Below are 63,570 nucleotides of genomic sequence, written 5' to 3' on the forward strand. Positions count from 1 at the left end.
ATTGATTGTGGAGTTTAATGTGCCCTAGTGCAGGATTAATGTGGACCACCTGGAGATCTTTAACAGGCGCCACAATCTCGACACGCAGGCGTTTTGGCTTCTCGCCTCCATCTGAAAAGCCGCTATCGCCGTTGGGATCGAACCCCGTATCGTTGAGCTCAGCAGTACGATGCATTAGTCACTGTGCCAACGCAGCAGGGCACCCTGCCCTCTTCTGTCCTGTCTGTCGTGCTGTTTCCGTGCTTTCAGTCATGTACCAACCAGCCCAATTTTCAACACTTTTGAGGGGACTCTGCTCTCCCCTCGCTAAGCAGCAGGGAAAGCTTGCGCAGGATGTATTGCATCTCATTGTGAAGGTAAAGTTAAAAAAGGGCCACGATAGGCGTAGAATGCGGCGCAAGTCATCCACGTGCCAAGGGGCACTTCTCAAATTGTAACCTACACCAATAGTTCTTGCAAAGGGACAGTGTTGGTGGGAAGATTGTCAAATAAAGTGTACGACAGAGGCGCCTCTAATCTGTTTTCAGGTTTGTGCGTTCTCGCTTGAAAAGTACGGTGGAGGGTGTTCTTTAGATTTAGATGGTCGGGCTAGTTGCGACACCTGGTATGCTACTATCCTTGAAAGGGCAGACTTTGAAAGGCACGGTGGTCCTTGTGAGAAGCTCGGACTTAATTTATAACGAAGCGGTTTACTAGTAGACCCTGGCTGGAATCTTTCACATCACGAGTGTAGACAGAAGAAAACTCCCTCCACAACTTGCAGCGAAGAAAAGGAAGGAATACCTCCTATTTAACTCGTCAGCCCATGTGTGATTCGAGGGGCTGGTGATGAGGTTTCTTTTCCTAAGAGGAAAGGAGGAGTGGTGTCGGTGGGGAATGAAACGATCATTGTGGCAGCGACAGGATATGTGTGAGGGGTCGATTCAGATGGGCACTTAATGGCTTGGGATAAGCACCGTGACTTAAATTGTCCCGAAAAGTCTGTTTTCGACGCCAACTCATTCTTAAATATTGACATGCAGCTTTGCTCGAGTGCCACGGTAGGACTTGCAGTGCTTACACTGGTACAAACAGTCGCAGAGGAGTTGTAAACAGGCGCATTTCCGTGGATTTTGTTTGAGCTTGCGTTCACCCAGAACACTCCGCATGTTTGGTTGGCACGAAAGTTTTTTAAGTGCAGAGCCGTTTAGGGGCTTGCCTTGTCATCGTAGCTCGCTTGCTGGACCCAAGTAGAGCCGCACGGCGTTTCGTCGTGGCAGCTGTCGTCGCGGCGTCCCACAGAGGCTTCGAAAGCAAAGTGGTTCATATAGTCGTAAGCGTTGGAAACTTTTGAACCGCTGGCGTTTGTCACACATCTCCCCGTTGTTCGGCACAATGAAAACTGCTGGTACATTTGAGGCAAAATATGCGTTATTAACCGGCAGCACCCGCATTCATCTAGTTAGGAACGACCATTTGGTTGGTTTTTACAATAGTAAGCGAAAAAAAAAGTGGCAGTGCAACGCCGGCACATGCGGGAGGAAAAGCAAGCGCAAAAAGAACAGAACTCCCACTGGCGCTGTTTCAGGCAGAGGGTGCGTGAGCAGTGCGAAGGCGGGAAATTTGAATTGCAATGGGGTGGTTGCCGCGAGCGGATAACGGCTTTACAGCCCATTATGGCGAATCACTGCTCTGCACTTCCGACCGCTTTCATGTTGAGTGGAAGTGCTTTAATTTTTTTTATGCATCACTTGGAAACAATTTCACTTGAGCTCAGTGAATTTGGGTGTGCGAGATTTTGGCACTTGTTAAAGAATGAGTTCCTTAGCCCTCCAGTGCAGCATGCCTCATCCTGTTGCCAGGTGCTCCTTTGGTGCAGTCACATTAAAGGGTAATACTTTGCTCTGAATAAAAGAAATATTCATTACCCGAAATCTAGTATTACTAAATAAAAGTTTGCCTTACTTGACGTTACCAAAAAAAAAGATCTCCCTTTTTCTCTTTTCATATTTTCTTTGCAGCTCAGGAAATTTCTCTCAAACTACAGTGTGTGAGGCTTCAACACCTGCAACACCTAGGAAAAGCATTAGTGAGAAATATGTGTGTGTGCGCCATATACCGTACTTACCCGATTCTAACGTGCACCCGATTTTCCAGGCAAAAAAAAAACGAAAAAACTTGCACCTCTGATTGTAATGCGCACGGAGCTTTGTGACCAAGAAAAACGAATGCGAGAGAAATGGGCGATTTATTTCCCAAAATAACTTCACTCATCTCACTCCTTGTCTCCCTCCGAGAGCTCCTTGTCGCTTTTCGCTGACCGCAACATCTCGTCCTCAGTGTCGTCAACCGCGTTCGCGATGCCACACTTCTGAATGAACGTTCAACCTTGGTCGATGGAATCCCGCGAGCTTCACCAGAGGCGCACGCTTCAGCCGACTGCTCGTTGTGAATGATTTGACAGTTTTTTATATAGGCGCCTAGGCTTCCTATGTCCGAAAAATCGTTGCTAAATGCTTTGACGCCATCTTGAAATGGCGATGTGTGGGACAAAATATCCGCTGTTTCAGCAGTTTCAGTTTCGTATCCGATTCTAAAGCGCATGCGATTTTTCGGCCTATTTTTCCGGGGAAAAAAGTGCGCGTTAGAATCGGGTAAGTACGGTAAGTGGGACAAACTTCTGCTCAGCTGTTCTAGTGCCACCTGTGAGTTTTCCGGGCTGTAGATGCTCGATGGCTGCTTAACAAGCTGCGTGGTTGAGTCTGGGTGTTTGGCTGCAGCGCTTGCACAGGCCGCTTCATTTTCTTGCTTTTCTTGTTTGCGAAAATAGGCGTTGCAGGTTCGAAACGTGTCTCATAACTTAGTTATGTTTTCAGAATTTTGATCACCTGTGTGTTGAGCTTGTTGCATAGCGATGCATATCATTAAAGGGGCCCTGAAACAGGTTTCACTGGGACTTCAAGTGCCTCTGCTGCCAAGAAGCATTGTTTTGAACAAGGTGTTCGCTCTTGAGGCTAGTGTGGTATGTGTAAATAAATAAATAAATGTCCTCCTGCAAGAATATTTTTAAGGGTAATCAGAGGCACAGGAGTTAATTATTTAAAGATTGGAAAAACAAATTGCTGTTTTTTTGGTGCTGTACAAAGTCAGTGAGCCTGGCACCTTAGTTATGACGGTATTTATTTTAAGTAACTACAGTAGAACCCCGCTCTCACGTTCCTCAGGGCTGCGTTTTCTTGGCTGCTACGTTGTTTTTGTCTAGTCCCGGCGCAGCTCACGTAGAGCCCCATGCATCACACGCTGATCACTCTGAAGTCGCCTGGGCAACATGCGCGGACCGCCATTTTGACGTTTGACGAGCATTGGCCAGGCTTGGCTACGGAACTGACTGCATGAAGCCGCACGCGGGTGCGATTCATCACCACTAGATGGCCCTATGTTACTCTATGCTATCACCATCATCACTGCTCTAAGTTTCAGTTCGGAATGCCGGAAGTGTGTGTTTGCCATAAAGCACCACCACAAGAATAGCGCGCGCTCTCGCCGTCATCGTGCGCTTCAAGCTTTGCGAACACCGTTGAACTTGCAACCGCGAACTTTGTCGTGCCTTGATGGCATCGCAAAAAGGGGAGGTGCTTTCCCTTCAGGAAAAGCTTGACTTACTAAGCGCAGTAGACAAGCAGCCAGTGCAGAAGAGTCGACATCGCTAGGGACCTTGCATTGCCTCGCTTGGTGTTTTCCAGCGATCGCAAAAGGCAGCAATTCTACGGTCTTTTTTTTTTTAAGGATTCCAAAGCCAAAGTTGCAGAAATACACGGTTGCAAGTCAAAGCTATGCTGTTTTCATTCATTTTCGAAGGTTTCCTCACTGCTGCGTTTTCCTGGTTGTAACGTTCTGTTTTCCCGGTCCGGTGAAAAACGTATGAATGGGGTTCCACTGTATTGTACAAAGAGTGTTTCATTTCAGCAGTTGTGATGTCAGCATATGTGGGAGAAATGTGGCCTTGTTAAAGGGAGTGTGTGAAAAGGATTGGTCACTCAAATTTGCAGGTTCCCCCATTTGTAGACGAGCGATAGCTTTGAACACAAATTTGGTTCAGTTGCTCTTGACTGTGTAATCTAAAGATTTCACACATACATTTATGATATTCGAAGAGCGTTTCAGGGTCCCTTAATGTAATTACTGCCTTAGATGTTGCGCCTGCTTATCTGCATGCTAGCAATTCAATGAAATTTTGGTGTGCGTGTGTGGATGTGAATCGTGGCTACTGTGAGGTACACTTCAGGAGACCACTAAAAAAAGTGGCTGCAGAAACAAGACGTTTTAATACTAATTAAAGCACCGTGAAACTTTTGTAGAAGTTTTGGTTGCGGGTGGTGCCCGGTTTAGAAGGCAGAACTTCTAACTTGTACTTTTATATGTACTTTATACGTACTTTTATATTTTTTTTGCACTTAATAACAATTTTCGTTTAGCATTTTCATATAGCAACTGCATTCTGAACTAAAATGGAAGTTTTATGATTGAGTATTGCAAAAATCTAATGATTAAAAGACTGGCCGTTACAACTTTAGATGGTACTGCATAGCAAACAGTGGCGAAGCATTCGCAATGTGCATTTGAAAAGCTGGTCGATGCACTCCTAATCGGTCAACCTTCCAGAAAAACATTGCTGCTTGGGGCCATTTGGTACTCTTTGCTTCTGTGGTCTCCTGAAGAACATGTCAGTGGCAGGTGCATTCCCATTTGACAACACATGCAGCAGCAGACAGCAGACGGAAGGTTTTATGGAAGCCCCACTTTTACAAAACACCCTTAACCCGAAATGCACAATTTGTTGCAGCTTTGAAGTGTTAGCCGCTGATTACTGAAAGACCAACAAAGGTTAAACGAATTTAGCAGTGGCAGCCATGGCGGTTCTGCTTCTGTTGAGCACTGCCACAAGCAGTGGTAGTACGTACTCAGGTAACCCGTTTTGGTGCAGGCAATTGAACGCTCGCAGTAATCGTTCACTCTTGATCTGCTGCCTCTGCACATTTCTTAAAATTGGAGCGGTACTCAAAATGGCTGCTGCTGCTGCTGCGATGGTTGCCGTTTTTCTACCTTGTCGGCAAATTGGAATGCACCTAGTGCTCTGAGACCTGCCTCTTTCTTTTTTTTTTCCTTCCCATAGGCTTAGGTGCTTGCAGTTGCTGTTTGAGACCTTCTAGGAAGGCACTGTATGCGTGCTGGTGTATGTGCGTGCACGCTTTGCCTCTCCCTTTTTCCCCCTTTCCCCGTTTTTTTTTCCTTTGTTCCCCTCCCCCCTGCTTTGTTGCAAGGGCCTGAAGTGTGTGCGCTTTCCAGGATGGACACGGGAGGCATGCCGATTGCGGCTCTGGAGAGGTAGTGACACCCCCTCCTTGAATCCCCCCTCCCCTTTTTTGTTTTGTATTCTGCACCGAGCACATCGTATGTGTGTGTGTGTGTTGCTTGCACTCGTTTGTTTTGGTCTTGACTGCCCCATACTCTGTTTTTGGCTTGGTGGCAGCAGTCTGTCTGCATGCTGTGTGTCTGCTGTCTGTGTTTTAAGTGCAGAGCACTTTAGGGGCTCGCCTTGTCGTCGTAGCTCGCTCGCTGGACCCAAGTAGAGCCACACGGCGTTCCGTCGTCGCGGCGTAACCCAGAGGCTTCGAAAGCCAAGCGGTTTATACAGTCATAAGCATTCGAAACACGTGAACCACCGGCGCTTGTCATACATCTTCCCATTGTTTAGCGCAAAGAAAACTTCTGATACATTTGAGGCCAAATATACGTAATTAACCGGCAGCGCCTGAGTTCATTTAGTCAGGAACGCTCGTTGGGTTGGTTTTTACGATAGTAAGCAAAAAAAAGTGGCAGTGCAACGCCGGCACGTGTGGGAGCAAAAGCAAGCACAAAAAGAACAACTCCCGTGGGCACTGTTATTCAGGGGGCGCGCGAGCACTGCGAAGGCGGGAAATTCGAATTTCATTTGGTGATAGCAGTGAGTGGATAACGGCGCTACAGCCCATTATGGCGAATCACTGCTCTGCACTTCCGACAACTTTCACGCTGAGTGGAACGGCTTTAATTTTGTTGCTTGTTTGTTCGACCACTTTTCAAAATCCTGACAGGAGCTTTTGGATGAGGACTGTCTTTTGAAGCGTAAACGTAACGTGTAGAGAGTGGGCGCATAGCTTTTGTAGTCTTGATGACAGCCGCCGCCGCGGTGGCTCAGTTGCTATAGCGTGCTGCTGAGTCTTAATTTTAAGCCACGGCTGCCGCTGTTCAGATGGAGGAGAAAAACAAAAATCTGTACACATTAAAGATATACCCAGCCGGTCGAAATTAATCTGCAGCCCACCACTATGGTGCACCTCGTAGCCAGGTGCAAATTCGGGTGTTTAACCTTTTTACTGTCGTGTGTTTCTGGCCATTATGCACCCCCAGTGTCGGCTTGCTTTCCGAAATATGAGGGAAGGAACATCGTGATTTGACTATTATAGCGTCCGGAACGTAATGCGTCGGAAAAAAAAAAAAGATCGTGGGTGAGAAATCTCTTTTCTTCCAGATATTTTCAGTTTGCTGTGCACACTTCGAAGACAATGACCCCATCGTTTCAAGATCAGAATCTCTCACTGTGGAGCTCACACCCCTTCCTCGGATGAGAAACTCTCAGAATGCGAATCCGAGCTCGGCTTGTATTTGGATCGGAATCAAACAACCATTGCTCCTGTCTGCAGTTGAAGGCCCCGCATGGTCAGCCATCCGAAAGTAGCTGCGAACATGGAGGGAGCACTTACAGCAGCCCGCACAACGCACAGACATGAGCGAGTGAAAGCCGCGATTGAGTCATGTTTCGGTCTATTGGACAGGCAATGGCGCACTGGGCTAACCTGGCTCGCCGTAGAAGACTCAGGAACAGAATTTAACAAAAAAAACCTAGAAAACTGTTGCGGATGGCACAAGAACCCTAGCACCCATAATTGCATGTGTGCCGCATGGTCACTCATCCCAACAGAGTCCAGCGCGCGGAGCGACCAAGCCCCCCAGCAACGAAGGGTGGGTGCGGTCGCTCCGTACTCTTCCATATACCGTCAAAAATAGTTCGCAAGTGAAAATACGAACTGCTAGAAAGATTCAAGAGATGGCGCAAACAATTTAGGCACGCCTGCTTTGCGCTATGGCGCGAATATTTGAACGCACAATGGAGAACGTACCGGTACGTCAGTGACACTGCGGTGGGGAAATGCGGAAACGTACTGGTATGTCAGTGGCAGCGAAAGGGTTAATGCCCAAAATATGTCAAGGACCAAAATTTGTCGAGCAAATGCAGAAGAAAGATTGTCTAAATAATGAACACCTTTAGAGTTGGTGAAGCGGAATCCTTGCGGTAATGAAACAGGCTCGCAAATGAAAGCGGTGTTCAGAGAGGCCGTTCTAGTACCTTGCAGCAGGTGGAACGGACCAGGGATTTCGATGTGTCCATTCGACGAGGCACATTTGAAATGCCGATGTGGTCGCTAATGGGTTGAGTTGATGCTCCGGTGGGCAGGAGAGAAACAATTTCAGGCAGGCCACTCGTTAGTGCACGCCCTAGCAAATCCTGCATAGGAGCTGTGGGCAATGATTTGCCCTGTTTTCTACGTTGTCTAAATGTAATGTGGAGCCCTCTTGTTTACTAAATTTTCAATGTGCACTGCAAAACAGCCGGGGATCGGGGTAACATAATGCTATTGTTGTAGCTGCCAGTTTGCTGGGAGCTTTCTTTATCTTGTCATTTGTTTGATAACACTGCGTTCGTGTTGGGTTAACACTGTCAACTGTGTGCTGCACCATTTTCTTGTGGCTGGGTCTGCGTGTTTTTCTTTTTTTTTTGTTTACCTTGCAAGGAGGGACAGTTTAAGACTGCTGTGCATGCAGAGTAAAAATAAACATTGTTAAAATGTGCCGCCAACTGTGTTGTGAAAAAAAGTACATTTAGAGGCAAACATCTGCAGGGAATTACAGAAAAATCAGTTTTTTTAAGATTTATTTGAGCTTGAGCTTCTTTTTTTTCCCCCCTTCAAACTCTTGTGCCCTTTGCTTCTTAGCCGCATGCTATATAACTACAATACTGGGAGCATTTGTTCATAATTTCAAGGAGTAGCCTAGTAAATTCAGTAGTTTCTGTAATATTTACCTGCTCAGTTGGTAAAAGATTTGCCGAGCTACATGATTTTTTCGAGAAATGCACGCCCTGTGTAGGGTACGGTAAAAAAGATCCCGGGCCATCTCCACTGACGTGAAGCCTGGTGAGGTGCGAAGCATGCAGTGTATATGAGTATTGTTGGCGCCTTGGCGTTTTCGCCAACAGAGATGAAACCGTTTGGAGGTAGAGGTAGACAGCTTTGCTGTAACAGAGGTAACAAAGGTATACAGCTTTGCTGTCCCGGTGTTTTAGTACCATGACTACATGAGACGACGGTTACAATGACGCCATGAGACGCTGACAGCAAGAGCTAAACTTCCAATCACGCCTTTTAGATGTATTTGTACCTGGAGGTCACTAAAGTTGGCTGAGCAATTTGCCACAGCCCTGCGGTGGCTAAGGCATTGTGCTGCTGAGCTCGCAGACGCAGCTTAAATTGCGACTGCGTTACTGCTTTTCAGATGAGGGGTGAGAAGCGAAAACACCTGTGTGTTGATATTTCAGCACACATTAAAGGAGCCGTGAAGAGAAAACACAACTTCGGTTCATTCAAACGATTGCCTCGTTAGAACCATCCTCGTTAGAACCATACTGACACCACTTTTAACACAAACTTCGCTCAGATAAGCTGTATAATTAGGGAAAAAGGGAATGGCCATGCGACCCACTAGCTCATTTCTTGCAACAGAACCTTTGGTGTCATACCAGACAGCTCTGCGATTGGCGGAGGCCGACAAAAGCAAACGCAAATTAAGCAGGGCTTATAAGCTTGCCAAACGGCTATTCGCGCCTAAGTTTTGGGCGCATTTTTTTAATAGCAGTGAGAATGGTGGGATAAATAGTGAAAGTTACAAAAGTACAGGTAAACATAAAAGTACCGGCCTGTACTTCTGTTAGTACTGTGCCACTATGCTTGTGTTAGCTGCACGGCCCTGCGGCGCTTTGGGGTTGTCTCGGACGACACTGGCTGATTGATGTAAGCGTGATCATATTTGTCGAGAACGTCATGTTTCACGAAACGGTTATTTTTTACCTTAACAAAAACAATCCAGGTGTAAATACGGCCAAAGCAAAGCAAAGGCACAAAACGGCCCGGCACAGTATGGTAGCGCCATTTAGGAGGGCTGAAGGTAAGCAAGGCTCCGCAGTCGGCTGCCAAGCGTAATGGCGCGCTAGGTTTTGCTTGAAGACCTGTTCTTGGGACATCATTGCAGACGTCACAAACACATGATTTGGCAGGACAATCAAAATTTTAACTTACCCGCAATGGTGGCGAAGGCTTTGTGCTGCTGAGCATGAGGTCGCGGGTTCGATTCCCGGCAGCGGCAGCCGCTTTTCTGATGGAGGCGAAAAGCAAAAACGCCCATGTGCACGAGATTTCGGCGCACGTTAAAGAACCCCAGGTGGTCAAAATTAATCCACAGCCCTCCACTACGGCGTGCCTCATTGCCTGCATTGTGTCGGCACGTTAAACCCTACAATCAATCAATCAAAATTTTAACTTAAAATGAATAATTTCTCAGTGGATAAAGAATTGTTTGCTTCCTAACAAGCACTGGGAAAACACGAAATATTTGAAACAAAGCAAACTTGTATTTTGTGTGCATGGGTCCTTTTTAAAGATCCCAGGAGGTCAGAATTAATTCGAATCTCTCCAAAACAGCATGCTCGTAGCCCAGGTGTAGATTATTTGTATTAAGCCCCCAAAATTTTAAATCTGTCGTGACGTGCATCGTCTCCTGTCCCTTCACCATCTTCAGGATTACAAGGAGACCGAGGACCCGTCCACGTTCAAGTCCAAGAAGACCGGCCGGGGCCCCCTGAAGCCCGGCTGGCAGAAGACGGTCAAGCCGGTCATGTGCGCCTACAAGCTGGTCACGGTCGAGTTCAAGTGGTTCGGCCTCCAGAGCAAGGTGGAGACCTTCATCCAGAAGGTGAGCAAGGCAGGCTGGGGCAACGTAAACCGGCCAGCGGTTGAACTCGACAGCAGGAACCGATGGGGTGGGTCTACTAAAGCGCTAAGTTGGGCGAGTTGGTTACTGACTAAGGAATTCATCGTACTAGCGAACATTAAGACAGGGACAAGGCTAAAGAGAAGATGTTTCGTCATCTTTTTAGCTTTGTCCCTGTCTTAATGTTCGCTAGTACGATGAATTCCTTAGTCGATTGGGTGGATCTTCTGGGGAGTTAAGACCGCTGCCCATTCGTGCCAATAAATTCAATTTAGCAGCCTCTGTGATGTGCCAGACATTCTAAATTTGGAACTTCTATCCTTTCTTTTTTTTTTCTAATGTGCCCTCTAAAATTGCAATTGATCGGATATTGCATCTGAAATGGCAAAAATTTTACCGGCAGCTGTTTTTTGGATTCTTTTGGATTTGCAATTGACCGCGTGGCTGATATAGTATCCAGGTTAACATGCAGAATCAAAGCCTTTGCAAGTGGTAGTTCCTTGATTGAAACGTTTCATGAAGGCCAAACTACATGGGCGCACAAGCGCATAAAACGGGCGTTCTGTGACGCACAGTGAATGCATTGCTACGTGCCTATTGCACCAAAGTCTGTACGAACCAGATATTGGCGCACTGCATACAGAAAGCAGTTCCTCCCGGCTGTCCGAGCCGGCCCGCAGAGTAGACAAGGAGAATAGTTTCTTCCCACGTTGAGAGTAAGTTGCCATGCGAAGTAAGACGTCCTGGTTATATCGTTATTCGTTCGGATGCGTTGTAGTGGTCAGATATGATAAAGGCAAGCTTCGGTTGAAGCGGGATGAGTTGTGTCAGGCCTAGGCCATACAGCAGCCGACGCTGACAACCGCTCCTATGGAGGTGGTCCCCTTCACCAGCACTGTGACAGTGCACATTTTTACGTGTGTTTACGTTGATGCGCTAGTACGCCGTTATTACCCACCCCTGTGGTTGATCCTTTAGATAAGGTCTATTGTGCAGGAAATACGTGGGGGTATTTTTTTCTGTGTGTGTACAGTCTACTACACCCGTTACAACGAACCTTCTTAATCCAGAAAAAAAACGTCTGCTATAGCCGAAGTATTCAGTATCCGACCAATTGGGAAGGGTGGGGGGGGGGGTTATGAGTGCAAAAAAGTGAGTACTTTGACCGATATTGTATATACACAGTACAGACACTTTGTTCTTTCTGCGCGCCTGCAGCACCTCTGCACAGTGTTCGCGTGAGGGCAAAGAATCGCCTAACACTGTTTCTAAAGCTTACCACCAGCATTTGGAAAAGGTGTAGCGCATGTGGTCAAGTGTGTAAGGACGCATGATAAGCTGAAGAAAAGAAGCAAGAATATAACTAGGAGCAATTATTAACCAGCTATAAAAATCGGTCGTGGCCATCGAATTACCCAGGCTCTTTTAAATCCCTTCGTGACGAGGCAGGTTTACCCGAAACCGTTCGTCGAGGAAAAATCGGATCGCTGCTTGATGTTTATCCATGGCAGCTCCCACATTTTGTTATGCTTTTAGTCTGGTCTTTGAAACAGCTGATACGAAATAATCTGACAACGGACAGCTGTGAAATCGGAAGTTTGACCTGTTGGACTGTGCATGGCCACCGGTACCGCTTGAGGCATTTCTTACCTTTTTTTGCCGAACGGAACGGGAACGATGCATGCGTGGGAATAATGAAGACCGAACTTCACTGAATCTGAGTTCTTTATTACACGAAAAAACCAACAGGTGCAGACTCGACTCCGGGTGCACCACTTCGTGTATTCGATAGCGCTGTTGTTCAACCTCGCCGTAGTCGTGTTTATCGGCAGCGGCCTTGTTCTTGACGATCGGGCGGACCGTCTGCTTAGACAGGCCTGTACTTATGGTGATGTTGACCTGTTTTTTTCCCCATGTTCGACAGCTTTAATTATGCTTAATTTATCCGACAGTGAAAGCACCTTCCCTGCCGCTCATGCCGCTGGTCGCACAAAAAAAATGGGGTGGGGGGCACTGGCTTGGCTGGGCTACGCCGACGACCCGTCTGCCAGCAGTGTTGCCAGACATAACAGTTTTCTTGCCGAGGTAAACAAAGAAAAAGCTTTATGGGCGCCGGCCTGGTGGAAGTCCGCTGTAAACATTCTGTCAAAACAATTATCGCCTAAAGTGTAGTCTGTTGTAGCTGATAGTCTGCTCTATCCGGGTCCATTATGAGCGAAGTTGACTCCATTTAAAATGCATAGGGACCAGACAAACCAACAGAAATGGTCGGGTGTAACCGGAAGTCCGTTGTTGCCGGATCCACTGTAACGAGCGTAGACTACTGCGTAGGTGCCATTTCGGGGTGCAGGTTATGCACAGGAAAATATGGTATATATTTGTAGTGTAGTGGAGGTATTTCCGTTTTATTGTGCATAGTAAGGGCCTATTGCAAGCTGACCTCATCTCCAATTCTATTGCCAGCCGTTTGCTTCTCTACTTTACATAAGGAATATTGGGTGTAACGAATGAATTTTTTTTCCAATGTGATTTTGTTTGGATGAGATTTGGCTGTTGTTTAAAGGGGCACTGACACAAAAATTTTGCATCTTGTTTTTTTTGTTGCGATAAGTAGCTAGTGACCTACTTATAACCTGTAGAAACCTCATTTGCTTTAGCGTGCGACGGTTGTTTAATTAGAGGCATTTTCAATGCGGCCAGTCGCAGTTTCGGTTTCAGCGAGTGCCGCGAAACGATGGATTTTGCGGATTTTGTGCGAACAAAGCTGACCACGTGACTGTCGGAGGGATATCACAGAGCAGAGCCGCCGTAGCAGTGTCGAATCTGCATCGACGGCAGTTTCTGCGAATGCCCCCACGTACTGATCTCGTGAGGCGCTTAATTAAAAAGCGACCGTGGATGTGACGCAGGCGCTGCGAGTGCAGATGCTACCGCGGCTAAAGAACGACGCGCGACCAGCGCGACGCTCGAGGCGGTGGGTGGCAAGACGCGCGCTGGGAGCAGCCGGCCGGTCTGCCTACAGGTCCGCCTACAGATGTGTTCGGCTCAGCACTGCGGCGGATATTCGAGTGCCGCTCTCGTAAGCGGTGCAGATGACAATTTTTAATTCAACCCGCCATTGCATCATTAACTCCTTTCTCATGTAAGCCACCATGGTCGGGACTTGGGGACAATTTCGTGCAGCGCTAACAAGCTATCACTCGAGCTACTTGCGCCGGCCTGGGCCACTTCGCGGCCGTGGCCGCCGCCTGCACAGCGACCGTGCGGCTAGCTCAGTGAGCTGTTCGTGCCTTCAGCGCGTTTTCGCATCCAATGGTAATAAACAGTAATAGAAACAGAGTGCCTGGAATCGCTGTAGAACTTTGGTCGCGGCCAGCTGCCCGATTAGCTGACGAAATCACGGCGCCTCCGCTGCCTCCGCCGCCAACGATCGGGTCGTTCGTTCTCGAGAGCAGAAGCTCCGCCCCCCGGCCCTCCGATTGGAGCGGCGAGCCGGGCGAGCCAGCTAAAAACGCCGGTAGTGCGGAAGCGGCAAACGCAAACTCGTGACGTGTTTGGATGTTGTTTATTTACAATTGCGCGTGGTCCTCTGCTGGCTGCTCGGTTGTGTTTCGCACACTTCAAAATTGATTTTAAATATGTTCTAGGCTGTATTCGCCGCTGATATTTTGCAGATGATGTATATGTGTTCCCACCAATCTATCTCCGAAGTTATCTCGCCTTCAAAATTTTGTGTCAGTGCCCCTTTAAAATGTCCTTTGATGCCCCTGAAATTGAAAAATTTTTTCCAAAACAATCGGAAGCTGTCAAACAGGAAGTGACAGTTATTGCTGAGGGAAAATCGGGAAGTGGCGTGGAAAGAGTGGGGTTGTTATGAGGTACGTGGCACAGGTATTTTCTAAAGCCTCAAAGATGCCTCTGGTCAACAAGAATGATTTCATGCTCGCTGTGACTGGCAAGATTTCTAGCAGTGGCTTTTCCGTCTGGCAGCTGCCAGGTACGTTGAGGGATTTACGTCGAGGGTACGAAGCATCTCCACCTGTACCTCGGGAAGGTAAAGGTATAGCCGTGGCCATAGCCAGAAGCTGAGCCAGTGCTTGGCCACAGCCAGAATCTGAGTGGCTGTGTGTGGTTTCAGACGGAGCGGCGGATCTTCCTCAACTTCCACCGGGAGGTGTTCTGCTGGATCGACCGGTGGCACGGCATGACGATGGCTGACATCCGCAAACTCGAGGAGCAAACCAAAAAGGAGCTGGACGAGGTAGGTGGACGCGGCAGTCGCACTCGCTGGCTACCACATACGCCATTGCTACATTGAACGTAGCACCTCTGTCGCAAATGGCAGGGGTGGATGCTGTTTTGGCCTAATGATGGCTTCATATGTGTCCCTCTTCATTGCCATTTCTGCAATTCGGGAGTAGCTAGAGAAATTGTGCACAAGCAGAGTGTGGAACAAGTAGTGTGATGCAGTAGTTTGACATCTGCTCTCTGTCCTCAAGACATACTTTGGCATCAGTGCTGGTAAATATGGTTCAATAAGCACTGGTCACAAAAAAGTGTGCTTAATTAACTAAGTTCATCCCTCTGCAGCTTGTGCATGCTGTATTTATTACCTGCACAGTGAGTGGGAACATTGTGAGTACCGTATTTACTCGCGTAATCCTCGCACTCGCGTAATCCTCGCACCCCTAATGTGAGACACCAAAACTTGAATTTTTTGGTTCCTCGCATAATCCTCGCACCCCCAACTTTCAGAGGCGAAAGTTGCCTGCTCGCGAAAACCGCATGGTGCACGCGCTCTCCAACGCGCGCCCTCCCCCGCCGCCTCTCCGTTCGGCGGAGAGCGCTGTGTATACAAGGCCATCCAGGCGCCCTAACAACCTGCATGGCTACTCCCTAACAGGCGCCCTAACACGCTACTCGCGCATGTTTCGCGTGCGCGCAACTAGACGGTGTTCGCGCAGCCCGCTGTCGTGTCGCCGTGTCGCCGTCGTGGTCCCGCCGTTGAGCGGCAGCAGTCAGTGAGTCACTCGCGTCAGTGGTGGATAGCTCGCTGCCATTTTGAGAACTTTTTGATCTAATTGTTTTGTGCTTGGTGCCGCTTCGCCATGGGGAGGAATGCCAGCTACACTGCCGCTTTCAAATTAAAAGCGAAAGAGTACGCGATCGAACACGGCAACCGTGCCGCAGGCAGGCGCTTCGGTGTCACCGACTTCAACGTGCGTTACTGGAGTAGGGCGCGCACATACGACGACGAGATAAGGCGCGCGCCAGAAAGCAAAGGCGGCAATTTCATGATCGCTGATCGACGGGAGACTGTTTACGTTGTAAATAGCGAGTTTTAGTATAGCGGAAAGCACCACTTTAGCGCGCCCATAGCGTTAGCGGGCACGCTAACCGTAGCATAACGAGGCGCTATCCGTTCGCGATTGCGGCCCGCAAAACGTTAACGCTACAGCTAAAACGCTATACTAAAACTCCCTAATAATAAAATAAAAAGAAATAACTGCTGTTGGCAACACCTATACAAAAAACGACCGCTACATTTAGCGGGATTGGCATAAGGCAAATTGGCAACACTGCACCGGATTTTTTTTCCCCGCATAATTCTCGCACCCCTAACTTTGTATTGACTTTTCCGAAAAAAAAGTGCGAGGATTATGCGAGTAAATACGGTAAATATGACAGGGGTGGTGTACCTGGTGTAGGTCGCTGTGTTGCAAAGAACAGAGGAGACATTATTGCACTCCGTTTGAGGCTCTGTTTCCCATCTCCCTTGAGCTGCAAGGCCTTGCCGTTCTTTGAACTTCTGGCTACAGGCCACATCCTGTATTGATGTTGCTGTTGTTGTTGTTGTTGTTGTCCAGTGCCTGCTTTGTCCCCTCCCCTACCCCATGTTCACAGTGTAGTTCCTAGTTCCTTTTGAATGCTCAAAAAATGTAATCCTTCTTGAAAGATGTGCAAAAATTTTAAAACTACAAACGCTAGTCAGTGCTGCTTTTTTGGTGCACTTCAGTGGGCGCCTCAATGTTCAGAAACTTAATTTGCAATGGGCAGCCTTTGATAAAGACTGTAAAAGGACGAGCATAAGAATGAAAGGCCACCAGGTATTTTGAAGGTCCTCATCACAATTATTCAAGGTGGCCGTATCAGAGCCACCATTTTGAAAGAGGCGTCTGGAAGCACATTTTTAAAGAGGCGTTTGTAAATAATGCTAGTGCACAAAATGCCGGTGAGTGTGTGCCTATGGCACCAATTTTAAATTGTTCAGGCAGCCAAGTTTTCCCGGCTAGACCGTTCACAGACAGGGTTAGGCTTAGTGATACGGCAGCTCTTTGACGGCCACTTTCACCGGTTGCGCAGATAAAGGTTCCTGGAGCAGTTTTCCCCCATGTTATGATTTTCTTGGTTTTTGGCAACCTGGTTTTTGCCAAGAGTTCAGTTCTGGTGAGAGGCTGTAGCCACAGTTACCTACCTCTGGTCATGTTTGTCAGAAAGTATTTTACACTGATCAGCCTTCTCTTGCACACTTTGCACCAAACTTGCCAATTTCACTGAGTTACCGTCGTAGACCTTGGGTTTAATCGAGAAAAGGAACACTTACGCTAGGTCAGGGACTGCCTTCAGGGGAGCTTTCTTTTGGGCCGGTAAGATTGGAAAAGATGCAGTTTCAGCTAAAGCTTTGTTCGTGATACGCGCTACGGCTTCTGAATGGGACGGTTGACGTTATCGATTGGCACTTAGTGTAGTTTCCCTTCTGCTGCTTGACTGATGCTGCAAGATTTCACTTCACTTATTACTTTAAAGATCCCCACGTAGGGGGTTTTTAAAGGTGGGGTAACAGATAGGAGTTACAAGCGCAGGTCACCCGCTGCAGTGGCTCAGTTGCTAAGGCGTGCTGCTGAGCACGAGGTCGCGGGTTCGATTCCCAGCCGCCGCGGCCACTTTTCAGATGGAGGCGAACAGCAAGAACACCCGTGTGTTCGAGATTTCGGCGCACGTTAAAGATCCCCAGGTGGTCAAAATTAATCCGGAGCCCTCCACTATGGCGCGCCTCATCGCCTGCGTTGCGTCGGCGCGTTAAACCCTACAGTCAATCAATACAAGCGCAGGTCTTCAAATGGAGCAGTGTGGTGTGGTGCCCTCTGCAAAGATTGATGGACACGTGATGGCTGCAATGTCAGCAGGGAAGGCCATTTCAGACCGCTGCTTTACTAGGGAAAAAGGACGCTGGAAACGGGGTAGTGTGAGATTGTGGGCAGGCTATTTGATGCAAATAGGCAGTGAGGTGAGATATGCATGTCGGTAAGATGTAGGGTGCTTGGTCGAGGGAGCCGTGGAGGAACTCGTGTAGCAAACAAAGGCTGGCGATGCGTCGACACACGATTTGAAAGACCAGAGGTTCAAAGGGATCCTGAAGACTAAATACTTTGCTCCAGTTCAAAGATGGCCTTGTCAAGATGACACACGTGCCAATTTTAATGCTACGCTTGAGCATGTAAGCTTTATGGTGACAAGGAAAACAGCGGTTGGTACTCATTGTGTGGAAAATGCTGAATAGCTTTATTTTGCAGCGGGGAACTCGTTTGGTCCGCAAACATGCTGGAATTTTTAAGGTGATTCGCAAGGGATTCGTAATGATTCGTAAAGCCATCGCAATATACGCGTCCTTCCCTACTGGTGCAAGCGCCGAGCCCCACACCCAAGACGCTCATTACTCGTTCTCAGCTGCCTAACCTGCCTGAAAAGGGTGCCTTTGATAGGGGCTCTTTAGGGAAGGCCTTTTATTACGACTGTCCTGTGCTGACTGTTGCCAAAAGCTGCTGATGGCACAAGTTAGGTTGGCTTTCTGAATAGGCGGGCAAAAGCAATAGGACTGGTCCTGCATTTTTTGTTTGTTCTGTCCCTATTCGCATTACCGTGGACATGGCAGTCCACCAACTCACTAGTCTTGCTTTCTGTGTCAAGTGCATGTCTTTATTGTGTGCGTTTGCACAGGTGCAACTGTCGATCGCTTGGTGCTAACGATCCCGTCGTCCTCTCTCTCGTGTTTCAGCAACGCAAGAAGGGCTCTGTTCGAGGCACCAAGGGGGAAGAGTGAAGGGAGCCGCGACTGCCGGTTCATCGTCTTTTCAGAGTCACCGTTGTTGTTGTTGTTTGCGCGTTGAGGACCTCTAGTGACACAAGGAAACCGAAGAGAGGGAGCGATCAGGGGGGGGAGGGAGGGGTTGGGGGGGGGAGCCATGATAAATTAAGGGTGGTGGCGGCCCAGCCCGGAGGGCGGGGGGGCCCCTCCTCCTTGCCAGAGAAGAAGAAGAAGAAGACATTCCTCTGCTGCTGCCACCGTCGTGATAGGCGTGCCTCCCTGTGCTGCCTGCGCCAATAAAGGAGGGAGTGCACCGCTGTGCCGCTCCCGTCTAGTCCCTCTAGCCGAGAAGCTGCTGCTGCTGCTGCTGCTGGCCGCATCCTTCACCACCGCCTGCGTCCACCGACCACCCAGAGAAGACAGTGTGCTCGCTTAATAATTGGGGGTGGGTAGACAGAGGACGGCACCGATGTCTGGTGGGCGGTGGTTGGCTGCGCCTATCTGACTCCCGGGATTGAGGAGTGTCGTCATCCTTCGCTTGTTGGGTCTTGTTTAGCCCGTTGTTAAACTTGCCGTCTGGGTGTTCGTCGGGTTGTAGGGTCGAAGCTGAGGGGGCCCTGCATATCACCTGATCCAAAGGGTGCCCCTTGCTTCGATGCAGTGCCGTTGCAAGGTGTAGCCTAGGTAGCCTCAAAGGCTGTGCCTAAACAGAGGTGCGGAAATAGTCCTGCGGTTTTAGCCTGGCCGTTCCCGCAGAGGCTGTTGAATACTCTCTTGCCATTTGTGGCTTTTGCCAGTGTCTTGTCCTGGTGATGGCTTGCCGAGAATAAGCTGCGAAATATTTTGTGGGCACTGTAAGGAGCATGTGTCGTGTTGTGGCGTTGGCATTGGTTGGCGTTGGAAATATTGAAAGTGGCTCGCAGTAGGTGCAATAGATGAGGAGGAGAAAACCCCAGACCCTAGGTTTTCGGCCTTAGTGGCTACCAGTTTCAGTACTGTAATGGCTTGGCTATGGAATACAGGGCAGCATGCTGTGGCAAGAATGTCCTTGGAAAGTTTGGATGCTGAAATGCGCTGCCTTGTGTTCCCGCAGTGTTTAGCTATCGTTGTTTTAAATGCTACCTTGTTGATGGCCGTTCGTTCATGTGCAATCCGCCGTGCTGAGATAATGGTGCGACTCTCAAAATGCTCACTGTACTCGACCGAAGTGCACTCCACCTTCATCCAACGGCAGCTTTGTCTTTTGAAAAGAGCGTGCAAGGTCTGTTCGTGCACGCAGTTTTCAGCTTGGAAAGGAACACGCCCTCAGTGCACCCATCTTTTCAGAGATTGCAGCGGGAAGACACATTTACTTTTTTTTTTTTTTTTTTTTTTTTTTTCTGCTCGTTAATCAGCTTCAGCAGAGAGATCTTACACGTGATGCCCCACCCCTAAAGGCCTCCCCACAGGATGTAGAGCAAGATCACAGAGTACGACGAGAGTCATTAATATAATCAACCAACTGCCACTGCTGATCAAATGTACTGTTGCTTAGTCTTAACCGGGTGCAGAACTTTCCAGCCATCTCTGGCCGTAACGCCTCCTCGTGTCGTAGGGAAGATGCCGCGACGTCTCGACAAATCAGCTCTCAAGCACAAACCGTTCAGCTGCGTGCTAGCGTAGCGCCCGTTGGCGCTGTTGCCTACCACTGCCCACCAGACGGTCGGTTGTCAGGCTGTGTGCTGCCAGCTGGGAGGAGGGGGATTGTGTCCCGTGTGCGTGCCAGCAGCTGGAGAAGAAAAAAATGTGTGCGTGTCCTTGATGTCTCATTTCTAGTGACTAGTTGGGTCGAAGGGGAGGAAAGAAGTCTGTGTTCCTGCTTTCAGTTGGTGTGGGGGGGAGGCCTTTCCTCGACATGCAACGAAATATGACAGTAAAAGCCATTGCCTGGGATGCGGCCACACGGTACTGGGTGCTTCATTTCACCGGGCACTTGTGCACTCGTGCTGTGCGGTGCTGGAAATGGCACCGTCCTATTAGGCCTTTCAAAGGAGGTCTGCAGACCCGAAGGGGGGGACCAACAAGGACAGTGTACAGTCTTCGTCAGTGTTCAGTCTTCGTCGAAATTTTCTAGGCCGAGCCGAAAGTGCGCAGCCTGCAAAAAATTAAATATACAAGCTAACGTCTTCGGCAAGGCTGAAATATTTTTCAGCCTTTTGACACGTACCTTCCTTTCTGTCATAAAATAATTTCATTACATTTAGAGGTATAGCTTATTCTTTGAATTTTTTTTTTGTGGTCTACAAGGCTTAGGATTGGCCTAGAAAATTTTGATAAAAGGTGTACATCCTTGGTTTGTTGGAAAGAAAGTTATGGTGGCTGCTTTCCTGATTGAGGCGAAACGCGAAAGCGCCCGTGTGCTCAGGATTTCGGCGCGCATTAAAGACCCCAGTTGGTCAAAATTAATCCGGAGCCCTCCACTACGGCGCGCGTAATCGCCTGCGCTGCGTCGGCGCGCTAAACCCTACAACCAATCAATCTTTGGGAAGAAAGCTATTCCTTGATAACTTATCTAGCTCTATAATGGCTCTCGTAATGAACATGAAGAAAAATCACTAATATTGATGCACTTGTTGCTATATTACATTGCGAGTAATGTCGTTTAAAAGGTACCAAAATAATTTGCATGTGAACTGCATTCGAGTGATGCAATCAAATGGAACGAGGCACCCTGCTGTAATTGCACAATCTTGCTCTGGTGGTAGCGTTTGCTGCAGCTGCCAATTGCACTAATTCCAGTGATGGGTAGTGGAAGTAAAGCACTCTGTGAGCAGCCGCTGTTTTCCTGGTCGAGATTTGCTTGAAGTGTGCATCAAGATTGGCACGACTTGTTCTGATGTGGCAATACTATTTCGAACGAACCAAGCATGTACTTTTCCCTCGTGGTCCCATTATTAATGAAAGCAATTGCAGCAGCTCTGTGCGGGCTAGCTTACAAGATAAGTGCCAACCACTCATGGGCCCAATACCAGTAAAAAGTAAGTGTTACAGTTACGCTTAGTTACACAGTTTTTGAAAGTAACTTGTTTTAAAGTTGCAATTACTGTGAAAAAGTAACTTCACTTTTTTGTTTGTTTAAATCTAGTAGATAAAAAAAAATTATACTTTATTCAATAGAAATCTACAAATTCAGCAGGTAGCCAAATCGTGCGATAAAAACCATGGACGAAGGGAGCCTAAAACGGGGCATACTCAACCCAACATCAACAATCGTGTACACCTCATTTTGTTGCACCAAATTTTTTTTTGTTGGTGGTAAATGTAGCGCCATTATGGGAGCCCCATTCTCTATGGGCCTCTCTGCGGTCGTCTTTCTTTACAAGCGTAAGACATCTTCCTCCTCGGCTGAGGTTTAATTGCCACTTTCTACTTTTTTTCTTGTTTCTGCTCAAGTCGAGACGGAAGAAAACGTATTAAACAATCACTTTAAAGATCGACGTCGGTCTTCTGCAGAGACGATAACCCTCCTAGCGACTTCTAAACTGCGAGGGTGCCGCACGTGTTGTGAAAATGTGAAAGGTGGAGAGGATATGGGAAAGAAGGAAGTCCGCGCAAAAGAGGATAGCAAGAACGGTATGTCGGCCTTTAAAGGAGCCATGAAGACAAAATACAAGTTGGGTTTATTAGAAAGACTGCTTAGTCCCGATAACAATGACACCAGTATCATCGCAATCTTCGAACAAATAGCGGAGATAGGAAAGAAAACGTGTGAAGCAGCCACGACCCCCTAGCCGATTTCCTGCGACTTTTCTATGACGCCACGGAACCTTGTTCGTGCGATTGGCGGCCGCCTAACTGACCTGTCGCGACGACACATGACTGGACGTCTGTAATGGGGCCTCTAGTTCCATTTGACCGCATCACTTGAATGCTAACGGGCAGTTAACGCACTGAAAATTATGTTTTATTGTTGGCCCGCATGACGTCATTCTTGCTCATAACACGTCACTGTGGCGCAAAATTTGAATGCTTTTAAATACTTCTTGCTTTTTTTTTCATTAAAAAAACACCTTTTTGTGGCGCTAATGGAGCTGAGTGAGATACTGAATCCTAGTTCTTTCAAATTAAACGGAGTTGTATTTTCTCTTCATGGCTCCTTTAAGAAGTCTTGCTGGTGGATAAATTTTTATAACAATGAAAGTAACTAAAGCCATTTTCCATTACAGTTACTGTGTAAAAGGTAACAGTGTTACAGGTACAAGTTCCTCTAACTGGTTAGTTACAAGTTCCTCTAACTTTAAAGTAACTAGTTACTGGAAACAAGTTGCTAGTTACTGCCTAAGACTGGTGCCAATGGATGTTTCACAGCTGCATTTGGCCACTAACTTCGCACCTGATAGTGGGTGCTCAAGTGAGATGCACTGGTTGGCATCTGCCCCCAAAGCATTTGCGCATGCCTAGGTAAGTAGGGGAGCGCTATGTAAATGTGCATTTTGTTCCCTGTGGGCACTAGGAAAAGGTGCAGGGTACAACGAAACCGTTCAGTCGCGATTAATCCATCAAAAGCACCTTGGCAGTGTGGGCAAAAGAAAATTGCAAATTTAGAAATGTTTGCTGCAAGTAAAAAAAAGTTTGTTCGTGTTGCACGTGAAAGATGGTTTGCCTCTCAGACGTGGTCTGGTTGAACAAGCTGTAAGAATTTAGGTTTGCGGTCTGTTCAATGAGATGATTCTGTCCGAAGTTCGGACACATACTTGCACCTTGCTCGACAGGGATAATGATGACTGCGTTGAAGTGGTGGACAAAGGCGATTGTGCCTCTCTTCTGGCACTTCTTGATGCCTGCTCAAGAAAAGTTGGAAAGCTGCATCAAGTGTGTGTCCACCACACTTGCATAGTTAGCAGTTTAGTAAGAAACGTCAACAGTGGGAGTTCTTTTTTATCTTATCAGGCCACACACTACCAACTACCCAGTACTTCACTTGCTGACACGTCCATTTCTGCCTTGTTCACACCCATTCAGTCATTAGGCATCCCCATTGGCTGCAAAAATAGCACTGCAATCTGGTTAGGCCAACTGAGAAGTCACTGGAAAGCCATCCTGAAGACCACTTAGCCACCTACCTTGCAAATGTGGCGGCACCGGTCGAATGCAACCCAAACTTTGCCACGCATAGTTGCGATCAGGACAATATGGGGCCCAAGCCTATAAGCTGACATACAGTTCGTACCCTTCTGCAGGTCATCAACAGCTGCGCTAAACATCCGTGCTGCACTTTATTCCACACTATTGTACGACTTCCCCTCCTGGAGAAAATTTTTCAATAGGAAAGGGACAAATTACTCTTAAAGTGGCCCTTCAACCATCACGGAACTTGGATCGTAGTTAGGGATCTTTAAAAGTCTCGAGGTACCGGACGTTAAAGTTCCTATAATTCGTTGGCATCGTGTCTGGTATTGACCCATACCTTGTAGCTCCCGCGAAACGTGAGGATGCGGGTTCGGTTCCCGGCCGCAGCGGCTGCTTTTCTGATTGAGGTGAAAAGCGAAAGCGCTTGTGAGTACGAGATTTTGGCGCACGTTAAAGATCCCCAGGTGGTCAAAATTAATCCGGAGCCCTCCACTACGGCACGCCTCATCGCATGCGTTGCATTGGCACATTAAAACCCTACTGTCAATCAATCAATCCCACGAAACGTGTCAGTTGAATGGCTGCACTTGGACGACGCAACTGAACTTGATAGGTTGGCTGATATTTTTACTCGTGCCAGTGTCCATTCATTGTCTACCTATGCCGAAATGTGTGTCAACCAACCCAACGATTAATGGCTCCTATGTGGACGACTACATTCTGCAGCTCAATGTTACTGAAACACAACTTGTGCAATCTCCCATACTACGAATTTTCTCAATTACAATTGCCTGGGGCAACCACTGACCAAAATACAGCTAGCGCGCGCGCCTCCTGAAAAGATCCGTATATACGAAAATATGGGAATACGGAGTACTTTCCTAGGATGACACAAAGCCGCAACAAAACACGGAATATTTTTGAAAAACACAGGAATGAAATAGTGCATACTTATCCAAAACTTTGACACCGATTTTATGTCTAAGTTTACTAGAACCGCCAAATCATTGTCCGTATGAAGTCCGTATATACGGAGTATACGGAAAACATACGGAGCGTCATTTTGCTGATTATTGAAGATAAAAACACGAAACCTGTGCCAAACGTTTTTATTGCGCCCACTAATGTGATTCCCTGTTTGTTATACTAACATCTACTTTCGGTGTGCTTGGGGGAGGCATAATCCGTATGAACTCCGTAATCCCATAATTCCGTATACACGGAACGTTTCAGTAAGGGAGGCACTAACTCCTTCAACACAGTAGAAATCAAGGAACCCGCCGCGGTGGCTCAGTGGCTAAAGCGTTGCGCTGCTGAGCACGAGGTCGCGGGTTCGATTCCCGGCCGCGGCGGCCGCTTTTCTGATGGAGGCGAAAAGCAAAAACGCCCGTGTGTACGAGATTTCGGCGCACGTTAAAGATCCCCAGGTGGTCAAAATTAATCCGGAGCCCTCCACTACGGCGCGCCTCATCGCCTGCGTTGCGTCGGCGCGTTAAAACCCTACAATCAAAATCAGAAATCAAGGAGTACCACCACTGACCCACTCCCCCAGAAAGTTGTTCATCGGACAACTTCACCAGAATGCTTGAATGACAGGACACCAAATCATGAGGGCAGTGAAGTGTTTGTGTTTTGACACCTCTGCAGCTTTCTCCACACCAATGCCTGCCTTTGATGTTACACAATGTTGTGTGGGAGACAACTCCGTGTCAAAAACTGCATCCCACCTATGGTTTCAAAGTAGGTGCCAAGCACAAGCGGACTTCATATGCTGCACGCTCTCCTCCAAAAACAACACGGTAACCAGCACAGAATGATGTATTAAACGAGTATGCCTTTTTTTGTTACTCCTTATCACGAACTCAAACATGTGACATGCTGACGCACTTCACTAAAACAAGGCCCGAGCACATATTAGTTTACCCTTGAGCCCCACATTGCGTGAGAAGCTTAAAGAGTATAAATGAAAGAGCAATAAAAAAACGAAAACAGAAACACAGCCGTGCATTAATGTACACGCAGATAGCCACCGCAAATTGAGCCGCTCACTGGGACCACCTTTGAAAAGAAGCGCAGCCTGTGCAAAAGAAGCAACACCCTTTGACCTCACTGTTTACCAGCAGTGTATAAACTCGTGGGAGCAAACATACGTGCAGTTAAAACAGGCCAGGCAGCCAGTACCTCGGCAGCAGATGCAATGTCGCAGTGTGGCACCGCTTCATGTTTTGGTCGCCGCTCACGTGGAATCGAGACTTTTGCTCCCGACAATACCCTGCGTTTCGCTTTTTAGATGCGACTGCATCTCATTCACTCGCCTTGTCCCTGCATCCAGCGTCTTCGGCGTCCGCCCCCTCCCCCATTCTCCTCGCCGCGCGAGCTGCGCTCTCCGCCGCTCACCCCCTCTCCTCTCCGATGCCCCTCTCGCTATAAAACGCAATGCCTGCGCCGCTCCGCTCCATCGCTCCAGCGCCGTTCCTCCGCTGACCAACGCTGCCTTCAATGGAGACTAAAAAGCCTGCTATCGCAATGGTCCGCACAACCTCAACGAGACCCCTATGCGTCGCATCTACACAGGGGTTCCCGCGAGGGGAGGTGGGAGATTTGTTCTGCTTATTTTTGACATTGCAAACCAAATTTAGCTCACCCGACCTGCTGTTACCTATTTTGAATTTAGGACTTGTACTCCCCGGGCATTGCATGCATTCTACTTCACAGACAGCGTGATAGGCAGCTTAGAAAACGGATTCAGGTATAAATTGGCGCCGGAAGTTTTAAGAATCTCCGCAGGTGAGAACACCATGGCACACAATTCACTGTTTCGTTAAAAAAAAATGAAGAGAGAAAGAAAACAAATGCACTTGCATAACGAACAAACATCAATTACAAAGCGACTACTTACAATAGAAAAAGTAATGTCTTAAATGTTGCGGGCGCAAACAATATTCTCCACAACAAATGAAATACGTAATCGGACAACAAAGTGAACTGCTAAACTCCCACATATGCCTGCGTCAAGTCCTGTGACCAGCAAAATAATTTCGTGAATTCACCACCTTGACCGAAAACATTTCCCAATTGGTTATCATTGCCGTCACACACTTCTAATGCTTACCTCGCAACGCTTAGAAGCATAGAAAAAACCTGCGGCCTGGCTTTGTGAATTTTCCGGGAATTCACCAGCTCGAGCAGAAGCGTTTTGTGATAGGAGGCTCTCTGATATGTCGCGTGCTTCCGACTGAAAAAAAAAAAAAGGCTCCGTTTTCATTTGCAATTTCGACGTTTCATGACATGTAATGGCAGTGGCACAATGCCAAGTGAACCAAGGCTTGTGCGAGATGGATTGTGAGTGTTGTCCTCCAACAAACACATTTCAGTCGGCCAAAAAAATAAGTGCTCAAAGAAACCACGAGAAGCGACAAGTTGTGCCAATGACCTTTAATGACATCTCTGCCTAAACAGTGTCAACCACTGGCCACCCGAAATCCTACTGCGGTTAGCGCAGCAGCAGCAGAGAACAAGCGACAACAAAGCAAGAAGTATCGAAGGTCAAAAACGCGACACGAGACTGCAGTGACATGCCGTACTGACTAGAGCACGACTGCCAGTCTCGGCTGTTATCCAAAGGCTGCAAGAAAGAAAACAAGAAAAGGTTCTCTTCCCGTATTTAGTAGTACATCCCAGGAAATGCACCCCACAAACACGTGCTTCCCAGCCATAGACATTTCGGGACTATACGTGCACTAGTGACAAGTAGGGGAGAGGGGGCATGGAAGGGGGGTGTTTGGCGTCACCAAGCAATCTTGTCTAGAGTGTAAAAGTTTCTCGTAAATTGTTTTGATTCTACCTGTTGTGCGTGCGTGGCATTTCTGCGATGCTTCAGTGTTGTGTGGGAAAGCCAGCGTTACCTCTGCATGTCTTGCAAAGAAGTTTTTAAAAAAATCTGCTTTATGGCAAGGCCAAGTGAACGTGGGGAAGGGGAGGTGCTCACACTGTACAACAAGAAATCCGTGAACCCCCCTAAGATGCCTTCGTGGGCCTTCTATCCACAAACCACCGGAAGTCACGCGACTACGGTCTTCAAGTGCTTAGCTGCGTCCCATGACACTACACAGTTGAAAACAGCTGAAACAGAAATACACGATTGGAGTCAATGCACTCGCGTTGTTTGGTTTATAATATCAGTGCACTGTAATCGTCAGGGAGGCATGCTCATTGTACAAACTACGTGAGCTGTCGATGGAAACAACAGAGTATGTTCACCGGAGAAAAAAGAAAAATAGAAGAGTGTGCCCAAAATCATGAACTTTGTTGGTATTGCAAAGCTTTGTGGAGGATATCTCTTACGTTCTCTTATGCGCTCACCAGTCGAATTGTTCCCACAAGGTGCGTTGAATGAGCAAAACTTCTGTTGGTACAAAATTGAAAAGCAAAGCAAAACACTTTTTGATGTCCCCTGTGTGACTGTGTACTTCAAGGACTATGGTGATGACTATTGTACAGGTTTATTCTTCTTCACTTCTACTTTGAATTGTTCAAAGCAGCATTTCCTGCCGATTTAGCACGATTAGCATGACAGCCTTAAGAAAAGCTGAAGCCGAAAAAGATGCAACTGCTATCGACCGTGACAGTGAGGCTCAGAGACTTTCATGAGCACAGGTGGCCTGAAGACTCAACCAAACCTCAGTTCTGTACACTAGCCCGAAGTGGCTTCAAATACTGAATCATGTAATAAGCCCGTAGCAGGTCGTGTCACCCAAGCAAACTCGTCTTCATTGTTCACTTGTATTGCTGAGTTTTTTTTTTTTTTCAAATGTTAAATATCACGAAATGGTGTCCCTTTATCTAGGTAGCTAAAATGGGAACCAGACCAAAGCTAGCCCACGACTGCTTCCAATGAAAAGATTGTGACCAAGTAATGCACAATTAATTCTGCGTCAGATTCATCAAGCAACTTTGCCAATGGCAACGGCGTGCTTATTTTTAACCACATCAATATGATACAGAACCACAGGGCAAAGATAAGCATAAATAAAAAAATTACACATTCAGCCAAGTTTCATAAAATTACTGTGGAACTGCTTGCACTGTCTAAAAAGCAGCCATGCCAAGCCCCAGTTCAAATTGACTTGGGTGAAAGAACATCAAAGTAAACTGAACTCTAATTCACCGCTACAATGAGAAGCTTAATTCATTTACTCCGTCATTTCACTGATTAGAGGTAGTCAATGGAGGTACAGTTCATTTCTAGAGCTCTATAACGCAAAAAGAAAATGCTTCAAGAACTGCTGCACGCTGGTTTACAATGCGGTTTGATGAAATCTCAGACTTCGAAATTAGCATTTTCGTACAACTCAAGGGTACTTTCAACTTGGTGTTTGTTGAGGCTTGATTTATATAGGATAACTGCCCTCAAAGCTTTTCAAACGCTGCCCAAGATCCCCACAATGTTGTCACATAATCCACATCGGCGATTTCAAACTGACTTTTTTTATAGCAACAAAATTTACAAAAATTGCAAGGCAAACTCAAAACACACCCTATGATGACTTAAAACTTTACCCTAAAAACATGATAGACAATGACTACAACTCTCTTTAGATAGGCTTTAAGGCAAATTTTCAGATATGAGAACAAAGTGGCTCTCTTGTTACAGGCAAGCAGTGCTATAAATAGCGAGTTAAGACTAATTTTTGACAAGATTATTAGATTTCCCTGGTCCCTTCAATTCCACCGTAACAAGATTTATATTGCATTTGTGTGCTTTAATTAATTGGCCAGTGAGGAAAATAGTGGAAATCAAATTTGCAGTCAGCAGAGCACAATGGGCCACAATTGGAAAAAATTGAAATTGAAACAATTGAAATTGAAACAAGAAAAATTTGGCCAGCTTCGCAATTGAGATGCAAAGGCTGAGGAAACGGCAGAGCTGGTGGTCTTCACTAGCCTTCTTAGGTCTGCCTCTTTCTTATGAGGAAGACAGTTAAAAAGTGTAGCTTTCTCCGTGAAAACTGAGTTAAATCAAAGTCCACAATCCACCCTCCTAAAGTACAAAATCCAACCTGCCATAGACCCCCGCAACTCAGCCAAAGTCCAAAGCCAATGCCTGCACTACGAACCCAAAAGAAAGAAATGCTTCACGCCCTGAATGCAATGATAGCGCAATCGGACAGACGACAGAGTCGTAACACAATGGACCCGTGTTCAACTGCCAGTCCACAGAAGCGCTTTTTCGTGAGGTGTGCACTCCCTACAGTTGCTCGTTGGCTTCTTGCCTGCTCTCCACTTTCCGTCACACTATTTGTCCCAGAATTTTCACCCTCTCCACTTTACCGATGATGACAGTTTTTTGTTGACGTTCTCCACGGACCGAGCTCAAGCTTCAACAGCTCCATTGTTAAAAAAAAAACGCCCCAGCAAATGAGTAAAAACACCAGAAAGCACAAACAAGAAGTAGCTAGCACAGCCGATTATATCATAAAAGCTGCCCAACATCCAAAATTAAAAACAATACTCAGTACATGTTCAGTCCAACAATAAAATTGCGACCAAAACACCACACGAACATCGGGCCTGCAAAAGGCGGCCTCGTTTACGAAACCGTAACAGCTGCACATATAGTTAAAAATGCATTAATAGGGGTTAGATTAGAAGCACAAACACGCATTCGCCTAACTAATCCATCGCAGCCATCGCAACAGCAATACCAACTAGACTTTTACGTGGCCCGCCCAAAAACAATGTGACCAGCGGCTAATTTTTCGCTCTCGTTTTCTCTAGCTGCACCAATTATAGATACTAAGTAGTTTAAATTGTGCTGGCACCGAAGATTCAAGGTGCGAGAGCGCAAATCGCTATTCCAAACAACAAAAATAAAATTGAAAAAATAACCAGCTTGTTGAACAGACACATTCGTGCGGAAAAAGTAACGTCAACGACGCGAAGCGCATTACAGTCGAACCCCGCTACAACGAACGCCGCTTCAACGAAATTTCCGCTTCAACGAAATATTTCCAATTCCCCGTCAGCTAGCCATAGAAGTCAATGCAACAAGTCCTCGCCACAATGAACCATTTGTCAGGCTTGCTTTCGCTTCAACGAAATTTTCAATGATTTGGGCTGGGTTTGAACAATTATTTTACAATAAAATAAGCATAGCGCCAGCTATCTGTAACTTTTTATACATTCAGGACGCTTAGTTTCACCGAAAATGCGCGTTGCGACCACACCGCCACCCAAAACAAAACAAAAAATAACTCATAGGCGCACGCCATTGCTTGATGGTGATAACGATGTGGCTGGCCGTCTTTACACGAGGCGCACATAGAGATAATATACTGACTCCGCAGGCCCGCTTCGCCAAGGCGGAGCCCCAGAGCTACAGCCAATCCGTATCCAGTTGAAATTGCATGAATGTGCTCCGCTGCTGGCGCGGTGCCGTCATGTATGCGTTGCGAGCAGCTGTCCTTGCCGTTTTCCTTCTACCATTCTTCATAGCCAAGAGCGAAACTCATGTTTGCGCGTTTGGTCTTGAAGCCCAGTCATCCTATCTTAGTCGTGAGCGCGCGGTCATGTTAAATGCAAGCGCGCGCGTCTTGGCTGCCAAGGTCAGTGGCTGCCGTGCCCTGTCAGAGGATAAGATAACGGCACTGCTCCTGCCACAAGCGAGAGGGGGGCTTCCCACGGCCTAGCAGCTATCTGCAAGTAATCAGCTCGGTGGACACGCCTTGTTGTACAGCGATACGTTTTGCGCCTGCATGCCTGCATATCTACGCATTCTTTGGGTGATGAAAAAAACAGATAACCATTGGTATGTTTGTTATCCGAATAAACATGAGTTATTGCGCGTCACTCCTTTTTCTAAACATTGTATTATGCTGCCAATGTTGCGGAAACGCACGGGGCTATTTTTCTGGCCTTTCCGTGGTGTGTTGGGGCAGATTTCGCCTCAACGAATTTTCGCTTCAACGAAATTTTTCGCACGTCCCGTCAATTTCGTTGTAGCGGGATTCGACTGTAGTACAAACTGCAAATCTAAACCACGGCTTTTGGGCGAACACATACTAGCAAAGTTTACAACGTACACCCAAGATGCCGGTAGCATGAGCAATGTTCACGCCGAGGTCAGGGCCACGGGTTTAAAAAACACTTAACCCCCAGGTTCGTACTAATTACTAGAGAGAAACCATGACTAGTAGTTCGACGGTTGATAGAATAGTAATACTAATAATAGTAAATATAATACTAAAAAGTGAGTATAAAACACAGTACAGGTACACTAGCTGTTGTTCCACAGTGTAAAGGCTGTTAGACCCACAACGCAATAAAAAAAGGGGCATGCAAAGTCACTGAACTGGGCTTCCGCTAGCCAGAGTTGGGAGTACAGTTCCAACTGCTGTAATTGTAGCCGCTAACTCAACTTCCCCTTGCTTTACCCAGTAACGCGGTTAGCTAAAAGAAATATACTCTCCACCTAAATAAAATGAGATTATACCTATGCCACGCTGGCTTGAGTGGTTCCGACTAAATACGTTACTTAGCCGACAGAAAACTGCCACACCTTACCAAAAGTGGCATCGACGTAAAACAAAGACCGCAGCATTCCAGACAATACTTTTGGCAATTCTCACTGAGAAGTATTGGTCTGTTGTCAAAGCTCACGCGTGGTTTAGAAGATATCCTTTTTTTTTTTTTTTCCCTAAACGACATAGTGATGTGGTGCTTGTGACACAGTCGAGTTACAGTTTCCGAACAGTGGCTCAATTCCCCCAACACTTAAGCTTTCGCTAATCTCTTATAGCATAAAGAATGCGTCTAAAATTGCGCATTTCTCATCAAATACCCAGACATACGCAACTTTCCACTCTCTGTTCACCATCTTGCTAGCATGAGTGTTTTGTTTAAGCTCCAACTGCCTTTGCCAACCATGAACCAATCCAGAGGGACAGACAACTGATTTTTGTGGAGTGCATGACCCCTATAGCTGATGTGAAAGCCAGCGTTTTATAACTGCCGTAACCAAAAGAAATTTCTAAATAAACACGCGGAAATACCTTTAATTTTGCGCTAAAATTTCTGATGCCTGAAAGGTGGCGCCATGTAGTGTATAAACGTGACACTACCGTTTGTGTATAAAGAACTCTGTCGGTTTCAACGCGCAACCCAAAACCACATAGAAGGATAAGAAATTTTGCACATTATTGTTATTATTGTTAGCAAAACCGTTTTGGGTTTAAGGCTTTTGAAGTAATGCGCTTTTGTTTGGGATAAAGAAAATATACTCGACAAAAATTGGTTGTCTTTCATTTTAAAGCAGCTTAGCTGCACCCAGCTGTCTTGGTGCTGCAACAGCAGACAACTTGGCTGGAAAGTATGCACCAGAAAGAAGTGATTCACACTAAATGACAGTTTCCAGAGGTAATACTCACGCCCTACCATGCAGACCTTCTCCACACAGCAAATACTACGTACATACGGCACACAGCCTCGCAATATGCTAACGGCAAACGTTCTGACCACCCGCACCAAACCAGATGACCTGTGTAATCAACCATCAACAATTTCTTGCAACTGTGTGTTTTCTCTATGTTCCTTTTATCCACAGCAAGTGAACTTTACGGCCCCGAAGAGTTCACTCGTTTCGAACAGCTTTACAGCTTTTTTAAGGGACAGACAACCGATTGTCGAGTGAAGTTCTTTAGCTCGTAAAAAAGCCAGCGTTTTATATAGTGGTCTTTCCAAATAAATTGGCAGAAATCTCTTAGGTTGGCACTAAACTTTCCAAAGTCTGAAAGGTGGTGCCATGAAGTGTCTAAATGTGATACTACCATTCGCATAAAAACAACTCAGTCAGTTTCGATGCATGATAAAAAAACTGCACAACGCAATAAGAAAGACTGCATTTTATCATTGTTTTAGCTGGAGACATGTTTCTAAATACCTGTTTTCGTGTCACGTACAGTTAAAAGTATGCTACCACACAGCTCACTGTTGTGGTATCCAGCCTTCATCTTGGCAGCATGCTTAAAGGGCCACGCAGACAAAATACAAGTTTGTTTTATTTGAAAAATTTCGTGTTTTATAGTGCCCTTTGTCCGGAAGAAAACGATGCCGTATTCACTGAGAAATTAATCAAATTAAGTTAAAGTTCTGATTCTCCTGCAAAATCGTGTGTTTTCATTACGTCTGCAATGACATCACAAGAACAGGTTTTCAAGCTAAACTTGGTGTGCTGCGGAGCCTTGTTTACCGTTAGCCAACGTAGATGGTGCCACCATACCGCGGCGGGCTGTTTTCTGCCTTTGCTTTGTTGTTGACCGTATTTGTACCCGACTTGTTTTTGTTAAGGTACAAAATTCTTGTTTCTTGAAACATGGTGTTCGCTCGACAAATACGGTCATGTAGGACACCGTCGCTTACACCAATCGGCCAGTGTTGTCTGAGATAACCCCAAAGCGCCGCAGTGCTGTGCGGCTAAAACAAGCATAGTGCGCGCAGTACCAACAGCAGTATGCATTGGTGCTTCTTTGTTTAGATGTACTTTCGTAACTTCCACTGTTTACCCCACCATTCTTACTTTTATAAAAAGAATGTTCCCTACATTTTAGCGCAAACAGCTCGTTCGGCAAGCTTATAAGCCGTGCCTAATTTGCACTTGCTTTTGCCACCTCAGCCAATCGCAGAGCTGGCTTGAATGACATCATAGGTTCTGTTGCGGGAAATCAGCTGGTGGGTCGCATGGCCATTCCCTTTTTTCCTAATTATGTGGCTTGTTTGAGTGAAGTTTACGTTACAAGTGGCGTCAGTATGATTCTAACGACGCAGTCTTTCGAATGAACCAAACTTGTGTTTTGTCTGCATTGCCCCTTTAATGCTGGCAGATCTAAAAATTCCGCTTTCAAATGTTCTAGGGCCCCATCAGGGTTTCAAGCGATGCCCTGTCATCTGGGATAGAGCTCATGCAGTCCATACAAATCGATTGTCTGTCCCTTTAACTAAGTGATCCAGCGTCATTCTAGAGTCACCGAATCGCGCGGCCTGGGTGACCAGCACAGTGGCTTGAAGATCCTTGGGGAAGGGAGGGGCGCCCACAGGTGTTTGCCAGTGACCCACTGACGCCGACATCCCGGTGCGTGGCTTGCAGAGTGCGAAGCGAGGCAGCGACTAGCGCAGGGAAGAGTGCACGTTGACGGGAGCCGGGGAAGGGTCATAGTGGGGGCGCTGCTCTCTCTGGGTGCCTCAACTGCATCACAGGTGGTAGACCTCTGGAGGGGGGACGGCGATCACCGGCTGTCGCCACCAAGGGGTGAGCCACCGGGACCGCTCTTGATTGGCTGCAAAGCACGCACCGAGTCACTGGTCTGCAGTCAGATATACGTTTAGTGTCTTTAAACACGTGTGCTTTTAAACATACATCCAGTAAACATTTGGGAGTAAGCACTTTCAAACATGTATCCCCTTAAATACGCTGCCAAATGGTGTGTGCTCTCTTTGTTACGAAATAAAATGACAAAAGCTGGCATTTGTCTAACTCAGTAGCCTTATATCCTGTGCTTTAAGAGCCCAGCTCTTAAGTACCCGCTCCTGCAGTTTCGTGTCGTCTGTTGCCACTGGCCTCGGTGCAACCGAGCGAATGAAGAGGACACCGAAGATAGAAGAGGCAGGAAACCAGAGGAGGAAATTATGGCAAAAGTGTGAGGGGGAGGGTGGTATACCGAAACCGTGTGAGACGTGCTTGGCGGCAGTGATGCGTTGCAAGATAATGCCACGGATAACACCTGATGACGCGATCACTTCCTGAGATGCAGCAGCTATGCACTGTCACCAAGAAGGCTGCAGTCTGTGCTGCGCTCAAATCTCATCAGGGTGTATTGCAATCACCAGCCAATTTTTTTTAATGTAAAGCAGAACATCAGTAACCCGTCGCAGTGATTAAGTGGTTAAGGCATTGTGCTGCTGAACCCAAGGATGCAGGTACGATGATTCCCGGCTGCGGCAGCCTCTTCCTAAAGTCCAATCATCGCGGGTACGATCAAAACACTCGAAAAATGTTTCCAACACCATCAGCCTTTTATTTCTTAGAGAAGTCTGTGATCGCGGTTTGCTTCGTGGAGGAAATGGGTGAGGAAATCACAATTTTGCGAAGTTCCTGTAGGTGGCTCAGTCCGCGCACACTGTCCGAGCAAACCATGCAGATGTCCTCCGAAATGGCCAACGCATGCGCAGCCCCTGTGATTGTGTGGCGTGGATATTCATCTGGAATCACTTGGGTCCTCATCAGCCGATTCCCGCGCTTCGACATTCAAAACCTCGGCAACGATATCGCTGTCCATCACTTTAAGTAAACCAGCAACACGTGTTTTTTTCTTTTTTTGTGCTCCGAGATCTGAAGCTCATTTGTACCATGTTTTAATAAAAATCTCAAGGCCACAATCCGATCTCGAAGTTACTTAGGTGCGCTGTCGATATCGGCTGTGAATCCGAATGTATATCCGAAGTGTAGCCGCAATTGAATCCGCCGCTGCTTCCCTTTCGAGACCAGACCTCAAGTGGGAGTTCAAATTAACTGAAGCACGGTTGAATCTGTCCGAATTATTGAAAGTTTTCAGTCACAGAACAATGCACATTTTGGACCGGACCAGATGCCGTGACCGAATTAACCGAAATTTCATAAACGGGGGTGAAATTAACAAGATTTTACTGTATCAATAAAGGCATTGCAAGGAGAATGCAAGAAAAAATAAATAAATACCCTGTGAGTTTTTCTTGCACAGTTTGTGTGTGTTTTTTTTTTTTTTTTTTCCGTCGCCAGAAACGGGAAAAATTGTTTCGGACCTGGTCGGCCGGAAAGTGGGCAAAAGTTTTGGACCGTAAAAGGGTTAAAAAAAGTTGTGATTTCTGAGCTATATGATGCCCCTTAAATTCCTGGTCGACAGCTTGCAGTAGACAGAACCAAAATGGATCCTTTGCTTGCTCACGCAAACCTTCCATATTTTCTTTCTGTGTGTGCTTTTTGCATCTCCATCTATTACGTAAAAGGCCCGTGAGTGTACCTCCCCAACAATGGAGTCTGAGAGCAGTTGGTGCGAGATTGCTAACCAAACAGACTGGAGAGCACTTCACAGTTAAAGGAACCCTGCAACACTTGCCATCTACTACTAATACTGTATTTTGGGATAAAGTCTATTGTCCCAGAAATCTCCTCCCACAAGAATTATGAAAATCCATTCACAATTAACGAAACTACGGGCGATGAGAAATCGCGCATAATCGTTCCCTCTCAACTCGAACGCGGACAAGGCGACGAAAGCTGCGCGCTCTCTCCCGAAGAGGGGGGCGGCTCGCGGCGTTCTCTTCGGCGGCCTTCGATACTTCACATGCCGGGTAGTTTTCTCCTTTTCTCCGCAACGCGGAGGGGCCTATTTCCGGTCTGGTGCCACAAAAAAGCAGGCATGGGTGCCTGCTCGCAAGTGCGCGCTCGGGCTGGTAGGGCGTTGTTGAAGCAATAAACGTTTGTAGTCGAGTGGTCCCGTTGAAAGGGAAGTATTGAGCTCATCACTCAAACTCCGCGCGCACTCAAAACACAAAATAAACGGCAAAACTGTGCCTACAGGTTCAGGCATAGAAGAGGTTCGTACACAGCGATGACGACGACGGAAATGGGAGAATCCAGCCGCGAAGTTGACCAGTGACAGCCGATCGGGCAGCCATGGCCTATGTGACGTCCCTTAGGCCATGCATAATGAGGACAACTGAAGAGAGAGCGGTTTGTTTTTCCGCGTCTTTCACATCGATTTGCGCGCTCACCCCTTCACGTGCACGTGTAATATTTGGCTCAGGTATTCCTGGCAGTGTAATCTAAACGTCGCGCAGGTTTACTTGCACTGCTCAAAGAGTGTTGCAGGGTCCCTTTAAACAGTCGCACGCATGGGGATGGATCGAGAACGCCAGGTTGACCTCACGAGTCGAGCGTTGAGCAAAGCTCACCTGTGCAGGCCGCTGCTCCTGGTTGATGCGTGCACGTGCTTCCGCATCTTCTTCCGAAGACCCAGGGTCTTCGTGCAGGAGCAGGTTGTCACGCGATGGATTGGCCGCGTCACCAAGCCTGGAGGCCACTGCTAAGGAAGCGCGTACATCTTCAGCACAAGAAATGGCCACCCCAAATGTGGTGTGAGCTCAGAGGAATACAGCAAATGCCTCGGGCAGAGGCAAATCTGCAGCGCAGACAAGGTATGCACTAGTGCACGAGCGAAAAAGAGACTGAACCGACGGAATGTCTTCGAAGCGGAATCCTATGTCACATGCCATGTCCCATAGGAAGGCTGCAATCTTTTGGTCATGTTGTAGCCATGCACAGCGAGGCTTTGTGTTACACCAGTTGCGAAGGTAGCTGGTACTTTGGGCTCCGCTTACTCCTTAGAAATTGTGAAGGGGAAAGCAGTACATGGCACATGTTAAACCATGAATGCAGCCTTTTTGTGTTTTGAGGAGCTCAACTGGGGCTGCGAAATGTGCACGCAATAAGGATACATTTGGCGGAAGTTGCACTTCTTGGTCCTGTGGAAGAGCCGAGCCAGTTGGGCAAACTTGCGCCGGGATGCTGCGTCAGTGCATGAAAAAGGAAAGAAGGAAAAAGAGCGGTCACAAAATGCAGCAGTGATTTCCCTACACCCCCCCTGGGGGGTGTGTAGACCACCCTAGTTTTTCTGGACACCCTCCTTGAATCCCCAAATTTCACTCTTGTTAGTCCTTGTATGGACCTTTTCCTCCCGCACATAAACACACATATAATTTACTTTCTTCATTGATTCGATGCCGTTCTTTGTTTACAACCGTCATCTTTGCAGAAGCTCTTTCAGCATGTACATTTAAAATGGGCAATTTGGCGAGGCGAAGCGCTACGGAAGCTAATCCTGGCGTTTTAATAAATCGGGAGCGTACAATCGGTGCCTGATTTATAAGTGCTGCATAATTCGTGTACTACCTAAACATAGTTTCAAAAACTCAAATTTCGTCACTGGTCCTGGTAACAAGTTCGAAAATGTCCTTATACGATGAAAAATGGCGAGAAATTTAAAAAAAAAAACTGAATACGGACCTTTCATGGTAAAAAATGAATTTCTCTAAATTTGTTTTTTTTCTTAGATTGAATAGAAAGCACCGCCTCTCAGGTGTGTATGTATGTGTGTATATATATATATATATATATATATAGAGAGAGAGAGAGAGAGAGAGAGAGAAATGAAAAACGTACGTCACGGGGATGAGCGTTTGGTTAACAGACGTCTATTATTTAACTAGTGGGATAAAAAAACAGCTTTTCTAGTTTATGAACCCCCCCCCCCCCACCAGAGCCATTGAGACACCCCCCTTGATTCGATGCCTGGGAAAACCCCTGGAATGCAGCCTTGTGGGCTGCCTGTGACAGTGCGACTGAACATGCAGCTGGTCCCTCCACTGCACTGCCATTCACAACTATGTCTTGCAGTACAAGCAATTGAATGTCGTCTTCAGCAAGCAAGCATTGTGTCGGTTCTTTTCATTTTTTAATGGCGGAAACACTGCTTGGTCACTTATTGATGACTCGTGGTCTGTCATTAGCTCAGTGCCAACGTTGGGTTTTGTTCTTGTAATAATGTGGTACGGGAGCAGGAACTTTGTATCCATCACTGAGGGAATTCTTGCGGCAATGCACTTCCCTCCTCTCAGAATTATGAATGTGTAGGTTGGATTCATGCATGCACGCACGCACGCACACACGCACACACACACACACACACAATACTACTTTCATTTGTTTTTTAGCTTTGCTACTGTACTGGCAACTCCTGGCAACTACTGGCAAATTAACTACTTTCTGGCAAACGTAATAACTCCTGGCAACTAGTGGCAAATTAACTACTTTCTGGCAAACGTAATAATGCGCCAGTAAGAGGCCAGCCTCCAGATTCTAATCATAGCTTTCCTTTTGTGCATGTTTGGCATTTTTCACGCAGCTTCAATATTGACACAAAAATATATTACTAGTGTACATTTTGTGTGGTGTAGCAGAAAGGCTGCATGCATTGTGCGATAACAGCTGCTTCTTCCGTCATCACCATGTCTGGCACAACAAAAGTCATAAGGGGGGGGGGGCAGAAAATGCCTCCACAGAAATGCAAATCGACCACAGACTCCAATTCCACAGTGACCTATAGCCCACAATATTACACCATAATGTGGAGAGAGGTTTCTCCACATAAACAACATAGTGATTCCATCGTCCTCATCCCATTAATACATATTGAAGCTGCATCAGACTAACCCATGCTCGTTGTGTGAAAGGAAAAAAAGATGGGGTGTGGGTATGGTCGTTACATACATATTTAAAAACATTTTAAAAACTTCGTATTTTAACTCTTTGGCTACTGCCGGAAATTGACCAATTTTTAGGGCTCTAAGAAAACATTTTTTTCCTGCTAGAAGAATTGGTTAGGCACTAATTACAGGAACACAAAATGCAGATTATTTAACGGCCTTTCCAATAACACCAGTTTTTTAAAAGTTTTTATATATCATAGTTGCGAAAAAAAATATCAAAGTCAAAATTTTTGTCAAGTTGTCGAAAAAAATGATAAAAAAGGAGTTGTGTATATCAAACCACCGGTAGTAGAAAGAAATTAGAATATACAATTTGTAGGGAAACGTCATTTCAAAAACACGCCCTAAAAAAATGTCGACTTGTGCGGAACAGTTTGTCAGATATAAATAAAATATGTTAGCACGAACGGTGCTAGTGTCATGCGGTGAAGCCCAACCTCCAATTCAAAATGTGCAATTTCGGGTGGTTCCCTGGAATAAATCTGGCGGTTTGACATTATCAGAGGCACCAATTTGCCCCCACATAACGTAAAAACACCTTGTCAATGACTGACTTTGCATTTAAAGCGAGCACAATATTTGGGACAAGCACGCGATGCGGAAAAAAACATGCTTGAAGTTGAAAACGGACCGCCGTGGTTGATGGTTGTTGACGGTCACGGTCAGTTATCTCTCAAAACATAAAGCTGAGCTTTACTATCATCTTCTTGCTCGCAATTGTAGCCTTGCTCGCAAAAATGAGGTACGATGCGCTAGAATCGTGCCCTGCAATCTTTGGTCGAGTACCAGTTGCGCGATGAAAAAGATCAGCACAACAAGCCTCCTCTATTGCAGCGCCACCTAAGTTTTCAAATGAAACAGTGCAAAAACTTATCGAAGATTCCGTCCGAATAGACAGTTCAACTAAGCAGCAACTTTAGACACCCGGATACACCCTCGCATGGAAACGAAACTGGAAGGCGAACAGCTGGCAGTGTAAGGCCGGTTTGAAGCGCTGTCCTCGGCGGAACAGATATCTGGCGACTGGGTGCAATCTTTTGACTTGCATTTGAAGTTCTTATCACAGAAATTGGGTTAGGGTGGGGGGAAATCAGGAGCGGCGTACTTTGTTCGAGGATCAGTCGCGGACGTTCCAGGCGCCATGGCAGGTAGCCTTGAAGTTGGGTAACAGCGTAGTAGCGCTAAATATGAATTTCGCAAAGCAGAAACAGAACCGAAACTGCTGTAAACTGTTCGCGAATGGTCCTGGGGTAAGTAGAACTACCACAGAACTTAGAACAACGTGCACAAAGGCAATATAACTGCCTAAAATAATAAAGTAGCTTAGCAACCAGGCACTGCTTGACATTTTCAGCCGATTTCTGGGATTATTACTGTCAGAGTGCGAACCTGACGATTGAAAATCATTTGCTGGTTCACCATTCACGCCCTGATAGCAAAAAACAAATGCTGGTGCAGAGTAATTACGAGTGGCCCGCATTCTTCGTTGGCAGCATTGACGCGCGACGACCATGCCCCTTTGCCACACCCAGGTGATTCAAAAGCGTGTCAAAAATCACGTTTCCGTTGCAAAAATGAAAAAAAACTGATTTTGAAAGGCCATTTCCTGATCTAACTCTGAATAGCTTTACTTGTTCAAGCAACACCTCGAACGCTATGAAAAGGCGCTCCCAAAGTATCGATCAAATTGATCGATTTGGATAGGCGCGGTAGCGAAAGAGTTAACACACCTTTCAGAACACTGCAGACAGACCTGGTAGCCTCATGACGGATTTAAACAACTCCTGAAACGCCTTTCTTTCAGATACTTGCCAAGCCCTACTTCTTTTCTTTATGTCATGCAGAGATATACTCAAAGAGAATGATCACGATTGGTGTAGAAATAAAAAAAAGTTATAAAGCTTTTGAATCTAAAAATACACGAGTAACAACAGCTTAATTAATGAGGGCAAGAAGGTCCAACATACCTGAAAAATAAAGGCGCAAGAAACACAAACTATAAAGAAACAAAGAAAGCTGCAAAATAAAGTTTTCAGCAATACAGTTAACTTAGAAGCTGTGCCTTGCATGCTGTGCTTGTTTATTCTTCGTCCATATTTTTGGCACCATTAATTTTTTTAAACTAGAAATACAAGGAAATGCAATACCGCCCGTCACACCCCGGTCCTCTGGATTCTTCCATGGCCCGTCACACCACCATCCCAACAGAAACGTAGCAGTCATCATTAATGATCAGCGCACGAAAACGAGACACGAAAGGGAGTAATGGACAGGGCCGCGGTGTCCTGGCCGTTGCTCCCTTTTTGTGTATCGTCTTTCGTGTGCTGATCATTAATAGTGAATTTTCACCAACTCGCACAACTCACAGCCATTCCGAACTAGAAACAAAGCAGCCCTGTGGCTTAGAATGCAATCGACAGAACTGTGCGTAGCGGCGAAGTGCTCCCGAGTCCCGTGCCAATAAGTGAGAAAGAAAGGTTTCCAGGATTACCTTTGCCCATGTTCTTGAGGCGCTCCCGGAAGGCGGCGTCCGTCTCCTCTGTGTGTGGCAGGCTCACCCAAGGCTCCTCCTCGCTGGCCGCCTCAGCGGGACGCCCTGCGTATTTATTTATTTGTTTGTTTGTTTATTTATTTATTTATTTACTTGTAGATACTGTGATCTCGTAACGAGATCTTAGCAGGATGGGTTACGTCTTTGTAACAAGTGCATAACATGACACAGAATTATACAGAAACATAGTCGACGGCAGGTAAAAAAAGAAAAGACACAACAACAACAATTAAAGCAAGTGCGACTCAAATAAAGGTACTGAGCTTTGTGAAAAATCATCGTTTGCCAGGTCATTCCAGTCTACAAGGCCACGTGTGAAAAAAGAATACTTAAAACAGTCATTTGGTGGCACAAGTGGTGTAATCATGAGGGATGAGGGTGTAATCACTGGAGATAAGTGAAGAATTTACTCAACCCGTTTACTACGGTGGAGCCCAAATTATGTAACTATAGCCGGCCGCACAAGAGCGTCAAATAACTGCCAATGTGGAACCCAGAAAAGGAGACTGTGCCCCTCAATACAGGGTCTCATGCTACAGCAGGAACGTCACTTGGAACTACTAGTTAATACAGGTACAAAGGAAACCTGTAAAAAGAAAAAAAAAATTCCCTGAGTGAAAGAGAATTAAGTGCTGGCAGTAGTTGCACCTTGTCTGTGGTCCACCTCACTTTCACCCTTCAGCAATTTCGTAATGCTTTTTCTGCTGCCCTGTGTAACCAGTAGGACCTTTCTCTTTCGTTTGTTTGTTTGTTTTTCCTTTGCATTTACGACGATGTGATGTTATTTTGTTGTCGTATTTGAAGTAGTCTCTCCGCAACCCTTTTCACCAATACGTCCCGTGTATTGTATTCCACTGGTCATTCTCCACCCTACAACAATGCCCATGAGTGCGGCTGACAGCTACCACCCAGAAACTCCTGGACTGGAAACACCCCTCACCGCCACAGTCTCCGCCAATGAACTCTTGGAAAACATAGAAATTGTACTTTTTACTCCCATCACTTGAATGGTTTTGACATCTTATCCCGTAGCATGAATATGCGCAAAAGTTTTTTTTATAAATTTTGTCACATGCCTGAGGCTTCCTGGCACAGCTTTGAAACTACGCAGAGAAGCTGACACAAAAGTGTGTGCAGCGTGGTGAAGACAGGACTCCCGTGCCTAGCAGCAAAGTAAGCTTTTAGGGGCGAAGCCCCTTGGGGGCTGGGGCGGTCGGCGTCTCCTGTCGTCGCCGCAATCGTCATCTCATGTAGTCACAGTACTAAAACACCAGAAACCATTTATGCCTTGTGCTATAATATAACGCATGCTAAAAAAAACGCCGGGACACTTGTTTACACCTTGCGCTAGAAAGCTTCGTGCTACAAAGACAAGAGACTTGTGCAGCAAAGCTGTATACCTTTACCTCCCAATGATTTCATCTTTGTTGGCAAAAATGCCAAGGCGCCAAGAATACACTTATATACACTGCATGCTTCGCCCCTCACCAGGTTTCACGATAGTGGAGATGGCCCTGGATTTTTTTTTTTTTGTCTTTGTGAATTCTTAAACATTAGAAATAACTATACTATCTCTACTTGTAAAAGCACGCTACAGATGAAGTTGACAGACGAACACAATAAGCAGAGCATGAAGTTCGCACATTCACAAACCTCCAGTCATTTTTTTCCCCCAACTTAGTGAGCTTCTTCACGAACCTCCCTGGCAATTCCCCAACTTTCCCAGCCACCCAAGCTTTTCCTGAGAGTTCCCAGTCACTGGACACCCGAGGGGAATTTGCCAGACATGCTGCTACTTCTGAAAAAGCATGTGCCACATAATCTGGGAACACGTATCTGGGAGTTCCACTGCTGCTAACGTTGCACTCAAAACAGGAGCGCAGCTGAAAGTTTGGAAGTTGACACATCAGCTTAAAACCTCCGCAGTGGCTCAGTGGCTAAGGCGTTGCGCTGCTGAGCACGAGGACTTGGCTTCGATTCCCGTCCGACGTGGCCGCTTTTCTGATGGAGGCGAAAAGCAAAAATGCCAATGTGTACGAGATTTCTGCGCACGTTAAAAATTCCCAGGTGGTCAAAATTAATCCGGAGCCCTCCACTACGGCGCGCCTCGTCGCCAGCGTTGCGTCGGCTCGTTAAATCACACAATCAATCGATAGATCACTTTAAGAAAAAATAACTGCGCACAAATAAACAACAAGCAAGTGCTCAAAACGGGTGCTTGCTGGGAGAAAAATTTGTCAGGGCTTGCAAGTTTTTCTGCACTAGCAGCTGGTTCTTTCCATAAAAAAGTGACTTGACGAACAGTGACCTATAAGGGCTCACAGCATGGCATGGGAATGCCATTACGACAATGTTTGGAAGTGCCATGCATTGAAAAAAGAAAGGTTGCCTTACCGTCATCGGGGACAAGACCAGCACTGCGTTCCATCTCCTGATTCTGGATGTCTGTGAGCAGATGAGAAAACAGAGCACACAGTTCCACACCCACTTAGTATAAGCAGTAATGGAAGGGCATAATGCTCATATGGAATAATAATTAGCCCTTCATTTTGATCATGCAGGGGTTGTCAGTTCTCCTAGGCTGGTTAATACCGAGCTGATTGCTGAAGAACACATGTGGCGAATAGGCTGAACATTTGCTTTATGAGGCTATGCGCTTCCCAGCTTGGCCTATTTATGCCTTCAGATTTTATTCTGTACACGATTCTTGCAACTGCGATAGCATGTGCTGAAGCGACACGCGACCCAGCAGATACACCTGCGCTGTGACTGCTGAATTGATTGGAGTGGAATTTGACATCTGTGGAAAAAACAAAAGAAGAAAAGGCAGCAGAGAGCATGGAAACACATGCAGGTCACATTGCAGTTTAATCAGTAAGCTTCTAATGAGTGCGAGAGAGAAACATTTTGGCCATTTTAGAGCACTTTGCACGTTTTGGCAGGACGAAAAAAAGTTAAGAACTACTGTATAAGTCGGAATATAGGTTGAGATTTTTTACCAATAAATTTGCCAAAAAGTCACCCCTCGACCTATGTACCGGTCATTGGCATGAAGACGCCTGGCCACCTGCAGAGATCGGCTCTCACAATGTTTGACATGAGTGTCCCATGCTTGCTGCTCGCTTCGTGATGACATGGTCTTATGGGCATTTAAGAAGTGCTCCATAAGCACTACCTCAGACTGCGCCGAGGACGAATTGCTCAGTGGGAGGCAGCTAGACAGAAGCGGTTGTCCAACAAGACACCAGATGGGTCTAATGAGTAACCCTAGACAAAACTAATGCTTATCGCTTCAATAAAATGATGTTCATAACGTTCATTTTAAGCGCAGAAAAAAACAGGGACACAGTAGACGAGGACAAGCGCTACTTCCAACTGAATTTTACTGAAACAAGGGGAAATATATAGCAGCGAAAATACAAGAGATACAGAAGAGGTTACGATTACACACAGATTAAAATAACGGAATCGCTTGCCGCTGTCCCACACGTGTCAGCTAGTCATTACCACGACCAGTTCTTCTTTAAGAAAGCTGCCTCCTTATCGGACAAAGCTTAAAATTTTTTAAGCCTTTTTAATTTTTTAATTTTTCTGCGCTTAAAATGAACGTTATGGAATACCAACTAGCCCGAACGCAAGCCCTTCTTCAAATAAAATGACGTTGTGTGCCTAACTTTTTTTTTGCCATTTTTCGGCCGCAAGGTAGGGGGTCGACCTATATTCCGACTTATACGATATTCCTGCCTAAAGTTTCAATGCTGCACTAACGTTTCCCACTTGTGACAACCTGTAAAACTCGTATGTGCGCAGCAACAACTTGGATCCCAAGATTATACTCTCCAGCGGTGCATTGTTCTTGTGCCCGATGTCAAACCTAGAGGTGTCAAGAGTAAGAAACAGGTTCACGCCTAGATTTAAAAAAACATGAACACAACTTGGTGGTAATGGTTCCCCAGTAAACTTGAAAATGATAACTGCAAACGCGAGGAGCAACAAAACGTGAACGTAACATCCTGAAAAGTGCACCTCACAGAATCACAGCTCGGCCCTACACTATTTCGCATCACTCTCTTTTCTACACCATGTCGAACAGCACATGACTCCACTCGGAAAAGTTGGCTGGCATCATTCCCAGTCATGGGTGCAGTGTCTCCTTGGACTTAACAGCACAATTTGTGATGCCTTCAAATCCGAGATTGGGGACAGGTGCTCTCGTAGGGGCCATTCATGTGCCTATGAGTACAGAACAATGTGTCTAGGCTTGGTAAGTAGCTTTTACGAGTGAGGCTGAAATGCACGGCCCACTTGCTGCCAATCGTCAGTGATGCGTTAATTTACGGTCTACACGTCCACAGCTCAAGCTGAAACCGCTCCACCTCATGGATCGCATCGCTTAACTTCTCCAGCCACAGGAATGATGCCACTGTGACTCCTCCGTCTTTGATTTAACAGCAAGACGAAAAGGTGCAGCGAGGAGACAGACAGAGAGACGGGCAGTCCCGCGAGCGACCCACCGCGGTTGAGTGTGCGCACGAAGTCCGGGTCGCTCTGCAGCTGCCGCACAAACTCCTGGTTCTGCAGCAGGATGGCCATGCGCTCGTCCTCCAGCAGCTGGGCGTCCGCCTCCGCGTTTCCCCCGCCCACCCCGCCCCCGCCGCCGGCCGACAGGCGCCGCTGCTGGCGGGCGTTCTCCGCCATGCGCTGCTGCAGCACCACCGCACTCAGCTCCACCGCCTGCGCGAGGGGAGAGGGGGGTCACTTACATTGCTTATAACTACAATGGACTACATTGCTTATATAGTCCAGCCTGCTTATAACGAACACATCTGGAAACCGAAACCACTTCGTTATATCCGTTTTTCGCTATATCTGGACATAAAATACAGAATAAGCGTTGACAGTCAAGAAAACCTCGGAAAGCAAAGGGGAGACCAGACCGGTATTCTGGAGGTCGTGGGTTCGGATCCCACCCGGCGGCAATTTTTTCACCACTTTCTTTCTGACTCAAAAAATTCTTCGTCTGTTTCTATGTCCTGCCGCATTCACCCCTTTGCTTTCCGAGGTTTTCTGAACTGCAACCCTTATTTTCTGTCTTATTTCACCAAGCCCCTCATTTCCAATTTATGATTCGCTACAGACATAAAATACATGTATCCGAATGGTAACAGGAAAGGAAGATTTGTTCTTCATAGCCAGAATTTCGTTAAAAACGGATTCTCTATAAGTGGGCTGTACTGTGTTACTAACCTACATTACTATCTGTATGCCTTCAGCGGCCTCGAAGCAAAGAAAAAAAGAATTCCGCACAGTTTTTGTTCGACATGCTCACTCAAGTCTGTATCCACCAGAACACGTTGCCCGCTGCTACGAATGCTCGACAGTGGCAGCCTACCTGAGGCTGGGGTGGGCTGCTGGGCCGGTGGTGCGGTCGGCTGATGCGGAGGAATCCAGGCGGTAGGGGGCCCAGCAGGGGAGGCTTCCAGGCCCGGGCTTCCTCGCGGGCTCCTAAGGACGGGGGCCTGAAACCGAGTGAGGCCAATCGTCTAAACAAAAACAGCTCAGCCCAGGCAAATCGCTCGGAGCTCATCTGCGGCAGGCATCACAGTTGTTTTCTCTTGGCCTCTTAACTTAAACTCTGGCCATGGTCGGACGGGATCGGATGTCTCACTCGTGCTGCTTATTGTAGGTTTTACACCTTCCAATTGTGGAGCATAGTGCAATACTACTCATGTAATGCGACCCTTTTGTGCGGTTGAATCACTTCAAATTTTTGAGCATGTATCACAAAAGCCAGCTTTTGGTCATGGCATATCAGCAGGTACTGTATTTACCCGATTCTAACGCGCCCCCAATTCTAACGCGCACCCGATTTTCCTGGCAAAAAAACCGAAAAAACTTGCACCTCCGATTGTAACACGCACGGAACTTTGTGACCCAGACAAATGCATGCGACAGAAACGGGCGATTTATATCCCGAAGTGATCTTACTCATCTCACTCCTCGTCGCTCTCCGCTGACCACAACATCTCGGCCTCGGTGCCTTCAAGCGCGTTCGCGATGCCACACTTCTGAACGAACGTTCAACCATGGTCGATGGGATCATGGCCCATGCCTCGCACGCCCATCCCGAGAGCTTCTCCAGAGGTACACGCTTCAGCCGACCGCTCGTTTTTAACGCGTGGGAGCCGCTGCTGCCATTGGTGTTATCAAGCGCGCAAGGGAAACGATCTGACGATTTGTGTGAACGCCGATAGAAAAACCTAGGCGCCTAGGCTTGCAGCTATAGAATACTTGCTGCGTCCAAAAAATCGTTGCTAAAAGCTTTGGAGCCATCTTGAGATGGAGATGGCGATGGGTGGGACGAAAATTCCGTTGTTTCAGCAGTTTCGGTTTTGTATCCGATTCTAACGCGCATTCGAATTTTCGGCCTATTTTGTCGGAAAAAAAGTGCGCGTTAGAATCGGGTAAATACGGTACTTTTCTGCTTTCCATCAAACTGTAAAACAATTCTGGCCGATGTCCACAGCAATCAACTTATCAATTCAAAGGAAACACGCATGGCAACTGCTCCAAAGCAGTATATGTTTTTCTGAATGGAGGATACGTGCGAAAGGTAGGTCCGGGGACAGCTGCTCTTGTACATTTGCTTGGCAGGGTGCCGGGTGTACCTAAAGGCACACTTCTTGTTCACTACTTTTCAATTCTGAACAAAAAATCTAGAATCGAGAGAATTCTTTTCACGATGCCAGGGAAAGCCCTCTCTTTTAGCGCGCCCACACAATACTCAATGGCACACCTTTGGCAAGCAAAGTCACCAACGATGTAACTACCCAACCCTGCTCTGAATAAAAACAAGGGATAGCTTTGTAAGAGGAGGAGTCAGCAGAATGCAGGACTGGAGATAAAAATAGGCAGACCCTGTGGGCATTGTTACATTCACACAGGTATACTACCTCTCGTCTGAGGATGCAAGACATAGGCTGAACAATGGCTGCTGCTCAAGCCAGGCCTGATATATAAACATTCCAAGAGTGGGTCCCGAACAGGAAGTCGTGAACTTTTTGAAAGCCATTCCCCTTGTTCAAGCAACCAAACGTTCGTCCCGCCCTTTTTCCACCAAGATAGCTTCAGCCAATCCCTTTCTTGAACAGGTCTGTACATTACTTTTTCCATACCCTCCTGTGGAGACACATTTCTGTTAAGGCCCACAAGCTGGTACCTACTTTGTGCTTTCAACAAGTCGCATTACATTACTTTGCACGACCCCCCCCTCCCTTCGTGGAGACACATTCCTGTAAAAGCCCGTAAGTGTAAATTTTCATGACGTCTCATCCACTCTTAAAAAGAAGTGCAGGACAATTTTAGTGAACACAAACGTTTCTGTGATAACTTAGTAATCCATGTCTCTATACAAGGTACTGGGGGTGTTTTACGGACATGAAAAAAGGGGATCGAAACCACTTTGAACTACTTTGATATCTTCCGAAACGCATCACCTAGAATGAACCTCAGTACAAATTATATCTTTTGGGTTATGTGTGTTTATTATGGTTTATGCTTTTGTATTTGCTTTTGTGTATGTTACTTGTAAACTGATGAGAATTTCTGCATGAGGGTAAGGCTCGTAATGTGTAAACTGATAAGTGCTCATGTTCATGTTTTTATCTTCATTTGCAGAAATATTCTGTGTTATAAGTGCACACCTTCAATGCTTTCCTTTTTGCAATATGCTGCCGGTTACTGTGATAGAACTGTTGAATGTATTAAGGCGGGACTAATTTTATTTGCAGCCTACAGGTCCCAACGAATGTGCCTGCAAAATATTAGAGCCGTACCATAAGTATTTATGATGGTTTTGCCCCTTTGAAGTTGCTTAAATAACCATTTTCACTTATGTTTCCAAACTTCGTGCCTTGTTTTCTCAGGACCAACTTTTTTCCCACGAGGTCAACTGTCGGGTACAATATATCTTGGGATGTACTGGTCAGATTTGTATCATTTTCTGCATTTGAAAGCTTATGAACTGAACAGTGCAATAAAACCACAAAAATATAGAATATCTTTTTGCTAAAGCAATTTTTTATGCAGTTCATTTTACGAAAACTTTGGTAATAGATGACCTGGCATTTATTAAGTTTGTAGCAATTGGAGAAACAATGCTAAAATTACCACTGTGGCCTGGTTGCACTCCTTGGTCTTTCTAGAGCACAAAGGGATAATAAGTATTCGAGTATTTCATAGGTAGATAATGAAAAAATTGCCCAAAACGGAATGGCGTAACATGTTGCACAACTCTGCCCTTACACCACATAGATAAAAACTGACTGCATATTTGTGCTCAGGACGTTAAAATACACGTAATGCGTAAATCTCAGGCACATAGGTAAAAAACAAACAAAAATGTCCTCAAGACAAGGGTCCCCCCTTAACTGAATTGATGTTTAACATGGGAAGGGGGCCAGGACCCTGTCAGGTGGTTTTTCACCTCCTGTTGGAAATGTACACTGCTGAAGAAATAAATAAAAAGAAAAAAAAATTGGGCCCATCTCCCCGCGAGGGGGACTCGAGTAAATGCGTCGCATAGGGGGTGGGTGTATTGCGTTAACGTTTAGTGTTTGGGGAGTTGGTGGTAGTGAATGCGTTGTATCAGCAGCTTCTTGACGTAGTTTGAATGAGTCAAGGATATAAGGCGCGTTCGTAGCCTCCCATTCTGTGTCGGCTTTGTGGCGCAGTGGGTAGAGCACCATGTACATTGCGTTCCGCCCGCAGGGTCGAGGGATCGAAACCAGGCGCCGGATAGTATTTTTTTTTTATATAGTGTAGGGGGAGGGGTGCGGACTACGACTACGGACGTCAACGCGGGTGACATCGTGAGTTACTGAAATGCTCTGCATTTAAAAAAACAGGTACGGTCCACAGAAAATGCGAGCCCCAAGACTTGCCCAGTCTGGCCAGTTGTTGGTGCGGCCACACTACCCGTTGTGCCGGTGGTGTTGGTGGTGTGCGTGGAGGTGGCCTGCTGGTAAGACGGAGGCGGGGTGGGTGCCGGGGGCGAGTAGTGCGGGGGGGCCTCGGCATTCTCCGTCGCCTCGAGTTCGGTGCGGAGCCGCTCGTTGTCATTGTCCGTGGCCATGGCCAGCAGCTGGTCGATGCTGGCGTCGACAGCTCCACCATTGGCCCGCAGAACAGCCTCGATCACCACTGCCTCCATCTCGGGGAACATGCTACGGAAGTCACGCATCGCCTGCGGGTGCAGTACGGTTTTGGTCAAAAGTTCCTGGGCCAACTAGTGCTTTGGTGCAAGGCAGCTCAAAAACATTGACAAGAAAACGAAGGACAAGAAAACAGGACTTGCCACTGTTTCGAGCTGTTCGAGCTGCTTTCCATCAAGGATGGATGTACCGAACAGCACAGATTAGGAGAGGAGAAAGAAAGGACAGAAAAGCCGGGAGGTTAACCAGGTGTAGAGCACAGTTTGCTACCCTGCACTGGGGGAATGGGGTTCAAGGGGATAACAGAGAGGATGGGAGAAGAGGAAGAGATAGGAGTGAGAAGGCACACTCTCTAGTCCCATTTTGGGCACTACAGTCTTTCCTGCAAATTCATTTCGCTCAGGAAACGTAGAAAATCTTTCATCGCCTTCTGTGAAGTCCATGGTGGATACCAATGACCTAGTATAGTCTCTACTGTAAGTGGTCAACTGTCGAATCGACTGAGCGCGGTGGAAAGCGCTCCTCTCTGAAGAGTATTCGGGGCAGTGACACAGCACTTGCTCTATAGTCTCTTCCGCCACGTACACAGGCGTCACATTGGGCGCTGGTGGCCATCCCGATGAGGAAGATGTAGGTTTTCGTGAAGGCCACTCCCAACCACAGTCCACAAAGTAAAGTCGACTGGGGTCGACACAACCCACATGGAAGACAGCGCTGAAGAAGGGGATATTCAATATAGAGATGGTAATTTGAAAAGCCCGGGGTGTTCCATTGCTTCATGGAGATTAGAGAAATTGTACACCTAATTCCCCATCTGACACACTTGGTGCAGCGCTTCCAAACCAACAACACGTGTTGCCCACAAGGAAGACATGATGTCCAGTGACATCAGCCAATGAGGGCAGCAGGTGACAAGGTGCCCAACAATGTTCCCCATGAAACGGAGAGATGGGAAATTTAGTAGATCACAGGCACTGAGAGGCTCAGCACTTGGGCCTGGCCTTATCTTGTGCTTCTGAAGGTATACCTGTGTTACAGTAGACTTCTACTCAAGTACAAGCCAGCAACTTCCAACAAAAACTGGTAATAATCCATATGAAATTCCAGAAGTTGCAGCAGTCTAGTAAAAATACACAAAGATAGTGAATCTACCTTTGTAAAATTGAATATTTTGGTAGTTATTTAACAGTTAAAATTTAAATTTGAGTTCTCAAAAGGTACAACATTTCATACTGTAAAATGTTTACTCCCACTCTCCTGCTGGAATCTGTTTCTCGCCTGTGGTATGCTGCAATAATAACAATCATGATGACAGAAACACCGCCTCTCCTCAACCTCTTCGTTACCACCACTTTCCTCATCTTTACACCTGCTGCAAGAGCAAGGCCATGACGATAGACATCCAACAGCTCTCATGCTGCACCATCCAAATTAGTTCTTACACCATGAATCTCTTATTTCAGTGCAGTCAGCAAAAAGCAATGGACAGTACCACGAACACGCGCAACATGGCATGACCTGAACAGCAACGGTAGCAACAGCAACAAGATTCATTCTCGGCTGAGTAGCAGTACCTCCTCCAAATGTTATCAAGTTAAAATTCAGCCTTTTATGCAACATGGTTATGTAGACCAAGGCTAAGAGGCACTCCATAATGTAGGGCAATGCACTTTCACTCACACCTCCTGAGGTTCTTTGACACTTGCTGAAACCCTTACATATAGTATTCGAACTGCTAAAGACTGGAACGTTCTTCTACTGGACAACATCGTTAATACCAAAGATACAGAAACTTTCTGAAAGTTACCAAAAACTCTTTCCGAGCCCGAGTGACCATTTGTGTTTGTTGTTTTTGTGCTCTCTCTCTCTCTGTTTTTTTTTTCGCTTCAAACCATATCATATACTGTACGTTGAATTCCAGTACTGAGTTCCGCGGTTGGCCTTTTGTATCTGCTGTTCACTTGTAGTTGCTAATGATTTGTACCACTGCGATTGTATATCCCCCAACCGTGTAAAGGATTCTGCCTGTGTTACGTAACATTCCGAGTGTATCCACACATTTTTGTGTCTTTGTTTACGCAGGCATTCGTTTGCTGTTTTCACTGTTTTATGCACATTGCCCTTTGTAATATTCAAATGTTTGTAAACCCACCCCTCATGTAATGTCCTTTCCAAGGACCTTTGAGAAAAATAAAATAAATAAAATTAATAAATAAATATGGCATTTCTGTCTTTCACCTCCAGATGAAAAATTTTCTATGGCAGCCAATCAAACCTGCAGCGATTGTGTGTTCAGCAGTAACATACTACCCAGTCAGCTGACATAACAGGTACCTAAGGTACATAAAAGGAATAGGCATGCTGAGAAAGGTTGGTGCCACCGGTGGGGGTGCCGGGTGTCCCGTACCTGTCTGAATTCCAGCTGGGTGACGGGTGGTCGACGGGGTGGGCTCCGATTCGGCGCCGCAAGACGGCCCTCGGGGGCCACCTCTGCTGGGCTGGTCATGCTCACACCCTGCGCTGTGTTGGACAAACAAGCAGAAAAGGGGGAGGTCGGGGGGGTGGGGAGGGGGATGAAAGGTGTAAAGGGCATCCACCTATTCGCGAAACGACACTTCAACCAATCCATTCAAATCGAAATGCATTTTGCTGCTCCAACATTAAACCTGGGTGAAAAGGTGCCCCATTTTAGATGGCCTTAGATTGATTTGACTACTCGGAAATATAAAGCATGCACTGAAATCTTGTAAACATGGGCGAACGACGCGTTGTACTGGTGCGTGCAAAAGAGAAGTCTGAATTCACCAACGATGCCGGGCTCATTTCGACCATGTTTTTCTGGTGCAGTTTTGGCAAGTGAACTACTGTGACACGTGAAGTATGCCACTTACAGTAAAATTGTTTTAAAGGCGTTTGCAATTTGCCAACACCCACATGCTATACAGAAAAGAATTGTTCAAAGCTAATTGATTGTACGGTTTAACGTCTAACACAACGCAGGCGATGAGGCACGCCGTAGTGGAGGACTCCGGATTAATTTTGACTCCCCGGGGATCCTTAACGTGCGCCGAAATCTCGTGCACACGGACGTTTTTGCTTTTCGCCTCCATCAGAAAAGTGGCCGCCACGGCCGGGAATTGAACCCACGTCCTCGTGCTCAGCAGCCCAACGCCTTAGCCACTGAGCCACCGCGGCGGGTTAATTGGTTGAAAGCTAGTTGTAATGCCGGTACCATAACATCCTGTCAAGCGTAGCAGCAGCGTGCCCTAGCCAGCAGCTGCAACCAGTCAATTTAACACGAACACACAAAAAAGCTGGAACACATTCATGTTCACCTGTGGAAGCCCTGACAACCCCTTCTTATAATCAATTAAGGTGCACAGAGAAAAAACTAGAAAATACTATGCAAAAATGCAGACGCCCTCTTAAAATAACAACACTGCCCTGAAATTTTTAGGAAAATACATCAACTTCAGTAGTCACCTACTGAAAAACTCTTCAGAAAAATAAGATGATGCTCTATGCAATGTAAGAACAAGACTTTGTGGCTATTGTAAATCACAAACGCGAAAATAATGCGGATCAATTTTGACCCTTTCTGCCGCAGTATGTCTACCACATATGTCGCGTCAGAACTAAACATTTAAACCGTGTCTTTTTGAGCGAACACAGCTAAACTAGCCTCTACTGTGTTGCAGCTCACCCGTCAAGTGGAAAGTTCCAATATTTTTAAAAGAGGTCCAAATGCTAACAAAAAACAGAATTTGCTAGTACAGTGTCATTTGCAGCTCCACAACAAATGCAATACTATGGTAATAACTGGCAGTTAACATTTTTTAGTAATAATTATCACCAGAAGACAAATAACAAACGTACAGCAAATTAACCTGTAAACATTTAAGTAGTTAATTTCAAGGTAATTCTTTGAAGCCCAGCTCCAAACCTGATCTGAACCCAAGAAAGGCTATGTTACCAATAAATGAATTTGCGCTTGTTTTAATTATTAGCTGTTAACACCACTGGTTATCACTGCTTGCACCCTTGTTATTGAATCAATGTTATGGCTACCAGCGTTAGCATTGCTTTAAGCAGTGTACAAAGATTTGGTTAAAGGAGCGCTGAAGACCAAATACAACCTTTTTCTCTTTGAAAGAACTAGCCCTTAGTAACTCGGTCGGCTCCAGTCTGGCCACGAAGGACATTCTTTGAAGAGAAAAAACGCAGGAAATATTGAAAAGCTTTCAAATCTCACGCTGCAGTGGTGTATTACAGGCACGCGTGATGTCGTATAAGCCAGCACTAACAACCTTTTTGTCCGTGTTTTAACTGCACGTTCGCATTCAAATGATACTATCAGACAAAACTAGAGGCCTCATTACAGCAGTCCAGGCAGGCAGGCTGAGGTAGGTGGCCCGCCAATCGTAAAACAACACTTAGGCCACCTACCGAAGCCAATCTAACGCACAAACAAGATGCTGTGACACCAGAAAAATGTTGCCGGAAAGTGGCTGGGGGGAGTCGGCACTGGTTCACACGTTTTCTTTAATTTCTCGATGATTTGTTCGAAGTTTGCCATTATATTCCTATTATTGTCGTCAGGACAAAGCGGTCTTTCAGACGAACCAAACGCATTTTGTCGGCCCCTTTAAGGTTTTTTCAATGGGTGGTTAGCACAAGTCTGGCCCAATCATCTACAACACTTCAGCAGTCTAATAATCTATGTACACATCAAGCAGTCAAAATGGATGACCATTGACCATCTTTTACATGACATGCTGACAAGAATACAGTAGAACCTCGTTACAACATACACTGTTATAAGAGACACTTGGTTATAAGAGACATTTGAAAATGGTTTGGTTGGTTTTCCTATGTTCACCATGTCAGCGACATTGCATACAAGACACATGGTTACAAGAGACACTCTGTTACTAAGGGCAACTTTTTTGGCTCCCTAGAGTAAATTCTTCACTATTTAGAAGAGACACGATGAAAGGGGGACCCTATATACAGGACCTTGTGGAAAACTGCCCTGAAGATGCATCTTCAGGGCAGCTTCATGAAACTTGAACCTGCATCGAAGAGACCGCAGAGGTTCCAGAAACTTTTGAGGGGTTTATGTCTGCAGATGTGGACCTTGCGTGTTTAAGGAGCCTACAGATCATGCGATCCTTGCGCAAGTACATGGTGCCCTAGAGGATGAACCAGAGGAGGAGAGTGATGATGAGGGTATACTTGTAGGACAGAAAGTGTCGGCAGTTTACCTACAAAAGTGCTTCACCTACAAAGTTGGGAAGGAAGCTAATACAATCTGCAGTCCTGTACTATGAATGATTTTCTTCAGCCATAGTGAGAATTTTCTTGCCGACCTGCTTCAATACGCTTTGATACTGATATAGAAGGCGTGCTGTTTCCTGTGAAAGGAAATGAACATTGCCACTTTTTTATATATCAAGTGGCAATGTTCATTTCCGCACTGTTTTTAGAATTTTTGGTTACAAGAGACATGTTTCCCGGGTCCCTTAATTGAGTGCCTCTTGTAATGATGTTTTGCTGTATATGCAACTAGCAAACCAAACCAAAATATGCGCTCTAACACAATCAGCGTTCCAGCATAGCCATGACTTGGATGGCCCAACGTGCTTCTCAAGGAGATTGAAAACTGCTGGTAAACGCTGAACGTAAAAGAAATATGCTTTACCAAGTAACATTTCATCAAGTTTTTCTTGGCATGAGATGTAGACATGCGAAAAAATTTAACACTTTTGTGGTTAGACTGCAACTGAAGTTAGGTTCGTATATTGTTCATCAACTAACAGAATCGAACATACATGCAGCCGGCACGACAGATTTCGAGCGTACATCCAGTGCTGTTTTAAAGCTTGCCGCATTGGGATATGTGCATAGCACACATCATGGAACTCGTTACTTCACGGATATACAAAAACTTCCGGGTGGGGTCCTGTTCATTCCCTCAGTAACTGTTGCGATAACATTCGCGTAGTATACTTTGTGAAGCTTTGAGAGCGCGCTTCAGCTGCAGCTCCATTATAGATCGGGAAAGTAAAAGCATATATCGATCGCAGGTATATTTTTGTCAACACGTACTCGCGAAGACCGCACGATATATGGCTTCGGTGCACATTCATTTATTTTTCGCAACCAAGTTCTGTAAAAGGTCACTAGTAGAAACGTTCTTCAGCTCCTTTCGACAAGGCCGGTACTGCTCACAGATAAACACCGACAACTTGCAAAGAAAGAATAATCAGGGCGCGTCATAAGTGCCCGGAAAGACACAGCATCAAAGGGTTTCGCCACCGGTTAAATGCGCGACGCACCTCGGTGCCTGCGAACAATCAGCAACGCGAAAGTGATTTATTACCCGATCGAGCCACTCCGCTAGCTGATCAATTCTCTTATCAGTGATGACGTACGACTTCGTGTTACCGCTACAGCAGCTGCGGGAGGAGTGACAACATACCGTTCCCCCTCGCCTCCGCTCCGTGACAAGCAATCCTAGGAACACGCCTACGCGCTGCGACCATTACTGATCCGAGCACACCAAACAACATAGCACGGATCTCGGTGCGGCGAACTGCGCGGCGCGCGCGGAGCTGCCCCTGCGCGAGCCGTACGCTCGCAGTAGGTCGATTTGGCCGCCGTGAGCGACAAAAATTGTGCCACATCGTGGAGGAAGAGACGGCACGATGAGACGAAGCAGGAAGCTCTGGGACGGTCTCCTTACCGTTGTCTGCCTCCTTCCTGACGTGAATTGCTCCCGGCTGATCGCCGCTGCTTCTATCCGCAGCTCCCTCCACGCCGGACAGTCATCCCGGGATGAGACGACGTAGATTAAATTAAGGCGTTACGCAGCTGGATAAGACTCTCCGCAATGGCCTTTTAGACAGCGCTGATGTAGAGCAGGATACGGAGGATCAACGCTAATGCAGCGAAACCAACGTTAAAGGAGATCCGAACCCATCTCATATGTATGGCGCTCACACACGATTGTTTCTCTGGCTCTCTCATCTTTGAGAATCTCTGTCCGGCGAACACAGAGGGCGCGACGTACAATACCTTTCTTCAATCGTAGTTTTCTCATTTGTTTTAATAATTGTTAGTAACTGCTGCTAAAAATAATTTATTTAGAATTTAAAATAATATTTATTTGTTAAAAGCATTTATCTAGTTCCAAAAAAAAGTAATTCGCAATCGCCAAAGTCGTCTGCTACGGTGCGGGGTGGACTCCATTGCGGTTCGGCAGACCTGCGAATATCCTTGGTTCAACCAGCGTTTCTATTGACCAACTGACCCAGACAAGAGAAAGAAAGACAGATTTAAGTAACGGTGAGCATTAGTTGGAAGCAATCAACTTATAAACACATGATATCTAAATACTGCTGTTATGCCGTCGAACCGTATCCCGTATTCAGGGCCTATGACGAGTATCTGATTCGCCAAATCTGAGGAAACATAGTGTTGGGCATAAATAAAATAAGAATAAAATTCTTTCACTACAGCTAAAGGTGGTCGTCGCCTATCCGGACAATTTAGCTACACAAAATGTACGGTATTTTCGTGTGCTCGTGCTAATGCATATGCGACAGTGTGAGGCTTGCGCCGTACAGTCTAACATCCTGGCTTTGCTATGTGTTCCTTTAGTACTTTTCACCTTGTTAAAATTCCGCAGGATTTGTTTATGAAAGCCTAGAACGTCCATTAAAGCCTAGAAGGCCTTTAATGGACGTTCTTTACGCAGGTTTGGTGAATTGCAATGAAAAGAACTCTGCCAGTTAATTTTGTCGCAAAAATCTCAGTGAACTGCGGATTATAAATATAAAAATCAGAAGTGCACCAGAGAGCGGAAGGTGAATTGGTGATGCAGATTACACTATAGGAGGTGGCGAGTGAGCGTGTGATAGAGCGAGAGTATAGGAGAGAGGAGAAGAGGGAGGACGAATTTGTAACGAGAGATAGGTCGTGGGAGAGCAGAGATGTGGGGGAAGGATAGGAGAGAGAATACACAGTGGGGAAAGTATTGGAAGAGAGGAGAGATCAGGGAGGAGAGAGGAGGGGAAGAAGGTAGGGAGGAGGGAGGAGGAATGAGAATAGGAGAGGAGTGTGTGATAGGAGGGAGATGAGAAAAGGAGTAAAGCACGAGGAATAGAAAAGCAGAGGAGAAAAACCAAAGGGAGGAAAGGTGGAGAAATCAGTAGGTTGGAGGAGAAGGGCTGGGAGATTGAGGAGGAGCGTAGGAGGGGGGAGAGTTGAAAAAATGGGGAGGGTCAGGGATGGTAGGATTGTGACGCGCCAGAAAGGAATAGGAGGAGAGCGCCAAGGGAAGGCAGCTATTAAAGGAGTACTGACACGAAATTTTCTTGTTTAGTTTTTTTCGGTGCTATGGGTGCCTGCGAGCCCACTAATCATAGAATGACTCGTTGAACGGTCGATAATTATTCACAGCCTCCTTTATTCGTGTCAGTTTCGGTTTCGACGAAACGAACGCCGAGGCGGCCGCCATGAAAGGAGGGCGCCCCTGACGTCACCGTTATCGTCACACCACTGCCGGCGGGGACGCGCGTGCCCTGGCCGGCCATGGACAACCATGGTCTCCACGCGCCTGGCAGGATGACGTCAATCCCAAAACCGTGACGTGTTACCCACGGCGGAACAGCGCACACCAACCGCATGCATCCAGCGCGTTGGCCTCGTCACGGGAGCCCTGACGTTGGCAGTTTGGGGCCAGGAGGAGTAGATGGCGTCGTGCTGATGCAGATTTCGAAGGGTATCATCCATTCTGAGTTTTCTCGTGCGCGCTAAGGTTAAAATGGATTCAAAGTATGTTATACTGAACGGCTACTGGTGAAACTTGCTGAGAGATATCTCCATATACAAAGGAAGCCTTTTACATAGTTATCCCATCTTTTAAATTTCGTGTCAGTTAAGGCGAAAGCGTTAATCGGGGGCTTTGGGCAGTTATTCCATTGAAAATGCGTCGCTGCATTCATGCTATGTGCATCTTTTGAAATTTCCTGGAAAAGCCCAGGAGGAGGAACACTTCTATTGGAAGAGGAGGCTCTAGGCAAATTTGGAGAGAGGGATGGTGGGGAGGGAGCGGGGCTGCCGCTCTGTGGTAGTGTGAAGCAACAGGCCGGTATGTGTCTTCGAGGATGAGGGCACCCTCTTTTATGTCGCACGATTTCATGTTTTCGTCGACTTCAATCTAAGAAGGAGGCTGTTCAAATGGAGTGCTTCTCGGCACTGAGCACGGACCGGGTAGGTGGGCTAGGTTGGCGTGGGGAGCCGACTCGCGGCTCTTGACTGCTCGTGCAAGACCGCTATTCACCGAGAGTTGTGCTATGACTGTGAGGTTAAGGGTATCGACAGTGTTTATTTATTTATTTATTTATTTATTTATTTATTTATTTATTATACCTCAAAGGCCCCAGTCGGGGTGGGCATAGTTAGCAACAGGTTAGCGATCCAAAAACAGTCTTGAATAGATGTGGGTCGGAGTGGTGCACGGCGAATGCAGGCAAGTTGTTCCAGTCCCGGGAAGTTGCAACAAAAAAGGAGCGAAGATGAGCAGTAGTTTGTGCTGGCGGTGGATAAACGGCTGGGTGATGGTCTGTACGGTTGGACAATCGATGAACAGGCAAGATAGCTGCAATGGAACGTTAAAAGGAGCGTGATAAACTTTGTGGGAAAAAATCTGACGACGCGATTCTAGGTTGTTCAGGTGGCTACGAGCTGTAAGTTCGGCAACGCTGGAATGATAAGAGTGCTCAGAGTAGATGAACCGGGCTGCGCGATTTTGTACAGATTTTGTACAGGGCTTATGGGAATTTTGAAGGATTATTTTTAGGGGCTATGAATGCGCGTTAACGTGTGAATTGGGACAGAACCAGATGAGGTGGTGGAGATCAGCTTTGGTGTCATGGAGACAGTGAGGGCGTTCAAGTGTCGTTAGAGGGTCGTACCATCGTCTGAAAGTCAGTGGTGTAGCTGTCGTTGGCGATGTATTTATTGGTGAAAACCCTTTATGGTGTGTTCACACGATGGACCTCTCCACGGACAAGTTCATTATAGACCGCTTACAGCGCGGCGGTGTGTGAGCAGTCACGTAGCAAGTCTATTGGAGCGGAATCACACCCTGGAAAAGTTTCTCACATGGCTTTTCCAGGGTGGAGCAGGTAAATACACAGATATTCGAAAGAGGCAAAGCAAACAATAGAACATTCGAAATACCCAAGAATAAAAAAAAGCATAGCTTCGTTAGTAAGATCGTTCCAGTGCGAAAAAAAGCATATTTGAAAATTATTTTGAGCGCGCAAAGGGGTTATAGAAAATGCATTGCGGCATCTTGTGTTGTAAACCGGATGATTATGTTGAAATACGAGAAATGTCGATGCAGTAATATTCTCTAATCATTTGAAATAAGACCTTCTGTCGGAAATTATACGCAGTTTCTTTCTGAGACGACCAGAATCTCACTTTTTCCCGTTTCTTTGGACACCCCACAAATTTAGTATGAAAATCTACCCATATTCACTTTGCAGGAGTTAATCACCCCTTCAGCTTAGTTAGCCGGGTAATAATCAAAACGCTATATAAGAATAACGAGGGAATCCCAATCGCCATGTTTGATTATCAGTTTAGTTTATGTTAAAGAGCTAAATTTTTCGCTTTTATTTTTTCTTATACATGGGCGTAAATACAAACGCCCACGCTTCACACCAGTGCTGGTGTACAATTGATTTTTAGCTGAGCTCAGTAAAGGGCTGCACGTGTGCTCAACTGCGGGAAAGTGTCGGTCCAGTCACTGGGCATACCTGCTGCGTATGCCATTTCGCGGCTCTCTTTACCCCTCCTTAAACGATGCCTCGTCCTTTGCAGGGATCCTTCGCACCACTGGCAAGATGGCTCAGGGGCTGCGCTCCGTTCAGGAAATACGTATCCTTTGCACTTTCTTGTTGTCTCCAGAGCGAGAACTCTGTTGTGTTTCACTGTGTGCGTAAGACAGCATTGCAGCAACACAAAATTTATGGCGAAAGCTAACTTTAAGGCGAAGCCGGTTCGAAACAAATTATGACCCCGTTAGTGCACCCGCCACCGATATAACCTGCAGGTCACGTGATCGCATAAGGTTGCGTCATATCAAGGCAACCGCAAAACGCTACAAAGCCGCCACCACCACCGCCATCATCATCATCATCATCAACAACAACAACAACATCACCATATTTAAGTCCACCGCCCAACGAAGGCCTCCCCCATGTTTCTCCAGTCGTTCCTGCCCTGCGATACCCCGTAGATATAATTCTTTGCCTCCGTATTTTCTGATTGCATCACTTCATGGGGATAACATGACACATGAAATGGCCAACATAGGCGCAACAAGGAGTTTAAAACTCTTAAAAAGGCGTCAGGGGGTGTGGTTACCCAACATATGACGACGCCACCCCCGACGTCGGTGCGGTGCCGCAAAGCAAAGCAGGGTGGCGAAAGTGTAGCCAAGCGTGTTGGTGACGACACGCAGGAACGCACAAAGGCGGCCGTAACGCAGCCTAAACATTTATTAAAACGTTCTTGTTCCAAAGTTTCCGCTGAACTCATAATGTGCTTGGAAACACTTGTGGCCGTGGGCTCGGGGGGACGCTACACTGTATATAGTTTTAATTACTTTGTTAGGCCGTATTGTGCGCACATTGGACGTTCGTTTTTCTTACAAGTTAGCGAAAGTTATGCGAACATACTGTTGTTTGTGTATCTGTTGACTTTTTTAGGAGCAATATTTCCGCCCTTACGGCCCTATAGAAAAATTTGTGCAGAAGCCAATGCTATTTGGTCTTTATTTTTTCCCGCTTGGTAAAAAACGTCAAACCAGTGTCTGCATGGTCAAGTGGTTCTCTCTCATGCGCTTTTGTTAAGCGCGAAACAGCGCGACCTGAGCCTAAAAGATTCGATCTCGTCTTAGTAAACGCGGAAAATTACGTACGCCTCACCCACTCACTCACTGACGTGTTCCTACGAGACCGTGGTTAATGTGGCCCAGACTACGCCGTTGTCGACCCCCTCACATTTCTTGCTAGCCAGTTTACAGTACTGGCCAGGAGGCGTGTTTGCCGCAATTC

The 63,570-nt window shown here is 46.5% G+C and overlaps 2 protein-coding genes across 4 annotated transcripts in view; one reads left to right on the forward strand and one right to left on the reverse strand.

Annotated features, from left to right (window-relative positions):
- Positions 1-20,155, forward strand: part of Vib (phosphatidylinositol transfer protein vib) — a 28,390-nt gene extending 8,235 nt beyond the window's left edge. Inside the window, exons 5-8 of one of the 2 annotated variants that reach the window (XM_077679274.1) lie at positions 5,326-5,364; positions 9,931-10,104; positions 14,261-14,383; positions 18,179-20,155. In XM_077679274.1, the coding sequence (XP_077535400.1) occupies positions 5,326-5,364; positions 9,931-10,104; positions 14,261-14,383; positions 18,179-18,223 (381 nt within the window). In that variant the 3' untranslated portion in view covers positions 18,224-20,155. The remainder of the gene's footprint in view (positions 1-5,325; positions 5,365-9,930; positions 10,105-14,260; positions 14,384-18,178) is intronic. The other variant, XM_077679275.1, reaches the window with a different exon arrangement.
- A 6,582-nt stretch (positions 20,156-26,737) lies between these two features.
- Positions 26,738-58,454, reverse strand: LOC144147206 (CUE domain-containing protein 1). Of its 2 annotated transcripts, none has more exons than XM_077679278.1 (10): positions 58,182-58,454; positions 53,844-53,956; positions 51,167-51,468; positions 47,617-47,743; positions 46,739-46,958; positions 44,619-44,669; positions 42,165-42,269; positions 37,844-37,913; positions 37,301-37,418; positions 26,738-34,647 (listed from the first exon to the last, which is right to left on the reverse strand). In XM_077679278.1, the coding sequence occupies exons 2-10, from the start codon at positions 53,940-53,942 to the stop codon at positions 34,597-34,599; spliced, it is 1,143 nt and encodes a 380-aa protein (XP_077535404.1). In that variant the 5' UTR covers positions 53,943-53,956; positions 58,182-58,454; the 3' UTR covers positions 26,738-34,596. The 2 variants fall into 2 exon arrangements, with proteins under 2 accessions (XP_077535404.1, XP_077535403.1); XM_077679277.1 differs by lacking the exon at positions 58,182-58,454 and adding an exon at positions 57,918-58,132.
- Positions 58,455-63,570: the final 5,116 nt, after the last annotated feature.

Source organism: Haemaphysalis longicornis, unplaced genomic scaffold (genome assembly GCF_048455015.1).
Source record: "Haemaphysalis longicornis isolate Haplotype H1 unplaced genomic scaffold, Haemaphysalis longicornis Haplotype H1 scaffold_7, whole genome shotgun sequence".
NCBI classification, from domain to species: Eukaryota; Metazoa; Arthropoda; class Arachnida; order Ixodida; family Ixodidae; genus Haemaphysalis; species Haemaphysalis longicornis.

Bases quoted from the DNA above. Each gene is read 5' to 3' on its own strand.
- LOC144147206 (XM_077679277.1), bottom strand. From the start codon at position 58,122: ATGTGGCACAATTTTTGTCGCTCACGGCGGCCAAATCGACCTACTGCG. The intron at 51,469-53,843 runs GTACGGGACACC...CTGCACCCGCAG, and splicing joins CCCAGCTGGAATTCAGACAG to GCGATGCGTGACTTCCGTAG. The intron at 37,419-37,843 runs GTATCCTTATTG...AGTGGCCTCCAG, and splicing joins AAGTGCAACTTCCGCCAAAT to GCTTGGTGACGCGGCCAATC.